At 35.6% G+C, this 71,617-nt stretch overlaps 5 protein-coding genes and 3 pseudogenes across 14 annotated transcripts; 3 read left to right on the top strand and 5 right to left on the bottom strand.

The window, feature by feature from the left end:
* Positions 1-6,624: 6,624 nt before the first annotated feature.
* Positions 6,625-8,313, bottom strand: LOC107643172 (protein MODIFYING WALL LIGNIN-2). The gene is made up of 3 exons (XM_088488097.1): positions 8,062-8,313; positions 7,739-7,941; positions 6,625-7,211 (listed from the first exon to the last, which is right to left on the bottom strand). Exons 1-3 carry the CDS (start codon positions 8,158-8,160, stop codon positions 6,875-6,877), a joined length of 639 nt encoding a protein of 212 aa, XP_088344223.1. The 5' UTR covers positions 8,161-8,313; the 3' UTR covers positions 6,625-6,874.
* A 6,180-nt stretch (positions 8,314-14,493) lies between these two features.
* LOC107643171 (cyclin-B1-2) lies at positions 14,494-16,423 on the bottom strand. The gene is made up of 4 exons (XM_016346751.3): positions 16,170-16,423; positions 15,898-15,998; positions 14,868-14,965; positions 14,494-14,765 (listed from the first exon to the last, which is right to left on the bottom strand). Exons 1-4 carry the CDS (start codon positions 16,296-16,298, stop codon positions 14,665-14,667), a joined length of 429 nt encoding a protein of 142 aa, XP_016202237.1. The 5' UTR covers positions 16,299-16,423; the 3' UTR covers positions 14,494-14,664.
* A 351-nt stretch (positions 16,424-16,774) lies between these two features.
* ENH1 (rubredoxin family protein) lies at positions 16,775-18,843 on the top strand. Its single transcript, XM_016346750.3, has 5 exons — positions 16,775-17,340; positions 17,518-17,684; positions 17,765-17,846; positions 18,311-18,379; positions 18,493-18,843. The coding sequence occupies exons 1-5, from the start codon at positions 17,050-17,052 to the stop codon at positions 18,661-18,663; spliced, it is 780 nt and encodes a 259-aa protein (XP_016202236.1). The 5' UTR covers positions 16,775-17,049; the 3' UTR covers positions 18,664-18,843.
* Positions 18,844-34,388: 15,545 nt separating this feature from the next.
* Positions 34,389-38,916, bottom strand: LOC148563505 (uncharacterized; annotated as a pseudogene). The gene is made up of 2 exons (XR_015883631.1): positions 38,811-38,916; positions 34,389-35,708 (listed from the first exon to the last, which is right to left on the bottom strand). The product of XR_015883631.1 is annotated as an uncharacterized LOC148563505 (transcript).
* Positions 38,917-53,255: 14,339 nt separating this feature from the next.
* Positions 53,256-55,039, top strand: LOC148563504 (uncharacterized; annotated as a pseudogene).
* A 7,000-nt stretch (positions 55,040-62,039) lies between these two features.
* Positions 62,040-63,896, bottom strand: LOC107640281 (uncharacterized). Its single transcript, XM_016343819.2, has 2 exons — positions 62,858-63,896; positions 62,040-62,650 (listed from the first exon to the last, which is right to left on the bottom strand). Exons 1-2 carry the CDS (start codon positions 63,894-63,896, stop codon positions 62,040-62,042), a joined length of 1,650 nt encoding a protein of 549 aa, XP_016199305.2.
* An 856-nt stretch (positions 63,897-64,752) lies between these two features.
* Positions 64,753-70,055, top strand: LOC107643168 (uncharacterized). Of its 9 annotated transcripts, XM_021123236.2 has the most exons (6): positions 64,753-64,899; positions 65,758-65,802; positions 66,249-67,335; positions 67,482-68,033; positions 68,127-68,221; positions 68,730-70,055. In XM_021123236.2, the coding sequence occupies exons 3-5, from the start codon at positions 66,355-66,357 to the stop codon at positions 68,211-68,213; spliced, it is 1,620 nt and encodes a 539-aa protein (XP_020978895.1). In that variant the 5' UTR covers positions 64,753-64,899; positions 65,758-65,802; positions 66,249-66,354; the 3' UTR covers positions 68,214-68,221; positions 68,730-70,055. The 9 variants fall into 9 exon arrangements, with proteins under 9 accessions (XP_020978895.1, XP_016202233.1, XP_016202234.1 ...); XM_016346747.3 differs by lacking the exon at positions 68,730-70,055 and having other exon boundaries at positions 68,127-68,321; XM_016346748.3 differs by lacking the exons at positions 64,753-64,899; positions 68,730-70,055 and adding an exon at positions 65,311-65,495 and having other exon boundaries at positions 68,127-68,321.
* LOC107643169 (aspartic proteinase CDR1 pseudogene) lies at positions 68,577-70,013 on the bottom strand (annotated as a pseudogene).
* Positions 70,056-71,617: the final 1,562 nt, after the last annotated feature.

Below are 71,617 nucleotides of genomic sequence, written 5' to 3'. Positions count from 1 at the left end.
TGTCCCATATAGACCTCTTCTTCCAAATCTCCATTAAGGATGACTATTTTCATATCCATTTAATGTAATTTCATGTCAAAGTGCGCTACTAATGCTATAATGATATGAAAAGAGTCTTTCTTTGAAACAAAAGAAAAGATTTTCATGTAGTCAACTCCTTCCCTTTGAGTAAACCTTTTGGCAACAAGTCGAACCTTGTAGCGCTCAATATTATTTGATAAATCCTTCTTGGTCTTAAAGACCCATTTACAACCAATGACTTTTTTTCCATCAAACAATTCTACAACATCCCAAACTTGGTTATCCGTCATAGATTTCATTTCATCCTTCATAGCACTAGCCATAAATGGGAATTACGACTTTTCATTGTTTGTGAAAAAATCGTTGTGTCTTTTTTGTCACAAACATCATAGTCAGATTAAGCAAGATACACTACATAGTCACTATAAATTGCAGTTTTTCTTATTCTAGTTGATCTTAATATTGTGTTATTGACCTCTTGTAAATGTAATGGCATAACACTATAACAGGTTCTCCCTCTTCTTGAGATTGCTCTTAAACAATATGTTTTTAAACAATATTTTTATTATAAAGAGTTTGATCTTCCATCATATGATCTGCTAGAATATTATCTTCATAATATGGAACATCATTAATAGATTTTTTTTACATTGACCCTATTTGTATGGACATTGTATTGAACAAAAGTACTCTTGTACATGGAAAAGTTTTACAAATACTATCATTTTCAATAACCTTAAGAGAACGATTTCTCCCACTTTTCACATCATACTCTAAAAATCTTGCATTTCTAGATTTAACTATTTTACTTGAGTGAAAGAGACAATAAAACATGTATGTAACCCTTAGACTTTTCTGCATAACCTATAAAATAGGCACTTATCATCCTTGGGTCTAACTTTCTTTTTTGTGAATTATAAACCCGAACTTTAGCATGACAATCCCAAATGTGTATATGATTCAAATTAGGTTTCCAACCTTTTCATAGTTCAAATGGTGTTTTAGCATCTGCTTTGGTTGGAACTCTATTTAATATATATGTGGCTGTCTTAAGGGCTTCACTCTAGAATGATAAAAGAATATTGGAGTTGTTAAGCATACTCCTCACCATATTTAGCAAAGTCTTATTTCTTCTTTCAGCTACACCATTTTAATCTGGTGTGCTAGACATGGTGTATTGTGCCACAATACTATACTCTTGAAGATACTTTGCAAATAGACCAAGTGATTGTCCATTTTCAGTATATCTCTCATAGAATTCTTCACCTCTATCTGATCTCATAATATTAATTTGCTTTCCGTATTATTTCTCTACTTCACCTTTATAAACTTTAAAAGTGTTTAATGCCTCATATTTATTATGAAGTATATAGAGATACATATATTGTGAATAATCATCAATAAAAAAATGAAGTATTTCTAACCACTTGAGGACATATCAGGACAACATATGTCAGTGTGAATTACTTTTAATATGTCAGAACTACTCTTAGTACCTTTTTTAGACCTTTTAGTTTGCTTATCCTTAATGTAGTCCATACAGGTATCAAAATCAATAAAGTTTAGAGGTTCAAGAACTCCATTACTTACTAATTTTTTCATTCTCCCAATGGAGATGTGTCCTCAACCTACGATGCCATAACACGGAAAATTTTTCATTCATAACATTACCATGAACAACTATTAAACCAAATGAAACATTATTAATTAGATAAACTTTAAATAAATCATAAAAATTTTTAATAATGTCAAGAGTATCATCATAAAAATTTATACATAATTCTTGTTTTACAAGTTTAGATAAAGAAATCAAATTCTTAGAGAAATTTGGAATATAAAAAATTCTTTCTAAATCTAAAATATAACTAGTACTTAATACAATAATACAAGCCTAAATGTTCCAATAACTTCCACACATGAACACATCTGATTTTCTATATAGATGCTCAATTCATTTTCTATCGGTTTTCTTTTCCTTATGAAACCCTATATGGTATTTGAAATATGAATTTAAACACCAAAATCAATCCACCAAGTGTCGTGACATATTTGAATAAAATTATATTCAAAACACACTCAAGGAATAAGATCACAAATGTCAGTACCTTTGTTCTCAAGCCAAGCCTTAAAGTTTGGACATTCCTTCTTCATGCGTCATTTCTTTTTGCAAAAGAAACATCGTGCACTTTCTTTCTTTATAGGATGGGATGCACTATCCATTTCTTTTTTCTTATGAGCTTGCTTCTTATCACCTTCATTTGTCACCAACAGTGCACTTTCACCAAGTTCCTGAACTAGCCTTCGTTCTTCTTGAACACAAATCACCAGTAATTCATTAATGGACCATTTTTTTCTTATGTGTGTTATAAGAAATCTTATATGATCTGTATTGAGTAAGAAGAGAATTCAAAATAAGATGCAGATATCTCAACCTCTAAAGCCTTCAGTTGTGATGCTATGTCTCTCAACCTCATGATGTGCTCATACATACCTCTTACGCCAGTAAGCCTCATGAATGACTATTGTGCCATTAGGGAGCTTGTAAATTCCTTACTAAAAGACTCAAACTGTTCATCAATAGTTTTCATGTAATCCTTGGCATTATTGCAATCAGGAATTGAACCATGGATACTAGCTAAGATACGAGACTTATGAACATCATACTTAAACGGTTGGATTTCTCCCATCGTTTGTATAATGCTATACCTTGGCCCGAGTACTAGCATGAGTAGGTGATGAAGGCCCTTTCTTACGAAGAGCATAGTTGAGATCTGCACATCCTAAGTGAAAGAGAATCTTATCTTTCCACTCTTTATAGTTGTCACAACTTAATAAATGAACTTTAGATACAATTTTAAATATTATTACTGCTGCAAATAATAAATCATGCTAACATTACTTAACTTTAAATAGGCACATCAAAATTCATAACATATGTTAATACATGTCAATGCAAGTCATATCAAAATAAATATGAATTATAGTGTCATTAAAATCTACTCATCGACAAAGATTTTAACACCACATAATATTCACTATATTGACTAAAATGTTGAAACTATAAATATATAAAATATATAAAATACTACTTGGTTCTTAATATCTATGGACTAGTTAAGAAAAAATATTTTCTATTTCAACCTAATTCTATGTAAATAATATAGTAAATCCCTGTGGATAAGTTCATTATATTATTCATAAAAATTACAAATATATCATATTAACCATTATGTGATTTTTTTTAAATACAATTATTATCAATGATGTTTTGACTACTCCTCAATAAATTATATATTAATTACAATATAATATATAGCGAAAAAAATTATATTGTATACAAACATAATCATAACCATCAAATAAATAAATTTAGTAACATACAAAGTAACAAATTTAAAAATAGTCCAGTGGACACTTGGAAGGTCCAGCGGTGGCAACGAGACAAGACTCGAAGAGTCTTCCGTGCAGCGGTGGCGAGTCCAGGAAGAGCTTCATCTTCTCAGCGTTCATGGAGTTTTCTGTCGTTGCTAGCGTTGGAAGATGGCAGCAGGGGTGGAAACAGGTTAGGGAATGGGACTATTGGAGATAGATTAGGTCTGTCAAGAATATATAATAATATTTACTAATGAAAGAATTCAATAAAACCTAACGCAAAAGCCAAGAATAAAATCTAGTAAAAAAAAAAACAATAAACAATAGTCTAGAATATATAATAATATTTACTAATAAATGAATTGAATAAAATCTAACGCAAAAGCCACTTGCGTCGTTCTTCTTCTTGCATGTTCGTACGCTTCGTAGATCTAAGTTTCTCTCTTCATTTTCTTTTTTTAAATGCTAAAAAGAAAACGAAAACCCAAAAGAAAGAATAAACACGCCAAGAACTACCACAAGTCCTTACTCTATTACCACCGAAACAAATAGGCCACATTCAAGTCATGGTAGTTTGAGAAAGTCTTTTTGAGATATTTATCGTTATTCTCTCTTCTCTTTATTTGAGTCTCTTAATTAGATTTCAAAATTATTCTTGTATAGAAATATTAAATATTCATAATTCTAAAATAAGTATGAACATTTTCTGAATGATGTTAAGTAATTTTAAAATTTAATAACAATCTTAAAATTTTCTTTTGGATTCAAATACTATTTATATTCTTCCGTTATAAGCAGAAGTAATTATTTTTCTGATATCACATATTAGATATTTTATAAAACCAGTAATTTACATCCCTCTAGTCATTGTCATATATATCTAATCTAAATTTGAGACTTCTAATTCTTAAACCATTAAATTCCATTGTCATATATATCTAATCTAAATTTGAGACTTCTAATTCTTAAACCATTAAATTAGAATGGAACGAATCTCTGTTATTGATGATTAGAATTAGAAATTCAAATTATATTTTGTAAACAGTCATGTTTCAGAAAACAAATCAACTGTTAATATAATTAATTGATAAAATTTTTTAATAATTACAATATTACCCAGACTAATATCTATATTAACAAATAAGACTACAAATACAATAAAATCCTAACAAAATCTCCATCAGCTTTAAGCTCCTCCTATCACATTTCTTTGTTCTTTCAAAACTATATATGTATCCTTCAATGACAAAGAATTGAAGAGCTCACTGGTCATTCATCAAGAGCTCTATTCGTAGCCCCATTTCCCACATAGAATAATTTATTCATCCAAAAAATAAAACTTGCCATAAACGGAAGTACGTGATTCCCTAGTTTTGTTACTGAACGGCTAAATTTCGAGACTTACTCTTTTGGAGATTAATATTATAATAATAATGATATCATCAGAGACAAATAAATATTCTCTAGTTTTGCAAGGATTTAATTCATAGCGCTAATATTTTTGCAATTTATGTTCATAGCTTGCAACTAGAAGTTTTTTGAGAAATATTAAGATCACTTTCTGTTTTGTTGAGATCAATAAATAACAACAATATTTGATAATGACAAACATATTGATGGTTGAGTTAAATGCTTAATTGGGGTTTGATTCTTTTATGAGTGGTTGCAGACCCAAAGTCCTGGGACAGCCCAATAAATTACAAATTGAATAATAATTCAGCAAGTGGATCATTTAGCTAATCCAGTCCATTGCCATTCAAGAAAAAAAAAAAAGCAACCTACAGCTGGTGATGCTATGTTGCTTTGGGTAAGGCACTGAGGAGAAAGAAAATGATCACTTTCTCACTAATCATCAAAGAAAAAAAAGTGTTTCACTTTTTCACTAAACACAAAAGGAGAAGAAAGGAAAACAAATCAATGAATCTGGGTCAAATCAAAATCAACATCCACAATTTAAACATAATCAAAAGAAAAAAGGTAATTTGTTTTTATTAACATGCAAGTTAATTGCTTGCTAATTTCTCCTTTTCTCTCCACAACCATTTCGAGTAAATTGAAAAAATGGTGGCTACTTTACTCTGCTGTGAATCAATGGCTAATATTGAAACTTGGGGCCAAAACATAAGGTTTATGGTTTTGATTTATCAAACCCATTGAGGATCTGTTTTTAAGAAAGCTGCATTGATCAACTCTGATTCAAAATTCGTGACTTTCTGGTCTGATTAAAGAAAAGAAAGGAGGACTTTAGCTAGCTCAAGATTCAAGGAGCTGACTTTGGGAAACAAGCTCAAACTGAGGAAACATAACTCATACAAAAAGGAAAATTAACTTCATTTTTGTTCAAGAAGAGAGAACCCAAGAGAAGAGAAGAGGAAACCTCACAAATCTAAGTTTGAAGTCTTGGAAGTATTGCATCTACACAAAAGAAAGCATTCTACCAAGATGAATAGCTACATTTGAGAGTTCAGAATCTGGGTTCAGCATATAGAATTTGAGCTGTTCAACATCATCTCTTTCATGGTTTATCATTGATTATTCTGTTTGTATGTTGTATCTTTCTTTGTTTCTATTCAATGGTAAGAGACATTCAAGTGAGGCATTAAAAAAAAAATCATTCAGAGAAAAGGCAAAAGGAAGAACTTAGAGAGAAAAGTCAAGATTTATTTTTTGTCTCTTTTGATTTTATTTCTGTTTTGTATATTGTATCCGAGGTATCCCTTGCTAAGTTAGGTAAACACTTAGTGTGTTGAAAGTCTAAGAAGTTGCGTAGCCAAGTCAAGTTTATGTTGAAGTTTTGGTTGTTCCTAATAGGATTAGGTTGAATCTTTGGGAATTGGTGTATACAAAACTTGAAAAAATAGAGAAAATTCCACCATTATTGTGGTGGAAGTAGATTGCATTGCATAAGACAGCTGAACCAAGATAATACATGGTTGTGCATCTTCTTCTTCCTTATTCTGATTCTATTTTTCACGATTTATGAGACAAAATAAAATTGTCTCCTACATAATCAAACTCGCAGACTAAACAGAAGCAAAGTTTCAATTTTTGGTTTGAAGTCTTATTGATTAAGATTAAAAGAAGGTCATAGATTCAACTCCCATTCTCTAAGCCATCATGAACCTTCATGTTTATATTCTTAAGTTTTCTGTTTTTATGGCTAGGACTAATAAGATCACTTTCTTGTTTTAACAAGCCAACAAGGAGTTCAGTTTAATGCAGAGAATGGTAAATGGTAAAATGGCAAGAATGAAAAAAAGCAGCACAAAAACGATAGCTCTAACAATTAATGCCCCCATGTAGCACTTTTGTTTTAGTTGGACACTTTAATCCTCTAATTCAGGCATACACAACTATCATATAAAACACCACCTATATAGAACACAACAACTAATTCACCATGCCAAGTTTATCTTAGAAAACTGAGTTTAACATGTATATACACGAAGATCTTGGTGAAGAATGAAAGGTGCCGGACCAATCATGTGAACTGCCGTCTCACATATGTGTCCTCGTGTACAAACACAGGATCTTGACTGGTCTGCGGCGGGAACTGTGGTTGTCCCATTGCTATGCCACCTTGATTAGGATACGACGAGTTACCCCAAGGGCTTCCGACACTCTTTCCGGTTGTCAAGGTAAGGTAATAGGCGATACCCGATGCAATGCTTACAAGGGATAAGATTGCAGCAGCCGAAAATACACCGGGTTTAACAACATAGCAGTAGTAGTTGCCAAAGTACATGCTCTCTTCACCATGTTGATCATTGAGGGCAGCACCAGTCAGCAACAGGAGGAATGCAATAACGAATGTGAACCTGTTGAAACAGATATTTTAACCACATAAGCATACCTGATCGACATAAGTATAATTTACAAAACTTAGCACCCAACAAGTTTGTTTGCAGCTCAGTTGGAACATTCCTAAGTTTTCAGGACATATGTGAGATCCAAATCTCCATCAAATGCCTTGCCAGCACCCGGTTCTATTATAGAAAAACCTAGTCTATCACTGTACAGAAAACTTGGGTTTTGATGTACAAAAGAAGAACAAATTGCACTTATGATTCTCTACAAGTTTGAAAGGATGGAGAGGGAAAAACATAATACCTTCACAAGTACATATCATTTGTGCTAATTGACATGACTAGTATCAATTATGCATGCATTTTTAGCACATACAATAGCATTTTTTTAATACTCAAGTTAAGCTTGGGTATCTCATTCACATTAACATTCACAACATCAGAACATTTTCTAGAACATCACAGAGATTCCTAAAAGAAGTCCAATGACAGCAGCAGACTTAGAGTTTAAGAACTAAAAAGTGAATTAATTAGCATACCATGAGAGAACAAAGCAGAGAACTACACATCTCCAATTGGCATCTGAGATTGCAGGGGATCTTCTGCAACAGCAACACCCATTTGCAACAGTCAATATTATTTGTGCTATGATAAGAGCCAGCACTGAAGTTAAACCAAGTGGTAAAGCTGGTGTTCGGGGATATTCACATTGAACAGCAGTAACAAACTGAACTTGAGAAGCCTGCAAAGCAAAAAACAAACCTTTCTTATTATTATTACTTCAAAACCTACCCTGCCAGCAAAAATCCCTAGCTAGGATCCTATATGGTACGAAAAGGAGAAAGAAAAAGAGGGATCTGACCCTGATCCTGGTAGCCTCAGCAGCGAAAGCAGTGGCAGCAGATAAGAGGCCCAAGATGGCGACGACGGAGCAAACCGCCACAAGTTTCCACTTCACCATGCTTCTTTTCTGGGGATGCGGGGTTTGTGCGAGTGTGCTTGTGTGGGGTTAAGTAAAGTATAAACAAGAATGAGAAGATGTGGAAGTTGATAGGGAAACTGGATAGTGACTTGGACTGTGATCAAGCTAAGTGTTAAAAGAGAGAGGAAGTTTGTATTTATTATTTAGAATAGAAAATGTATCTCGAGAATATTTTTATTAAAATTTAACTAGTATTTAATTAGTAAAAAAAAATAAATAATTTTATATTATTAAATATAATTTTATATAATTAAAAATATTAATAATAATTAATTAATAATTATAAATTATAAAATTTGTTAATTTTTTAATACTTTTTTAGAATAATAAAAATAATAAATATTTTTAAAATTTATTATTTTTAATTATTAATTTATTTTTTATTTAATAATATATTTTATTTTATATTTTAGATATTAATAATTAATTAATAGTAAAAAATAATAAATTTTAATATTTTTTAAAATAATATTATATGTATAAATTTTTTTATCAATTAAATCTAATTAAATTAGTCTAACATAAATAAAAATTATTTTTATTACCTTTATTTATTCATTTAAATTTTATTAATAAACTTAATTGAATTTGATTTACTGGAGAACTTATACGTGCAACATTTTTCTTCAATGTTGATTGAGGGAATAAGAATGCCACTTAATAAATACACACCTGTCTTGATAAAGCAACTTCCTAATGCCGATATTTAAGTTTTAATGCACGTCACGTAACCTTATTCGTAATAAACTCCGTCAGCTTTCAGCTCGACAGCTCCTCTTATCATATTTCTTTGTTTTCTTTAATTTTATTTTTTATTATTTAATTTATATAAAAATTATTAAAAATCCTAATTTATCTTTCTAACTATTTTTTAATTTTTATTTAAAAATAGTTTTATATTTTTATTTATTTTTAATATTTTAAAAATATATATTTAAATTCTTATTATTTAAGTATTAGAAAGATAAATTAGATCTTTTAATCATTATTCATATTTTATTATTCTAAAATAATACAATTTGTAGATTTTATTTCTTAATAAATATTTGACTAATTAATTTAAATAATAAGATAGATATATTTTATTTACAAATCATATTAATTAAGATTGATACACAATAAAAAAGGGACATAACTAGATTTATTAAAATGATTAAGAATTAGTAGAATTTTAATCATTAAATATTAATATTTCTATAATTTCAAAAAAATATACTTTTTAAAACATTCTAAAGTTAGAGCGGTATGCATATTGATACCAAAACGCATCATGTCAGTTTTTTTTTTTTTCTAGAAAGTTATCTGGTGTAAAATAATATAATATAATGATATTATATGTATAAATTTTTTTTAATGGATATTTGACTAATTAATTTAAACAATGAGATATACATATTTTATTTACAAATCATATTAATTAAAGTTGATACACAATAAAAGAGAAATATAAATTAAATTTATTAGAACGATTGACAATTAGTAGAATTTTAGTCATTAAATATTAATTTTCATATAATTCTAAATAAGGTACTTTCCTAAAATATTTTGAGAAGAGAGACGACACCAAAATGCGCTATGTCAGGAATTTTGGCGCCAGAATACTACCTATTGTAAGACAATATATAATATAATGATATTATTTGTAGGTTTTATTTCTTAATGGATATTTGACTAATTAATTCAAATAATGAAATGTATATATTTTATTTGCAAATCATATTAATTAAGGTTGATACACAATAAAAGAACATTACTAAAAAAATCATTTTTAGCGACCATTTATTTTTCTTTTAATGGTAACAAAAATAGCCGCTAAAAGGTTTTAGCGGCATTTATACAATTGCCAGCAAAAACTTTTTTAATTTTTAGCAGCTATTCTTTTAGTAATTTCTATGGTCACTAAAAGTAATTCTAAGATGATAATGTTATTCACTTTTAGTTACTATTATTATTGTTGCTAAAACTATTTTACCTGCAATTTATATGGTTACTAAAAGTAACTCTAAATTTGTAATGTTATTCAATTTTAATTATCATTACTATTACCACTAAAAGCTTAATACTTTTTTTTAGTTATATTATACTCATTTTTTAGAAGCAACGAGCTATCTTTTTTCTAAAATCTCAATTATTTTTTTCAATAATTATTATTATTATCATAATATAAATATACTAAAATTAATTATTACAAAATAAGATATTTCATTAAACTCAAAATATTGATACATAAATTTCTTTTGAAAAGTAATAAATTATGTTACAAATTTAAATAAAAAAATGTTACAAGTCTATAACTATGTTATATCAACGTAGCAATATGGGTATTAGCAATGATCTAAAGTTACACCTTTAAAAGTAGTCTAATTTTTATTTTTAGCAATTGATCTAAGAATTTAAAGGTAAATGAGGAAGGAAAGTCATGAATCATGAATATACTAATGAATCTAAAACTATATAAACTTTTGACTGCTCTTCAAGAAATTGATAGCTTGGCAATATTTTTTGCATTGACACCAATGAGACAATTCTCCTAACTTTAAAGTTAGTCTTTACTCTTATTGATTTGATGCTGTACTTTTTTTTTCTTAAATTATTGAATAGTTTTCAAAATGAAGTGGCACTTTATTTAAACTATAACTCTTTTTTTCTTCCCATCTCGTATTCAATTCTATGTTGTATTTTGTTGGTCTTCTTCTTTTTGAACAGATTCTTAACTGCATTAACTAGAATTAATGTTTTGAATTTTTCACTATCTATTCCTTTTTTAAAATAGTTTTAAGATGTTTACCCGTTGAGAGAAAGTATAAGCTAGCACTCCTTCTATTCTGGTTGTTGCCTCCATTCAAGAGATATCAAATCAAATCTAAAAACTTCATTTATCTTATAATCTTTGTGCATATTGGAATCAAGAATCAAGGCTACTAAGATATTTTAATAACAGTTGGGCTACACATTCATATAATTTTTCATCTAAGTCCATCTAAGCTAGCCCAATACAAAAAAAAAAAAAAAAACTCAATCACATTAAATGAGCGTGTGTATTCCCGCACCCAAACTCCGGAAACATTTAACATTCATTCGCACCTTCATTATAAAACAACGTTCCTTCTTCAACCTCGAAACCGCCACTGGAGAAGTTTAAATCTCTCTCAAAATCTCTCAAACCTCCATCATGTTCTTTGCGAAAACTGCTCCTACTCCAGAATCGTGTCAAGTTTTTAAAAGGAAGAAGAAAAAACAAACAAAAATAAGAATAGAGACTCTGCAAGGTATGAGAAAAACTATTGTTATTATGTTCATTTAATTTCTCTCAAAACTCGCATTTCTCCTAGTTCGATTTAAGGTTTAGTGGATTGAGTTGCTTCGTTTAGTAGATCGGCTTATTTTAAATCATTTTTATTACGTAACTAGGGCATACAAATAGAAAATGTATTGTTATTTTCTTTCTGTAATATATTGATCGGTTCATTAGTGTTGGTCATTTTGGTTCACTTGATTGTTAGTGTGTTCAGTAGAGTTTTTTTGGATGTAGAAATATTTTTTTTGCTGATTGAATGTTTATCACGTTTTATTCAAAACATGAATGGAGTTCAGTTCATTGGAGTTGGTCATTTTGATTCACTTGATTGTTAGTGTGTTCAGTTGAGCCCTTGTGCATGCAAAAATATTTTTATTGACGATTAAATGTTTATCACATTTTATTTAGCACATGAATGTTGTTCGGTTCAGTGAAGTTGTTCGTTTTGATTCACTTGATTAAAATGTGCATGTTTGTGCTTGTCAGCGTATTGAGTGAATTATTGACCAAATTTTTTTATCCTTACAGAAAAAATGAAGAAGACAATGGTGACAAAGAAGGAGAAGCCACGCTATAACGTAAGTATATGTACACATTAAACATATTTATCGCCTTTCATTCGAATAAAGTCTATTTTGTAATAAAATTGCAAAATAAAAAATAAAAAATGATTAATTTTTTATGTAACTGTTATGATTGATGCAGCTTCTTTGCTGTGTGCTGTTGGATTTGCGAGATGTGTTGATGAGCTAATGAAATTCAGAAGGGATTGTACAATATTTGCAGATTATTAATATTAGCAACGACTACATAAGTTTGAGGATTTTATTTTTAGTGGCTTTAGCATGCATACGTTTGTTTTGTGTCTCTACTTTGTAATTTTATCTCTGTTATAATTAGTTTATATTCAGCTTTTACTGTACTTACTACTTAACACCTTATTGTTGTGTTACCAATAAAACTACATTTCTCGGATTTTTACTATTTTATTTTATTTTATTTTACCAATAAAACTATTTTGGGACAGATTGTTCATCCACAACACACTTGGTCTGCAGAATGAACCGAACATGTTATTATGGTGAAACAATTGTATAGAACTAAATGAATGGAACATTATCCATTATATAAATTCAAATTCAAACAGATTTCTACATAATGAATCAAACACGTGCTCATGGTGAAACAATTGTATACTACTAAATGAATGGAATATTATCCATGATATAAAATCAAATTCAAAACACATGTATCTACAATTTAGAGATTATGACTTCAATTCAATTCAGAACACATGCGTACATTCAATTCAATTTAACAATTGCATTCCATTCAATTCGATTAAAAAAAAATCCAAACCTCGTCCTTTTGATTCGTTTCAAAAGAATAATCCAAAACGCTCTTATTCAACTTATTTGAAGTTGAATCATTTATTGTTTTGATAGAATATTGAAATCTGAAAATGATGAAGATAAATCCACAAAATCGAAGAAGAAAACGAAGAAGAATAGGAAGAAGAAGGACGAACAACAGAGAAGAACAACGAGCAGAAGAGAAGAAAAAAAAGAGGAAGAACGACGAGCGGTAAAGATTGCAGATTCGAAAATTACAATGGAAATCGTTAACGTTGAAAAAGAGAAGAAGAAGAAGAATGTTTACTTTAAAGAAGAGGTTTACGTAAATCGTTACGTTGATAGTAGGGAGAGGGGGGCGCACGTATATTTCACGTAACTTGAGGAGGGGATGAGGCACGTTAACGAAAAAGTGCTTGGATGACTTGGATAGGTTTTTTATATGGACGTGGAACATTATTGTTATAATAATTTATGTGAATGAATTGAAGGATTCATCTTAAAAAGGTAAATAAATAAATTTAGCATAGTCAAGGTGAAAATATTGTTTGGAATTTAGATAAAATAAGATAAAGGAAGCCAGGGAGAATTTGAGGCTAACCTGCTATTTTATTGTTCATCTATCCCCTTCTCTATTGTGTTGTGGAGTGACATATCCTCAAAAAGAAAGATACTTCAGTGTCCCAAAATATGGGACACGCCTGTATAACAGCATTCTATATCTTCTTCTGCTGCTTCTCTTCTCTATCACACGTCAATTTTTCTCTATCTTCTTCTGCTGCTTCTCTTCTCTATCACACATCATTTTTTCTCTGCTTTCCTTACTTTTTTTCATGGACCTTTAACACTTAGCCAATAAATAAACCATTCTCTTTTGGTTTAAATATAGCGAGTTAATTAAAAATTTAATAAAATTATAAAAACTTACAGAATAATAAAACTTTATTATTATTTTAGTACATTAATACAGCCTGAAAAAGAGAGGTAGTTTATTGTAGTAATGCTATTGCGAAAATTGAGTACTATACTAATTGTTAAAATATATTTTAATATTATGATCAAAAGGGAGTAGTTAAGGCAAAAAGGGGGGTGATTACTGAATAGGGTGTGCACACATTAAAATGTTCTTTTTCAACTTTTACAGTTTACTAAAAAAAAGCCATTAAATTAAAAATCAAAATATTGAAAAAACGCATTAAAATTGCCTGGATAACGAAAATAAATAATCATTTTAAAACTTCAAATTTTCTTTAAAATAAAATAAACATATTGAAACATCACTCAAGGATGTTAGGCACATGCGATATCAATGAGCCTAAGTGTTCCACAAGAGAATGTAACTTCATCTTTAGAAGTAACCAGCTTGAAGCGATTCAATGGGGTTGGATACTTGGATTGATTTTGGGGGAGTGGCATTAATACGGAATTTTTGGTTAAACCGGATGTTAAAAATGGTATGGAAAGGCAAAATCGGACGAAAACAAAAACCAGCTGCAGCTGGTAAAGACGAGGGAAAGATCCCAACACCAACACCACCATCAAAGCAGTTAAAATAGACAAAGACCATTTGTGATTGCCTTAAAACAGAAAAAACATTACCCTTAAAACAGAAAAAACTTTACCCCACACTGGCCACTAAGTTCAGAAATTGGGTAGTAGATATGCTGGAACAGAAAATGCCCATCTCACTTGCATAAAGTAGTATGACAACCCTGTTTCACTCGGAAAGATATGAAATGTTTAACCCAACATAAGATTGATAACATCCTTAAGGAATACAAGATTAACAATAGACATGCAGGTTCATTGAGTAATTAGAGTCCCATGCTTCAATTACATAAAACTAGGGCAGACTGGCCCCTTAGAGAGACCAAGGCGAACTTCCATTCCATGATGCATGTCCAATGGCCGCAAGGTCTCTGATTCACGGGGATCTGCAGCCGCAATTAAATGAAATGAGACAGGTAAACCAAGAAAACACATAGCAAAACTTGAACCATTTAGAGACCAAAGTATTCAATAAACTGTGTCATTACCATTTAGATAATCCTCAAAGCCAAAATCATCAAGACTTCCTGTATATGCCTCCAAACCCAGCATGGAAGAAGGAATTACTCCTGGAGGCCTCTGGAATCTACACAGAATCAAAGAATCATATATAAAAAATTAAATATAGCCACCAACACAAAGTACAACATACGAGGAAGGGAGCCACACGTAGCAAGGCACAAACAAACCAACAAACAAACAGCCAATGCTGTACAAAAAATAGCAAAAGATAAGTCACCAAAAACACTTTCCATTGATTTCTACAGTCCTATATTATGTGATAGTGCCCATCCTGCAATTTACTATCAATTTCTTTAATGTCTATCTCACTGCCTAGGATTCAAGATCACTTCAATTTACATCCGTGGCAGCAGAGGACCTGCCATATTTGCATTTTGGGCTGGGTTTTAATGTGGTAGATTGGTTTGTTTGATCCTTTCCTGCTGGAAAAGACTTTTGGGTAGGATTTTTAGGACTTGTATTGAGGAGGTTCTTAGGTTTGAATTGAAGCAGATTGGCCAAGAATCAAAGTAAGGAAGAGCCACAAAACAATCCATATCCCAGTCAATATACAAAAGAAACAGAACAGAGTACACTTTTAAGTGTTAGAACTTTCTGTAACACTACCTAACAGAAGATTTCTACACCAAATGCGTAAATAAAGTCTGGTCACCCACAAAATCTAGGTGGCGACTTAATTACTCTCATTCACATGTTAATAGCTGTTTTCATATTAATATTACATGAAAAATTATAGTATATATCTCAATACCATTGTCCTATACCCTATAAGCAAGGAACATGAGGATATCTATACAAGTTCCTAAAATTTCTATGACACGGAGACAGAGTCTACAAGATTCATAACACTAGTGATGCAAAACTATGCCACAGATAACTCATGCACAAAGAAAGTGTCACGGCAACAGATTCAACACATGGAGAAGAGCACAGTTAATTCCAAATACAAAAGTAGGGTTTTATCAGAAAAGAAAAGAGAAGTGAAGTGAACAATACCGAGATAGAATTTGCCTGTCAAGGTCCATCTTCAGCGGAAACGCAGTTCCGTACAAATTGACCAGGCATTGCTTCTTCATCGCTTCATTTATCCTATTGGCCTGAAAATAACAAAGAGAAAGCAAAAAAGGGATCATGAGATAGACCTGAATTTGGATAAAAACATCACCTTCACTAATATTAACATCGACATTTCAGATTCAATTTGAATCGAATGATAAAAGGGGGTGAAAGAAAACCCTAAGATAAGGAAATTGAGAGAAAGTGATTACGGATTCCTGGGCAGATTGGAGAGGATGAGAACCAACGATGTCGCTCTTGACACCTTGGAGTCCAAAACGAAGGGCATCGTTTTGAACCCCTCCGATTTGGTGCGCTATGCTCTTTTGAACTTCCTCCATTTTTTATCTTCTTCTTCTCCAACAAGTTACGAATAACTCAACTCAACTGAGCTAAACGGCGACCCGCTACTATGAGTCTATGTTTTATAGGAGCACTTTTTATCTTACTATTTGCCAAAAACGGTGTCGTTTGAACCTTATTTTGTACTATTTTACTCTAAAAAGGGTTCACTTGACTTTATTTGCAAGAAACCATTCAATTTCAACAATTTTTAATTTACCCTTTGTTTATTTTTGAGTTGTTAAACACATTTTTTATTTTTGTAAATTAAAATTTAATTTTACATAAATATAAAATATTGTATACTTCAATTTGATATCAAAATATTATATTTTGTATTTAAATTGTAAATTTTTATTAAAAATTTAACACATTTTGTAATATTCTTTACAAGGTAATTTACTTTTAATAATTTTCAGCGAAAAAACACGTTTTTTTTTGGGCTTTTGTGCGATTGAAATTTCGGAAAACCACCAAGAAACCACATTTTCTGCCAATTGACAAAAGAGGGGAAGAAAAGAAAAAAAGAACAAAAAAATTCAATGGCTCAAAGCCATAAACTTGCTGTCCTCATGTCCACCACCAATCATATATTATCTCTTCCGGGAAAAAAAAATGAAGCATTTTCTCTGATCACAATTCGCAGCTGCAACAAATACACAGAGCACAAGCATTGGAAGTAATATTGAGATTTGAGAAGCAACGGTTGGTTGTAGTTCCTGTTTGTTCACTAATTAACACACCGGAGCCATGTCAGCAACAGCAGTGGTAGCAGCAGGCTCTGCCACCACCTTCACCGGCACCACCATCAAGAACTCCAAGACAGTTCTGACTCCAACATCCTTACAAGGCGTCTCACTTCCCGAAGCCAAAAGGTCTCTCTCGCACTCCTTCTTTGTTGATAACAACAAGAAGGCTACGAGAAGAAGACTTGACATCACTGCAAGAACTGCTGGCGCTTCAAAGCAGATTGAGGTTGAAGTTGACAAGCCACTCGGTCTCACCTTGGGCCAAAAGCCTGGTGGCGGTGTTCTCATCACTGTTAGTAATATAATTTCTCATCACTCATATCTTCACGTAAAGTTGATCTAAATTATTATTTACCTTATTATTTACCTGCTCTTAACTATCAACCTCAACGAAGTTAATTGTACCTGAGTTTTCACCTTTCTCGTCTCATTCATAGTTTCATGATGTCTTACATGGATTGTGTTCTAGGGTATTGAAGGTGGTGGGAATGCAGCAAGAGCAGGGTTGAAGGTAGGGGATCAAGTTCTGTATACAAGTAGTTTCTTTGGAGATGAATTGTGGCCTGCAGATAAGCTTGGATTTACCAAAACTGCAATTCAAGCTAAGCCTGACTCTGTCTACTTTGTTGTCAGCAGGTTCTCTAAACTTGTTCTTTCAATTCAATCAATTATTTCTCTGGTGTTCATGTGATCTTCTTGTTTCTTTTCTAATAAAGAGGTGCTGAAGTAGATGTTAAGAGACTCCCAAAGCGGCCAGCTCCTCCTGCCTTTGGAAGAAAACTGACTGAGGCTCAAAAGGCAAGATCATAATCATTTTCTTTCTATTACCTACTTGCATTCCAACATGCCTTTAATTTGCTTTTTTATTAGACATATAGTCATTCGTGTTTCCTGTTAACTTAATCTTTTGGGATGAATGATTTTACAACAAAAGAAGGTAGCGATCAATTCTTGTTGATTTCTAAAAGTAAAAAGCATGAAAATTGGGGGGAATAATCTTTAAAAATACGTTCAGATGTGGTTGATTTTCACAAGAGATTCACAATATATCATAAGATTCCCTCTCTTGAAAATCTACACTTTTTAAACCAGAAAATAGAAGGAATTCCAATTTTGTATACAAACTTATTAAAAGAATTTGTTGTACAAAAAAGTGTAGAAATATAACTCTTCATACGTTTTTTATTTAAACTTTTGAGGCAATTGGTTTTATGACATGATTTGTATATTGAGCCGTTAACAAATTGCATATAACCATGCAGGCTAGAGCTACTCACATTTGCCTTGATTGTGGATACATATACACCTTACAGAAACCATTCGAGGAGCAAGTAAGTTCATAACTTAAACTTCTAGGACAAATGATCGTGTTATCTTAATTTCAACAGTATAAGTTGGATTTAAGAAGAAGCTGATTATTTTTGTGACTCACTTTGGTTTGTAGCCGGACACATACAGTTGTCCGCAATGTCAAGCACCAAAGAAGAGGTTTGCAAAATATGATGTTAACACTGGAAAAGCCATTGGAGGAAACTTGCCTCCTATTGGAGTTATTATTGGGCTTGTTGCTGGTGTTGGTGCTGTTGGAGCTCTCCTTGTGTATGGTCTTCAGTGACAAACTCACATCACATGGCTCCCACGCTTTTATTTATTTATTTATTTATTTTCTGTCCTCCATATTTGTCTCATGAGAGGTTGATGAGGTGCATAAACATGGATGTACTGCAAAAAACAAAAATTATATCATAACAAATGGTTTTTTCTCCCAAGAAGCAATCAAACGAATGGTTGTCAATCCTTGCATTTACTACGAAGTACGAACTTAGACTTAATTCGATTTGTTAACAATAATGATATAGTTTTTCATCTTAGTTAAACTAATTTGGGTTAGTTGGGTGGTCAATTCATTCGTCTATTTCAGCATGTGTAGATATTCGAATTCCGCTTTGTATATGTAGTAACCCATTAGATAGCAGTAGATCTTTAAATGGAACTCAAATTCGTAAGGAATTATTTTTTGGCTTGTCAAGCTGAGAATACCATAAAACCCGAATATATTTCTTGATACATTCCTCCTATTTGACCCGAATATATTTAAAATAACTATAAAAGAGTGGCACAGATAGATTTGTTGAGGAGAAATTATTTTGATTGGGTTTTGTCAATGATGAAATACAGAAATAGGTTATGACTGTGTTGTGCTAGGTGTTTTTTTTCTCTCGTGCCATCATTGAATTTAAACACAGCAATTTTTCCTCATTTTTTGTTATTCTAGAATGTCACACTTTGATTAATCATATGATTTTCTTCATTGGCATTTTAGATACAAGAAGCTGCTATGCATAGTCGATCTTACAAAGGATTTCTTTTTCAGCTCCTCATATCACATTATGCGTAGTCTTCCAAGAAACATGTGTGATAATGAGCAGGCCATGTCCTTTATGAGACCATGTTTCTTGAGATGGAGATTAATTCGTTTTATTTTTATATGTTTGATTTCAGAAAAAATAGGTTGAAAACAATCCTTTTTCGTTAGGGTTGTCTATGGTTCCTTTGAAAGAAGAGGTTGTTTAGTAATTTTATATATTATTGATTTTCAATAATTGGAATATGTAAAATAGATCTTTCTTTGTGGTTTATAATTGAAATAATTGGTTGTGTTCTTAGTTCTTACTCCAATATAAGATAAGGTTATCAAACTCTTAAGAGTTTACATAAATTTGTGGAACTTTGGTAAATTTAAATAGTAAAATTCAACTCAAACTCACTGAAGACATTATGCCAATGCAGATGTTTTGAATTTTGAAGTTGAGGATGCTATTGTAAAATAATAAAAATAGAGTTATTTGCGTCTTTCATAGTATGATCCCTGACTATAGACTCATCTAAGCGTACATTCAAAGGAATGGAAAGGAATCAAAGAACATAAGCAGCTTCTGAAAAAATATTTATATATCTACATCCTTAACGACTCAGTTGTTAGCTCTTATTTATGGGACAACACAATATCCTATGTTTAGTTATGGAAATCACTGTATTATATGCTATTATTCGGTTTTTTCAGCTTGGGTTGTCTTTCTAGAGTATATTTTTGTATCACCTATACCATGTCTAATTGTGTTTGAAAAAATTATGAAAGTTCAAGTCCGCTTTATCAAATTTGCATTGAAAAAAAAAAGTTTCTTTGCATGATGTTATTTAGAAGGGAAATTATATAGCATACAGATCAACATGTATACAGAGATTCCTTTATTCCTTCTGCGTAAATGCCTGAGGGACACGTGGTTTAGGAGTCGAACTGTGGAGAAATGGCGGGACAGGTTGGTTTCAGAGGGGCTTTTCATAGTTGACTTGGCACCTCACATAACTTCTATGCAAACACAAGAATTGATTGGACTGGACTTTCTCTTTTTAAAAAATGGACTTTCTGTAACGGTTTATTGTTATTCTTTTCTCCTTGTAAGGAGTTAAAAAAATACAAAAAAGAAACAGTTTAAAAGAGAAACTGCTTATAGAATGAAATTGATACATGGAGGTGCCTTTGTTTGATTTGATTAGAGTATTGAGGTGATTTTTGTTTCTTAATAATGAGAAATACACAATGTAAATAAAAAAGAAAATAGAATACAATCAAATAAAATCTAATATAGATAAAATATAAAATTTAAAAGTGTACATGAATGATGTGAGGTATATTTAATGATTGAAGAAAAATAAAAATTAAAGAGGATAAAGTAAAAAATAAAAAATAGAATGAAAAATGAACATATATTATGTCATATTGTTTCTTTTGTCTACCTTTTAAGTTAAACTCATGAAAAAATACAATATAAACAAAGATATTATTGAAATTAAAAATAAAGTAGCTTGAAATGATTTAATGAAGTATTTGTTCACTGAATTATTTAGGCTTTTTGGAAATAATGCTAAATATTGTTTTATAGAAATTTTTTATATATAAATTAATGAAATAAATATTGTGTTATCTTAAACAATATTTATATTTTTTTAGAATTTTATATATTTTATTTATAATTCAAACAAAATAAGTATACACAAAATTTCGATTGTTAATTTTATTCCTACAAAAGATGGGTGGTTAGTTAGGAAAGAAATGATTAATTAAAAATTTTAAAGTTATAAAAAATTATATTTAAATTGAATTTTTATTAATACAATTAAATAGGCAAGCATTGTTACTACTATCTTATATTAGTCTAGAAAAAATATTATAGTAGTTAGAGGAAGGGTTAATTACAATTGTGAACCCTATGATTTAGATGGAAAATGTTTTTGATCCCAATTTTATGTTGCATACAAAATTGTACCTAACGTTGAACGTAGTTTTATAATCGTATTTTGAACAATTATACCCTCACTCAAATATCAATATCTCTGTCACCGTCGCCCTCAGCCGCACCTCGCAGCACGTCCCACTCGCGACGGATTGCGCCATAGCCTTGCCGCTAGTCGCTGTCTTCTGGCAGCGACGCGCTTATCCCGTTGAACTCAGGTTCATTGTCATTGTCGGGGTGGTAGTGGTCGTCGTATTCTTCGCGTCCTCCAGCAATGTCTCTTCCCCTAGTCAGTACATTCAAAACAGACCAAAGTTTTGTTCAATATTTTTGGTAATTAGGATTACGGATTTTCGGTCTCTTGCAATTGAAGATGAATTTGGGGATTATTGGTTATTGTAATTGGATATGAATTTTGCTAATAGAAGAAGAATTTTAGTTCTAAGCTATGTTGATGGTTCTTAATTTTGACGATGATGATGATTTTCTTGTTTCTTGTTAGGAACAATGGTTTTGGTGATAAATTGTTGTTTTGGTGTTGATCTGTGTGTAGCTGTTTATGTAGGTTGGATTTTTTTGTCAAATACATGAACAGATGGTGATGAGGTGATAGTCGATGGGTGATGTAAATGGTGATGGAATGGGATGGGGTGGTGGGTTTAGGTGAAAAGAAAGAGAGGGGCATTTTTGTCACTTAAGGTATTAATCTTTCGAAAAATGACGATTTTAAAACTATTTTGAACCTTAAGGACAATTCTGTATGTGAAAAAAAAGGTTGGAGATGAAAAATAATAAAAGTTGATATAAATATTATATAAAATATTAATATCAAATATAATAAAAGTTTGGGATGAAAAATAATAAAAGTTGATATTAAAATAATATCAAATATATTATATCTTCTTAAAAGATTAATATTATATAGATACTACTATTTTAGTTACTATAAATATAAACTATTAACTTATAAAAAAGTTGACATTGTTAAGTAACTCCTCAACTTTTGACACTACTTGCAATAATTCTTAATCTTTCTTTGGATCAACATATGAACTTCTATTTTTTCAAATAATAAAATTTTTATGATTTTTTAAAGTTTCGATTAATTTTTTAAGGATTTAGGATTTAGAATTTTTTTAATATTTTGAAGAAATTAATTTGTTTATTTTTAAGTTATAAATTTGTGATTAAAAAATTTAAAAAAAATAATAAATAATAAATTATCAATAAATAAAAATAAAAATATTATAAGTTATTTTAATTTTTTTAAAATTTAAAATAATTAAATTTAAACTAATTTAAGTATAATACTAAAATTATTACATTGTTATTATATGTAACCATATGGTAAAAATTTATAAATATTTGTAATTTTATTTATTTTTTAATTTTATTTAATTTGAAGCAAATATAAAAATTTATATTTAAAATATTTTTTTGTCGCATAATTTTAATGGCTAAAGAAACTTTTATTATTTTCTGCTTCAAAACAAATAACATTTTTTTTGTCTTTGGACAATTAATTCCAGTTTTTTACAATTAAAAAGCCCATAAATATCCTATCCAAACAAAAAGGTCACCTAACCATACTACTTTAATAGATAATAATAACACTAATCGGCTCCACAAGCTGATGCTCCTACTGAATCGTTGAGTGAGGTGCTTCTCTAAAAAAAACAAAAAAACAGCTATATATGTGTCACTTTAAAGTGAATTTAAGAAAAATATTTATAAATCTGTATGAATTTATATCTTTACCATAGAGCGAACCCTAAAACTTTGGTCATTTAAAATTTGCTACTCTTTTATGCTTTTTATTTTTTTGCTATTTGAGTAACCTTGAAGTCAGTCACTTGAAAACACTTGAGAACAATTTCTGAAGGTAGCTTGCAATTGTGTTTCTTTAACTGCAAAAGAGAGACCAACTATATTTGAAATGTATCAGCTTATAAGAGCACTTGGGAGTGGGTACTGTTAGAGAATCATTAGCATCAATTAGAATCAATTAGTATCATCTATATTTATGTATATTAATTATAGGATTCTATGCCTTTATTACTCTGATTCATTTAGCACCTATAAATAGCTCGTGTATATTGTACTTTCAACACAACTCAATAATACACCTTTCAAATTACTCTCTCAGTCTCTTGTTTCTAACATGGTATCAAGAGCTTAGGTTTCTTTTTTTTTTTTCAATGAATATTAGTTCATAGCCCCATTGTTTTTATTCCTTTCCGGCAGTATTCTTTGGCCTCTTTTTTCGTTCTCTTCTAGACGCTTTGGTTCGTCACCCCCATAACCATCTTGTTCGCCTTGTCGCCGTGATCACAACGCAACCAGACCCGCCGCCATCCGCCGCCGGACGCGCCGCCACGCGCCGCCGAAAGTCGCTGCCACGACCAGGTTGTTCTTCCTCCCAGCTTCCACCCGTGCCTCTTTGCTCTTGATTTTCGCTTTGTTTCTGACGCTTTGGTTCGTCACCTCCGGCATCATTGTGTTCTCCTCTTCATCGGCTTTCCAACGCCGCCGAGATCGCCGCCATCAGCCTCCGGACGCGCCGTCACGCGCCGCCGGAATCCTGCTGCCCGCCTCCCGAGTTTCTCCTTCAGAAGGTTCAGCAGCCGTTGGATCCGCGATCCAATCGGACGATCGTCGCGTTGCCACGTGTCGTGCTGCAGCTCCCTTGCCCGACCCGCGCACGCCCACACCGACCCGTGCCCGCCCGGTCCGCCCCGACCCGCGCCTCCACCTGGATGCCAGCGTGGTTATCTCCCTCCTCTCAGGTGATGCCACGCGTCCTTGAGTTGCTGACGTAGCGCTGACGTGGCTGCTGACGTGGTGCTGACGTGGCAGACAAGTGGGACCCTCCCTAAGGTTTTTTGGTGAGCTCTTTCCGATTTTGCCATCCGTTTCCTCATTTTCTGCTCCGAAATTGCAGTTTTTCTCTCCTCTCCTTGTTCTCTATGACTACTTTTATGGAAAAGTCAGATGTTTTTGCTGCCACAGACAAAAAAGGGGCCTTCTGTCGAAACTGTAATCGTTTCGGGCACCCGTTCTCCAGCTGTCCCTCTGTTGAATGTCGCACATGCCACCGGAAAGGGCATATTAGCTACCATTGTTCACAGTTGTTCTGCCGTTATTGCAAGCTCTCGGGACATTTGCTTACTACCTGTCCTACTCGTCCACCACGTCCTGCGCCTGCTTCTGCTGTTGCTGCTACTACTGAACCTACCACTGTCTCTCTATCTGATATTGCATCTCTTCTACAGCGTCTTCTCTCTGTTTCTGGTAATACCCCTGCTGCTTTATCGAGCCCTCCAGGTACTTCTAAATGGTACTTTGACTCGGGTTGCTTTAATCACATGTCTCCGTTGCGTAATATTTTCTCGTCCATGTCTGCAACTACAAATGGACCTTCTGTCAATACTGCAAATGGCTCCCTCTTGCATGCAACACACAAGGGTTCTATATCTCAGTCATCTCTTAATCTTCCTGATACTTACTACATTCCCAAATTAAACTTCAATCTTATTTCTGTTGGTCAACTTGTTGATCTGGGTTTTGACGTCACCTTTTCTGTTTCTGGTTGTCGTGTACAGGATCCTCGGACGGGACAGATCATCGGGACTGGACGTAAGGTCGGAAGGTTGTTTGAACTCAAAAGTCTTCATATTCCTCCTGTACCAAATCTCTGTGCTGCTTCTTCTCCCTCTACCCTTCACTTATGGCATCAACGTCTTGCCCACACCTCCTTAGGAAAACTGCGTCCTCTTGTATCTCAGGGTGTTTTAGGTCAGGTTCCGAATGAATCTTTTGACTGCATTTCTTGCCAAACTGCCAAACAACCTGCTTTATCTTTTCACAATAATTCGTCTATTGCTTGCTCTCCTTTTGATCTCATTCACTCTGATGTTTGGGGCCCCGCTCCCACTGCCTCTATGGGCGGAGCTCGATACTTTGTCGTTTTCATTGATGATTATTCCCGTTTTACTTGGGTTTATTTGATGACTAATCGCCATGAGTTACCTCAGATCTATATCAACTTTGCTACTATGATTAAAACTCAGTTTTCCAAGGCCATTAAGGTTTTCCGACGTGATAATGCTATGGAATACCGTGATTCCAAACTCTTAGCTTTTCTTGCACAACAGGGTACTCTGTCTGAGTTTTCTTGTCCTGGTACATCTCAACAAAATGGTAGAGCTGAACGCAAACACCGTCACATTCTTGACTCCGTCCGTGCAATGCTCCTTTCCTCTTCGTGTCCTGAGCGTACTTGGGGTGAAGCTGTTCTTACTGCTGTTCATGTTATCAATAGACTCCCTTCTTCTGTTCTTGGTAATGTTACTCCCTTTGAGCGTCTTTATCATACCCCCCAGATTACAGTTCTCTTCGGGTTTTCGGTTGTGTATGTTTTGTTTTTCTTCAGCCTCATGAACATAGTAAACTTGAACCTCGGGCTCGTATGTGTTGTTTTCTTGGTTATGGCACTGAACACAAGGGTTATCGTTGTTGGGATCCTCTTTCTAAACGTATTCGTATATCTCGTCATGTTGTCTTTTGGGAGCACCACATGTTTTCTCGGTTCTCATCCTTTGAGTCGATTCCTACTACTCAATCACCTTTGTTTACTAATCCCAATGTTGATCTTTTTCCTAGTGATGATTCTACAGGTTCTATCTCGAGTGACCCTCCACAGCCTCCTGTTCCTCCGCCTTCTCCATCTCCCGATGATTCCAGACCGGACGATGATCCTGCTCCTACCGTCATGCCTCCTCCTCCCGCTCGTTTTTCTAGGGTAAGGAATCCACCTCCTCATCTTCTTGATTACCATTGTTTTTCTACTATTCTTCATCAACATGAACCTAAGACATTCAGAGAAGCCTCCTCAAACCCAAATTGGCAACAAGCAATGCAAGAAGAATTACAGGCACTTGAAAAAGCACATACTTGGGATCTGGTTGATCCCCCTTCTGATCAGGAAGTTGTGGGCAGTAGATGGGTATACAAGATCAAGACTCGCTCTGATGGCTCTATTGACCGTTATAAGGCCCGCTTGGTTGCTCAAGGTTGTACGCAAGAGTATGGTATTGATTATGAAGAGACTTTTGCCCTTGTCGCTCGTCTTACGTCTGTTCGAGCTCTTCTTGCCATTGCCGCGGTTAAAAAATGGTCTCTCAGTCAAATGGATGTGAAGAATGCATTTCTTAATGGGGATTTGAAAAAGACAGTCTATATGAAACCCCCTCCGGGATATCCTTGTCCTTCTGATAAAGTTTGTCTCCTTCGCAAGGCACTTTATGGACTTAAGCAAGCTCCTCGTGAATGGTTTGACAAGTTCAGCACTACCATATGCAGTCTTGGTTTCACTTCTAGCCCTTATGAGAATGCGCTCTTCATTCGTAAAAGCGAACGTGGGGTTGTTCTTCTACTTTTGTATGTTGATGATATGATAATCACTGGGGATGATGTTGATGGTATCTCTGCTCTCAAGGCCTCACTTCACCGTACCTTTGAGATGAAAGATCTTGGTTCTCTCAGCTATTTTCTTGGTCTCGAGGTCATCTCCACCGATGATGGCATCTATCTCTCTCAGGCTAAGTATGCTTCAGATCTTCTTGCTCGTGCTGGGATTACAGATAGTCGCACTGAGTCTACTCCTCTTGAGCCTAATGTTCGATTTACCCCTATGGATGGCACTATTTTGGATAATCCGACTCTCTATCGACAGTTAGTTGGCGGTCTGGTCTACTTGACTGTCACCCGACCGGACATCGCCTATCCGGTTCATGTACTTAGCCAGTTCTTGTCAGCTCCTCGTACTACTCACTATGCGGCAATTTTACGCATTCTTCGCTACATCAAAGGCACTCTCTTTCATGGTCTTTATTTTTCTGCCCATTCCTCTTTGTCTCTTCAGGCTTACTCCGATGCTGATTGGGCTGGTGATCCCACTGATCGTCGTTCTACTACTGGTTACTGTTTGTTTCTTGGCGACGCTCTCATTTCTTGGCGTGCTAAGAAGCAAACGTTCACTGCTCGCTCAAGCACAGAAGCTGAGTACCGTGCCCTCACTGACACCACTGCTGAAGTTGTCTCGGTTCGTTGGCTTCTCGAAGATTTGGGTGCTCCTCAGTCGTCCCCTACTGATGTTTTTTGTGATAACCGCAGTGCTATTCAAATCGCCCATAATGATGTCTTTCATGAACGCACCAAACACATTGAGCTTGATTGTCACTTTGTTCAGCAACGTATCCTTATTGATGCTATTCGTCTCATTGCTGTTGGAACACTAGATCAGACTGCTGATATCTTCACGAAAGCTCATCACCCGACTCGTTTCCGGACTTTGTTATCCAAACTCAAGTTGGTATCCTTGGCTCCCACTTGAGTTTGAGGGGGGATGTTAGAGAATCATTAGCATCAATTAGAATCAATTAGTATCGTCTATATTTATGTATATTAATTATAGGATTCTATGCCTTTATTACTCTGATTCATTTAGCACCTATAAATAGCTCGTGTATATTGTACTTTCAACACAACTCAATAATACACCTTTCAAATTACTCTCTCAGTCTCTTGTTTCTAACATACAATCTCAATGCAAAGTACAAGATATTGATACTTGTAGATATCGGCACTCCTAAGAACATGGAGGAGCTTATTGTTGCTAGAGATGCAAAGTTGGCCGGTCACGTATCAAAATATGCTTTAAATATAAATTTATGTATGTATAATCAGGTTGAAAGTACAATTATGTATCCTACTTTATTGTCTCAAAATAAATGTTAGTTATATATATTTTTGAATTTTGTTCTGCAGTTGTGTGTTACTGAGAATGGAATGTCAATTTCTGATCATTAATTATGGATTATATATATGGTTTACTTTTTCTAATTTATTTTTCCCTCATCTTTTGATTAAAGTTATAATTTTTTTGGTTATTATTTCACTTGATTTTTGGTAATCTGGACAGGGTATCGAATAAGCTTGTATTAAGATCTCAGTTCGAAGAGTATATACGACTCCTCTAAAAAAAAGAGTGAGTTCGACCCAGAATTACTGAGCGTATGTATCAAAATTGTGTATGTCAAATATAACATCATAACTTTCGACACGTCATGACCAATGCCAAATGTTCAGGTGCTACTCGTCGTAAGGACCTACTTAGCTCTAGACTCAGATTTCATAAAAAAATGTTATTATAAGCCTTTATTAGTTTAATCGTGAATAAACTATTATTCGTGGATTAGCGTTTAGTTGCTCGCAAGGTTAGTTTCTTTAAAAGTTATGATGTAGGAAAACACAACACAATAGAAAATAACATATATAAACATATATACAAATATACACATGAGTTAAGTTTAAGGATACGTGCTGTCTATCAAAAGCTGAGTATCACACCAAGTTATATATACAGATACAAAGAAGAAGTCAGTCCCAACCCTCACACGGGTTTCCTAAACTGGAACCAAACGACTAAGATGTCCTACTCCTACCCTTCTAAAAGTACTACAAAAGCGAAGGGATAGTAATATTATGGGTTAAGTACTGAAATCGTCCCTAAGGTCTGGGGTGAAAATCAAAATCGTCCCCGACCTTTTTTTGTTATTAAAATCATCCCCAACGTTACAAAACGTTATAAAATCGTCCTTTTTTACTTTAATTTCTTTTTATTGACCAAATTACCCTTAAAATTAATAAAAAAAAAACCCAACACCCCCCTCCCCCAACCCCCATCCTGTCTCCGTATCTCCCTCTCTTCCCTTTCATCTCCTTCTTCCTACCCCTCTTCGAACCCTCCCTCCCAACCACAACCCCAATTCTTCCTCTCTCTCTTTCCGCCACCATATCATCTCCGCCCCCACCTCCTTCTCCACCTTCTTAGCTTCTCCCTTTCCATCACCAACCTCAACCCTTCCTCCATTAATGTTGGCCTCACCTTCCTCATCTCCTTCTCCACCTTCTTCTCCCTTTCCATCACCGACCTCAATCCTTACTCCTCGACGACAACCATGTTCTCTGACTCTTCTTCGGCGCCGACTCCTTCTCCGTCGCGCTCTTTCTCTCGCAGCGCCGGCATGCGTTCTTCCTCTCACAACGCCACGCCTCCGTTCTGCCTCCTGCAGTGTTGCGCCTCCGTTCTGCCTTCTTGCCGTATTGCTCCTTCCAGATTCAGATCTATTCTTCTTCTTGTTATGCTTCTTTGATTCTCTGTTTTGCTTCCTGGAGCTCACCACTTTCCATGGGGATCGATGCGGGTAGGAGGAGTGAGGTCAGTTGTGAGAGGTTGGGAAGGTGGAGAGCATAGGGTGGTGGGATCGATAGAAGCGTCTTCGAATTTGTCGTCTTCAGTCTCGAATCCCTCTTCTTTTTGTTCTTCAGAAAAAAAATTCTTTCTTTTTTTTTATTTTTTTAATTTCTGTTGCTATTGAATTTGGATCTGAAGTTGCAGATGATGATTACTGAATTGTTGTTAAATTTAAAATTTTTGTTGATTTATTTTGTGGATGTTGTTCATTTTGTGGTTGCTGTTGCTAAATGTGTGTTAATGTTGCTGAATTTGTTGGTTAATTTATTGTTGCTGTTGTTGAATTTAGTTTGTGGGTGTGTGATAGTGATTTAGAGAGAAGGAAAGTGTGATAGTTCTGGAATCAATGGTGATGGCCATGAGAAAAAGAAGAGGGAGAGGAAGAAAGTTGCCTAGATGCAGAAGTTATGAACAGAAGCTGATAAGGATGATGAAGATGATGCAGAACATGATGCGTAGGTGTGATAGTGAGGGAATTACGGGAGGGGAGGGGGGGAGTTTGCTTTAATTTTTTAATATTAATTTTAATTATTTTTATTATTAATGAAGGGTAATATGGTAAAAAAATAAAATTGAAGTGGAAAAGGACGATTTTATAACGTTTTGTAACGTTGAGGATGATTTTAATAAAAAAAAAGGTTGGGGACGATTTTGATTTTCACCCCAGACCTTAGGGACGATTTCAGTACTTAACCCTAATATTATTGATCATCAAAAGGAGTAAAAAGTCAACTAGGTCAAGCTCCGGAATGGCCTCCAGCTAGAGTGAATATGTATGATATGCCGAGGTCGAAACGTGGGTGATGAACCAAAACCCGAAATTCAACGGACTCCTCTGCCGAACCCATCTGGGGAGGGGGAGAAAGAAAGAGAAGAAAGGTGAGAACCTAGAGTTCTCAGCAAGGTAAAAGGGGAACCTAGGGTCTTTGTCTCTAAGTTGTCGCAAAACAGAAAAAAAGAACAAGCACAGAGACTCAAGGCACAAATATACATATAACAAGTAGATAGCATAAACAAACAGGAAAATAGCAGTGAATAATTCACAAGAAATACATATGCGCAAACAAGATGATGCATGCCAGTTCCTAGTGCAGGTCATGAGCTCATGCGTCGGTTGTCTACCTGCTAGGGGTGGCAAAGCGGGCCGGCCCGCCCAACCCGCCCCGCCCCGCCTAGGCCCGCCCCGCCAACTAAAATGGGTTCAAAATGCTAGCTCGCCCCGCTTTATGGCGGATTGGCAGGTTGGCGGGTTAGCCCGCTTCACTCTTTTTTTTTTTTGAAAAAAAAATTCATTAAAATTTACTAAAAAATAATAATTAAAAAATTAAATACAAATAAAAAATAGTCAAATTATAATATAATTTTTTTACTATTTTTTTTAATTTTTAACTTCAATAAAATTATTCAAAATAATAATTGTCAATAGAATTATCTTTATTTTAAAAAATAAGTCACATAATTTGAGTATATATACGAAATCGTAAAATAAAATAAATAAAGTTAATAACTAAAAGAAGAATAAAAACAAAAAATGAAAAAAAAGTGTTTAAAAAATTCTATAATTATTAATTTTATAATAGTAATCACTCTTTTATTTAATAAAAAAAAGAAAAAAAAATCTTCGACCCGGCGGACCGGCCCGCCCCGCCCCGCCAAAATCCGCCAATTTGGCGGTGCGGGTTTGGCGGGTTTTTTTAATTTGGCGGGCTCCAAATCCTAGCCCGATCCGCCTTTTTTAGCGGGTTTAGCGGATCGCCCCGACGGGCTCGACCCGTTTTGCCACCCCTACTACCTGCAACCCCCGAATATAGTTCCTTTACTATGTCAATTAGATACCTTGGCATCACGGTTACCTGTGTCAATTAGGCCTCATTATAATAACATTTCAATGTGTATCACAGTAAGGAACAGTGCTATCAGTTAGGCGAACATTGCCGCATTAGCAATCTCAGGCTATTAGTTAGGCGGACACTTTCGCATTAGCAAATTGGCACAAGGCCCATTCAACATACATTATGCTATTAGTTAGGCAGACATTCCCGCATTAGCACTTTGGCGCAAAGGCCCATTCAAACAAACAATTCTCATGAATCATTATCCATTCACGGTTTCATTTTCTTTCTTTTATCATGCCTCCACATCACCTTATAAATACGCATACCTCAGCATCACCATATTACTAAGCATACCTCCGCATCACCATGTTACTAAGCATACCTCCACATCACCTTTTAACTTGAAACCTTCCTAGGGGCAACTTACATCCTTATTCATTTCCTAGGCTTGTTTAGTCTAAAACCTTCTTGGCGACCAATTTTCTATTTAACAGGTAATGTAACAAACGGACTCAGATTCGGGAAAACTTTATGTCCACATGTTTGTATTGAACTCAAGTTTCTAAAGGTTTAGAAATCATATTTTTTTGGACATTTTGACACTAGATATTAAAGAAAACCCAAGACTGCTGTCCTTAGATTTTTGGGGCAGCACCTTGCTATTTTGCTATGTAGTTCTTATGTTGTGAATACTTATGCATGACCTATTTCTCTTAGTAAGGTAACTCTAGAGGTCCTAATCTTTATTTTGAGTTAAATTTTGCTAAATTTTTATTAGAATTGAATTTTATACAAGTTTTAGATTTCTACTACTGCATTTACAAAGATTCAGAAAAGAACAGACAATAGCAGTGTTTATATAAATTCCACAATAATTTTAATTTTAATCCGTTGCTTCTAAATTTTGGTGAGATTACAATCAAAACTCCTAAGTTTTAGAATCCACAAGTTTCAGGTTCATATCACTTCATTTGATTAATTAATTAGTAATTGGAAGTGGTGCCCTGTTTTCATAAATCAGTTCAGAGTTTCCAGCAAACAACCCATCTTCTAAGTGATTTATTTAAGTCTACAAAATATATATGGACATGAAAATTGTATTCACTTAAAATAGATTGATAGATATTTAAAACCCTTTTGGAAGCAACTCAAAATTCTGTTGAAATAAAAAGTTATAGCGTCTGGAAGTTGATACTGCAGAACCAGAAAACCAGAAAATTCTGCAGCAACCTCTAAATTTCAAAAATTTATATCTTCCAAACCAGTAGGCCAAATTCCCTGAAATTTTTATGGGATAATATTGACTTATAGGAATTTGTTAGAAAATGGGTTGGTTCGAAAATCATGTCCATATTATTCTTAGTTTTCGCTTTAAGTTGCTGTCCAAACAGTTTAAAAATTTCTGCAGCAAGATTTCTCAATTTCACTAACCAAATTTAGTCCTCTTGGTTTCCAACTTATACTAAACCACCATTCCTCTTATTCATCACTATATCTACTTAAATTATATCATAACCCTATCCGAAAACTTTAGTTCCATGTACCTATCAGAAATCACCATGATTTATATCGTACAAGCACACTTTAAAGCATTAGAATTCTGCACTTCTTCTAACAATAATAAACCAACCAATCAACAGAATTTCAGCAACAACAATCTTATCAATTCATCACCTTCGATCAGAAATTGCGTTTATCGATTAACGATTACCCATAATTCTAACCCTTACCTCTTTTGAGGTTGGAAATTCTATTTTTACTTCTTTATGGAATCAGAACCCTAACCGTACGGAATTGGAGCTTTGGCCTCTCTTCCAAGAACGAATGGTCGATCTCAACTCGAACTAGGGAAGAGTTCTTGCTTACGGTCACTACTATTCTAACAAGAATTGGAATTAGAATGGCAGAGGTGGAATAAAAGAGAAGAACAGAATTTGAATCTGAAGAAGAGGAAGAAGGAGAGTTGCTGGTTCTTACCCAGCAAAGAAGCTTTGAAGATTCCGAATGATGAGAGGTGGGGCGCCTTCCTTCTTGCTGCGGATGACTTCTTCCTTCCTTTTCAGTTTTGTTTTACTTCCAGTTTCGTTTTGCTTCCCTTCTCTGTTCTTCTCCTTCGTTTGTGCGTGTTTTGGTTCAAAGAAAATGAGAAGTACTAAATTTATTAAGTGGAAGAAAAGGAAGTGGGTGAGGCGGTGCATAAGGCTTCGTGGCTTCTCCTCACCTCAACACAGCATCAATGCATGCTTGAAGAGGTGTAACCATGGTCCCAAATGGTGCTGAGAGGAGAAGTGATCAGGGTTAGATTTGAGTAGGGAAAGTTTGGTTCGGTTGAACCGGGAGAAGGAAAAGAAAACCGTACTTTTGAAAAAGAGGAAGGAAAAGCCGAGTTAATTGTTGGTAACGTTGTTAGGCTAATTTCTCAACTAATTCATTATCTACGCTTTCTTTTTTCATATATCTAATCCTATGCGCACCAGCGAACACTGTAAAGAATCAGAAATCACAAGCCTCATGGGTTAGGGTGGTTACATTCTACCCCCCTAAAAAAATTTTGTCCTCAAAATTTTGTTACCTCGAGTAGGGGTGTTATCGGTTCGGTTTGGTTCGGTTTTGGACCAAAAACCAACCGAACCGATCTATTCGATTTTCACAGAGTACCAACCAATCGATTTGCTGTCTGTGCAACAACCGAACTGAACTGAACCAAAAGTGGTTTGGTTCGATCGGTTTTTTCGATTTTTAAATCCTAACTAATAGAAAATTAATCTCAGTAAAATGATGTTCAAAACAATCAATAAACTAAAATAACATTACATTACATTCAAATTCAACACAATTTCAAGTCATTCCAACAACTAAACATAAAACAAACACATTTGTCAAGTCTAAAATTTCCATTTCAATGCATTACTAAGCCACTTCTTCGGTTCGATTTCACCGAGCCAACCAAAAACTGAACCGAACCGATCGGTTTAATTCGGAAAAAACCAAAAAAACTGATTTTTTCGGTTTTCTATTCGGTTGTTGTAAATTTTGGCTCGGTTTTGCGGTAAATTTCGGTTCGGTTCGGTAACTTACACCCCTAACCTCGAGTATGGGGATCGGTTTCGGTAGTATTTTCCGCATCCAAAACGAACACCCTTCCTAGCTGTTGCTGTCCAGGGGAACCAAATTCAGGCTTTCATCGTATGCATTCTTTGACTATATGTCCGGGCTTCCCGCAATTATAGCAAACGCCAGATTTCGGTAGGCAGGGTTTGCCCCCTTGATTCTTTCCAAACACGGCGCATATTAGTTTTGGTTAGGTCGATTGGGGTTGTTTACCCGGGTCTGGCTGCCAAGTTACCTTGAAGTTTCTTCCTTGAGGGGCGAAGTTACGATGGAAGTCCCTTGATGAAAGGTTCTTTTGGTTAGTTCGGGCTGCCACCAGCTTTCTTATGCATTCTTCTGCCAGTTGGCTCTTGTTAACTAATTCCACAAAATTCTGGATTTCCATTGGACCCACATGAGCTAACAATTCTTTCGTAAGTCCTCCTTCAAACTTAATGCACTTCCATTTTTCAAATGCAGCTGGTACTCCTTGACAAACGCTCAAGAATCGACATAACTCTTCAAATTTACGAGTATACTCAGTGTCTGTCATATTTCCTTGTCTCAGCTGAAGCAACTCTAACTCCTTAGCAGTACGGAAACACTGAGAAAAATACTTATAAAATTCAGCCGAAAATTCCTCCCAAGTGATGTCAATAGCTTCTCTCCCTAGAAGTTGGAGTACTCTCTGCCACCAATTTTGTGCATCATTCCTCAGCATGTAAGCAGCAAATTCCACTCGCTGTCCTTCAGGGACTTGTTATGCTCGCATTGATCGTCCTATCTCTTTAAACCAGTCGTCAGCTCGCGAGCACTAGTGTTTCCATTGAATTGCGGCGGATTAATTTTTAAGAAAGAGGCTAAGGTCATTGGCCGATTATAATTACGTAGTCCACCTTCGCCTGCGTCACTATTTCCATTTCCATGTCTAGGCTCATGGTTACTTTCAGCTCCGTTGTAGCGATTAAGTCGTTCAGCTACTCGGTTGGCAGCAGCTACTGAATCACGCACAGCAGGAACCATAGCGTTTACGGATTCAAGAATAGCCGCTGCATTAGGGAAAATTCTCTCACTTGTTCCCTCCAATTGTGGGCGTCCTCGCCTATTCGCAGCCATTTGAGTCCTATTAATATACAACAATCAATATTAAGGTGATCAGTCTTAATATATCAAAATCAAGTATTAATATTACTATAATGGATGTTCACAGACCTTCATGCAGAATATATTGAAAAAATATCATAACTGCATGGTGTAAAAAGATTCAGAGTATGCAAGGAAGCATAGACAGTCCATCCCAATGCTCAAAGGACGAACTGCTCTGAAAATAACTTGTAACACCCCAACTTTCGACACGTCATGACCAATGCCGAATGTTCAGGTGCTACTCATCGTAAAGACCTACTTAGCTCTAGACTCAGATTTCATAAGAAAATGTTATTATAAGCCTTTATCGATTTAATCGTGAATAAACTATTATTCGTGGATTAGTGTTTAGTTGCTCGCAATGTTAGTTTCTTTAAAAGTTATGATGTAGGAAAACACAACGCAATAGAAAATAACATATATAAACATATATACAAATATACACTTGAGTTAAGTTTAAGGATACGTGCCATCTATAAAAAGCCGAGTATCACACCAAGTTATATGTACAGATACAAAAGAAGAAGTCAGTCCCAACCCTCACACGGGTTTCCTAAACTGGAACCGAACGACTAAGATGTCCTACACCTCTAAAAGTACTACAAAAGCGAGGGGAAAATAATATTATTGATCATCAAAAGGAGTAAAAAGTCAACTAGGTCAAGCTCCGGAATGGCCTCCAGCTAGAGTGAATATGTATGACATGCCGGGGTCGAAATGTGGATGATGAACCGAAACCCGAAACTCAACGGACTCCTCTACCAAACCTATCTGTGAAGGGGGAGAAAGAAAGAGAAGAAGGGTGAGAACCTAGAGTTCTCAACAAGGTAAAAGGAGAACCTAGAGTCTTTGTCTCTAAGTTGTCGTGAAGCAGAAAAAAAGAACAAGCACAGAGACTCAAGGCACAAATATACATATAACAAGTATATAGCATAGACAAACAGGAAAATAGCAGTGAATAATTCACAAGAAATACCTATGCACAAAAAAGATGATGCATGCATGTTCCTAGAGCAGGCCATGAGCTCATGCGTCGGTTGTCTATCCGCAACCCGACGTTACTCAGAATGAACACCGAATATGGTCCCTTTACTATGTCAATTAGACACCTTGGTATCACGGTTAACTGTGTCAATTAGGTCTCATTATAATAACATTTCAATGTGCATCACAGTAAGGAACGGTGCTATCAGTTAGGCGAACATTCCCGCATTAGCAATCTCAGGCTATCAATTAGGCGGGCACTTTCGCATTAGCAAGTTGGCACAAGGCCCATTCAATATAAAATTATGCTATCAGTTAGGCGGACATTCCCGCATTAGCACTTTGGCGCAAAGGCCCATTCAAACAAACAATTCTCATGAATCATTATCCATTCATGGTCGTTTCATTTTCTTTCTTTTCATCATGCCTCCACATCACCTTATAAATATGCATACCTCCGCATAACCATATTACTAAGCATACCTCCGTATCACCATGTTACTAAGCATACCTCCGCATCACCATGTTACTAAGCATACCTCTGCATCACCTTTTAATTTGAAACCTTCCTAGAGGCAACTTACATCCTTATTCATTTCCTAGGCTTGTTTAGTCTAAAACCTTCTTGGCGACCAATTTTCTATTTAACAGGTAATGTAACAAACGGACTTGGATTCGAGCAAACTTTATGTCCACATGTTCGTATTGAACTCAAGTTTCTAAAAGTTTAGAAATCATATTTTTCTGGACATTTTGACACTAAATATTAAAGAAAACCCAAGATTGTTGTCCTTAGATTTTTGGGGCAGCACCTTGCTGTTTGCTATGTAGTTCTTATGTTGTGAATACTTATTCACGACCTATTTCTCTTGGTAAGATAATTCTAGAGGTCCTAATCTTTATTTTGAGTTAAGTTTTGCTGAATTTGGATTAGAATTGAATTTTATACAAGTTTTAGAATTCTGCTACTGCATTTACAAAGATTCAGAAAAGAACAGACAGCAGCAGTATTTTTATTGGTGAGATTACAATCAACACCCCTAAGTTTCAGAATCCACAAATTTCAGGTTCATATCACTTCATTTTATTAATTAATTAGCTATTGGAAGTAGTGCCCTGTTTTCATAAATCAGTTCAGAGTTTTTAGTAAACAACCCATCTTCCAAGTGACTTATTTAAGTCTACAAAATAGATATGGACATGAAACTTGTACTCAATTAAAATAGACTGATAAATCTTTAAAAATATTTTGGAAGCAACTCAAAATTCCGTTGAAATAAAAAGTTATAGCATCTGGAAGTTGGTACTGCAGAACCAGAAAACAAGAAAATTCTGCAGCAACTTCTAAACTTAAAAAATTCATATCTTCCAAACCACTAGGCCAAATTCCCTGAAAATTTTTATAGGGTAATCTTGACTTATAGGAATTTGTTAAAAAAATGGGTTGGTTCGAAAATCATGTCCATATTATTCTCAGTTTTCGCTTTAAGTTGCTGTCCAAACTGTTTAAAAATTTCTGCAACAAGACTTCTCAATTTTTTTCGCTAACTAAATTTAGTCCTCTTGGTTTCCAACTTATACTAATCCACCATTCCTCTTATTCATCACCATATCTACTTAAATGATATCATAACCCTACCCGAAAACCTCAGTTTCATGTACCTATCAAAAATCACCATGATTTATATCGTACAAGCACACTTTAAAGCATTAGAAATCTACACTTCTTCTAACAATAATAAACCAACCAATTAACAGAATTTCAGCAACAACAATCTTATCAACTTATCACCTTAGATCAGAAATTGTGTCTATCGATTAACGATTACCCATAATTCTAACCCTTACCTCTTTTGATGTTGGAAATTCTATTTTTACTTCTTTATGGAATCAGAACCCTAACTGTACGGAATTGGAGCTTTGGCCTCTCTTCCAAGAACGAATGGCCGATCTCAACTCGAACTAGGGAAGATTTCTTGCTTACGGTCACTACTATTCTAGCAAGAATTGGAATTAGAATGGCAGAGGTGGAATAAAAGAGAAGAACAGAATTTGAATCTGAAGAAGAGGAAGAAGGAGAGTTGCTGGTTCTTACCCAGCAAAGAAGCTTCGAAGATTCCGGATGATGAGAGGTGGGGCGCCTTCCTTCTTGCTGTGGATGGCTTCTTCCTTCCTTTTCAGTTTTGTTTTGCTTCCCTTCTCTGTTCTTCTCCTTCGTTTGTGCGTGTTTTGGTTCAAAGAAAATGAGAAGTACTAAATTTATTAAGTGGAAGAAAAGGAAGTGGGTGAGGCGGTGCATAAGGTTTCGTGGCTTCTCCTCACCTCAACACAGCATCAATGCATGCTTGAAGAGGTGTAACCATGGTCCCAAACGGTGCTGAGAGGAGAAGTAATCAGGGTTAGATTTGAGTAGGGAAAATTTGGTTCGGTTGAATCGGGAGAAGAAAAAGAAAAATGTACTTTTGGAAAGAGGAAGGAAAAACCGAGTTAATGGTTGGTAACGCTTTTAAGCTAATTTCTCAACTAATTCATTATCTACGCTTTATTTTTTCATATATCTAATCTTATGTGCGCCAGCAAATGCTGTAAAGAATCAGAAATCACAGGCCTTATGGGGTAGGGTGGTTACATCAAAATATTTATGATAAATTACAAAACAAAAAAAATAAAGCAAAGTAAAACTTGGAAATAAAATGTTTGAAAAAAAGATAAATAAGAAAAAAAAATAAAATAAATAAGAACTACATCTGAAATAATAAGTAAATTCAAGTTTAAAATAAATAAACAAAATAAATTAAAATAAATAAAAAATGATAAAATAAAATAAAAGAAAAAGTTAAAATAATGAAAATAAAATGAACAAAAAAAATTAACGCCTAAAATATCTATGGAGTGCAAGTGCATGCGAGTGTCTGGAGTCAATTTTCTTTTATTCATTTTATCTTCATTATTTTAACTTTCTCTTTTATTTCATTTTATCCTTTTTATTTGTTTATTTTAATTTATTTTGTTCATTTATTTTAAATTTTAATTTACTTTTTTTACATCATTGTTATAGAACTCGATCCAAGTTGAGAAGTAGAGAAGGTTTAATTTGTGAATTATCTCTTCTGGCAATGCCATCAAGGATAAACCCAAATTAAACTAAATACACATCCTACTAAAAACATCTAGAAACTTACAACCAAAACATAACAGACTTTTAAACAAACAAATAATGAATAACATTATATGAGAAAACACGAATAAATCTCTTCATATCTATTGTTGAGTACTTCAAATGTTGTGTTTGTCTTGTTTTGATTTTTTTCCAAATGATTTCACCATGCTAACCACTCATATCATTCTAATTTTACCGACTCACTTCATTCATCCCACTTTTATTGCCATATACTTATATTTATGTGATCCACTTCACCCAATAGTCACAGCTACACTCTCCCGTTCCTTTCTTGCCTTAAAATCCCATATTCCTATTCTTTACCTCTAATATTTTGTACTAAATATTTTATTTCATGAGTTTTATTTCTTAAAGTTTCATTGCTTCCACGACGTACTTTTCTTCTCATTTAGCCACTTTAATATACTCTTCTTGTCAATAAATATCACAATGTCCTCTTCTTTGGTCTGTAATTCTTCTAGTAAAAATTGAAACACTAATTTTGTACTTGTAATAATAGCTTCACCATCAAATTTTTCAATAACATTCTCTCTCCATAAAACACTTTATCATACTATAAAAATTTTCAAGGTGACCACCAACAATAAAATTATTACATGTAGGAACATATATTTCACATACCCACAAGTCCACATCCCATTAACTTCCTACATCCTTTCTAACCTTTACACTCCATTAACTTCCTACATCCTTTCTAACCTTTACACTCCATTAATTTAGAAGCGCATTAACATGCTGCCAACTGCTATTAGTATTAGACACTTTATTTTTAAAAAAATTTTCAAAAATTTTTATATTTCTACTGTGTCAGATAATCCAAATAATAGCAAAGAATAATCTATATCACTTATTTTTACATAACCCTTTAACATCTTGTTGCATTCAATTCTCAAACCAAATTTTAATATTATTGGCACCCATCTATTATACACATCTTCTGTTCTTTTTTTTTCTTGTAACATCATTGAATTTAAACACAGCAATTTTGCCTATTTTTTGTTATTTAGAATGTCACATTTTGATTAATCATATGATTTTTTCCATTGACATTTTAGATACAAGAAATTGCTATCTTACAAAGGATTTCTTTTTCAGCTCTTCATATATACGTAGTCTTCCAAGAAGCATGTGTGATAATAGACAATACATGTCCTCTATGAGACCACGTTTCTTGAGATAGAGATTAATTCTTTATATTTTTATGTGTTTGATTTTAGAAAAAAACAGGTTAAAAACAATCCTTTTTTATTGAGATTGTCTATAATTCCTTTGAAAGAAGAGATTTTAGTAATTTTATATATTAATAATTTTTAATAATTGAAATATACAAAATAGATCATTTTTTGTGGTTTATAATTGAAATGATTGATTGTATTCTTACTCCAATATAAAATAAGATTATCAAACTCTTAAGAGTTTACATAAATTTGTGGAACTTTGGTAAATTTAAATAGTAAAACTCAACTCAGACTCACTGAAAACATTATGCCAATGCAGATGTTTTGGATTTTGAAGTTGAGGATGTTATTGTAAAATAACAAAAATAGATAGACTTATTTGCATCTTTTATAATATGATCCCTGAAGTGCACATTTAAAGGAATGGAAAGCAATCAAAGAACATAAGCAGCTTTTGAAAAATCTTTATATATCTTCATCCTTAACGACTCAGTTGTTGGCTTATTTATGAGACAACACAATATCCTATTATTCGGTTTTTTCAGCTTGGGTTGTCTTTCTAGAATATATTTTTGTAGCACCTATATCATGTCTAATTGTGTTTGAAAAAATTATGAAAGTTCAATTCCGCTTTATCAAATTTGCATTGAAAAAGAAGTTTCCTTGCATGATATTATTTAGAAATTTTGGTCATTTAGAATGAAGGATTACCATGTGTTCATAACATGCAGCGGAAGAAAAGAAAGTAATCCTTAAAAATCTATTTTGTACTTAAACTTTATTTCAATAATATACAATATATAGATCAGATCTAAATACCTGTGTACGCTAGTAAAAATCACTTTCTCCTTCGATGGTACGAAAGCGCTATACGTATCCACACTAAGACCAACCTTTGCTATCAACTCCTTGACCAATGGATATCTGATCTAAATTGAGAAACCTCTTGCAACTCTTTGCACGCCATAAAATTCTTCTCCAAGAATTAGGCTCACATACGTTTATGTTTGTAGAGGTAAAAGAATAAAACTCTTGTTATTCTCTCATATTATTCCTTTACTCTTGGCATACATATATATAGTATGAGATTTGTTACTGATTTTAAATTTGATTCTCAATTCAAATTTAAATCATATCTTGAAATTCTAAATCTAAATTCTTCAAATTTATGAATCATATCATAACTCAATTTAAAACAGAATTAGTTAGGATCTCATCCAAATTTAGAAATAGAATAACTAATTATTCTCAAATCTCATTTAATATTCTCAATCATCATACTATTATTATATTCTTGGTGCTAGCAAAGAATATAATAATATTCCATTTGAATTAATATAATTATTTATTTGATCAAATCAAAATAATAATTAAATAATTCTACAGCAAAGATTAGAACACTCGTTAGTATGTGACCCCATAGGTTCAATACTAAGCGAGTAGTAAATTAGTCATACTAAATTTACTAATCAAAGTTGGCGTCTAGCAACACTCTTTAACGACCCGATAGTATGAAGTAATATATTTTTACTAAGAACCTGAGAAGAACAAAGTATAATTCCTTCCATCTTTTCAACTTTTGGTTAATCCTTAGAGTATGGTTTAATTGTCAAACTCTAACTTGTTACCATTATTATAATGAATTGTGAATGACTTAAGAAACTCATTTCTTCATTCATTCAATTCCCTTGGCCAATGTTTTATTCATTTCAGTCATTATAATCATAGAGCTCAAACTCTTTACCGAGAGTTGATGGATTCCTTATTGACTAATCATTAATTCTACAAGTATTTAAATCATACCCAATATACATTCAACTAGCACCCTAAGGTATTAGGTGTCCGGAATCAAAGTATAATAAATACATTGTTAATTACTATGCCAGTCGCAGGTCAAAGGAAACTCTATTACTATGTTCATCTTGAGAATATCCTATTGACAAATATACGGTAATTATAACCATTAGGAATTCTCAAAGTGAGCCAGTTCAATGGTCATATCTCTATATGTACCATCTATATATATAATTTAATAAATGAGATCTATTAATCTTCATCCAATGAAGACCATTATATATATATTGGTCTTTCCGGATTATTAATTTCCATTTTAATAATCCTATGGCCAAGAACAATTTAGATTAAATTATAAAAGATTTATCTCTCAATATTATGATCACTATCACAATGATAAATCTCTAAATTTAATCAAGGACCTTATTATATTAACATTTTAACATAATAACAATAACAAATTATTTGACACTTGATTGATTGGATTGTGGTCATACTACTTATTCCCAACATAGAATTTGCTACTCTTTTATGCTTTTTACTTTTTTGTTATTTGAGTAACCTTGAAGTCAGTCATTTGAAAACACTTGAGAGCAATTTCTGAAAGTCGCTTACAATTGTGTTTCTTTAACTGCAAAGGAGAGACCAACCATATGTAAAGTGTATCATCTTCTAAGAGCAATTAGGAGCGGGTACAATCTCATTACAGAGGACGAGATATTAATACATGTAGATATCAGCACTCCTAATAATTAGGAGCTTATGCTTCCGCACTTGTCCCTCGTGTATAACTAAATTCAAATAAGAGCTTCTCCCTGAAAGAAGAGCTTCTCCCTCTCCCTCCTCCTCTCCCTTTTGAACTACTTGCCTCATTCTCATTCTCATCCCCAAGAACTCTATTCAAATTGGAATCCAAATCCGCAGATAGAACAAATGCAGATACAGCAAGAGCAATATCTGCAACAGAAGAAGAATCCAGAGAGAACTTTTTGTTTTTGAAGGTTGGGCTGAGAGAATGAGAGGACGAGAAAATGAGAGGGGACGATACACTAGGGGGGTAGTTCTATGATCGTGCATTCGCATCCAAAGGATCCGAGGATCTGGAATCGAGAAGAATATCAGCGATTGGAAAACGAGTCTTTCTCTGTGTTTGTGAATAATTTACCAGAGGATATCTCGAGGAGGGAACTGTACCAATTATTTGGTTGGACGGGAAGAATCAACGACATTTACCTTTGCCAAAAACGGAAATTGAATATGATCTATCTGTTTGCCTTTGTCCGATACACGACAAAAGGGGGTGCTCTGAAAGTTATCGCAGAGATGAATCACTGGAGGTTACGTGGTAAAGTGCTCTCGGTGGGAGAAGCAAATTTTAGGAGACAACCGCAGGTGAAGGAACGACTGGTGCATGTGGACCCGAGACAGCAAAACAAGGGAGGATCAGAGGAAAGACATCATGGAAAAGAAGTGATTGCCACCTTAGCCGTGGAGGAAACCACGGGGAGTGGTCCAACGGCAATCCAACAGGTGAGTCGGTGTACAAAAAGGATTAACATCCCCATAGTAGACGATAATCTGGAGTGGCTGGGAAGGAGTTTAGTAGGAAAAACCTTTACGCATATGGACATGCAGTCTTTGAAGAGCACAGTGTGCAAAAATCTGCCTCAGATAGTGGACGTTAGAGAGATTGGGGCATCAAAAGTCCTATTGATTTTTCATACGGTGAGGTAGGCGGACGAGTCTTTTACCTACAAGTTGGATACTTTGCTGCAATTTTTTCATAGGATTTGGAGGTGGGAAGAGGCGGAACGATGCGAGTCAAGAAGAGTGTGGTTAGAGTACTATGGTGTGCCTTTACACGCATGGTCATCGGAGACGTTTAGGGCGATCGGTGGACAGTGGGGGGAGGTACTTCGGTGTGCTGTACCGACAGAAGCAGGTGTATCCTTCAGGACGGGGAGGGTTCAAGTTGATACATGTGTGTTTGAAGTCATTAAGGAATGGGTTCATATCACTGTCGGGAATGCTGGGTTTGAAGTTTTTGTGAAGGAAACGGGTGTGGAGGCTTGTGGAGAAGAGAGCTCGGTGGGGAGCCAAACAATCTGTGCTGCGATCGGAATTGCTGGATCGGGTGGCAATAGCCGAATGGAGGTGGCGCTGTAGTGCGATTCGGCGGCCGCCCTGATTGGCAGTGAGGCAAAGGTGGCGGATGATGGGAAGGACAGAATAGTAATTCAGAAGGTGTTATTGAATGATGTTAACATTGATTTTTCAAAATTCAAAGGGGATAGGAAGGTAACAAATTCAGTTAGTTGTACCCAAGATCATGGAGTGGCAGAATTTCAGGGATTTAATGCGAGTGCAGAGACGGACTCTGAGCAAACGGTTATACAGGACTATAGGACCAAGGATCTCTATAATGTGGGCCATCCCTTATACTACCCTACTGTGTTATGTAACAATGAGGGGTGTGACTTGGGCTTGAGACCAAGTGGCCCAACACCCAAACAAAAAGAGAGCAGGCCGTTGAATCATGAAAGCTGGCCTCGGGGGAGTGTGATGCATGCTGGGCCTAAACTGGGCCTGAGGATGGCTGAACGGGTCTCTGGTATCCACTCCTTTGGGGACGTGGGGCGGTCAGGAGGCAAGCGGGTCTTCCTTGCCAAGCATGCTGAGGTGAAGGGCACGGCTACGCGTGACGGGACCATTGAAGGAGACGCGGCCAAAATAGGGAGGGGAAGGCCAAACGACCGGCGACTGGTGGAGGCTGGCCCCCGAGATGAAGTGGATGGTTTGAAGGGTTCTAAAAGGAAGACGGGTGGGGTTGTTGTTGAGGTGAGCACGAGTGGCGGGGTCGATATGCTGCAGGTGCCGCTGGCTTGGGAAGGGGAGGAAGAGGCCGGTCTGGCTTGTGAAGCTGGCACAGGAAGCCTGGAACAGGGAAGAGAGAACGGGAGACCTATGGGAGCACACATAGCCGCGGATGCAGACATCCAAGACATGGCTGACAACGGGAAAACTTTGGGATCAGGGGCTAAATCAGAAACAGAGATATGGCGCCAGTCCGGAGGAGATGAGGCCAAGCTATCGAATGAGGAACAGATGAAGGAGAATGAAGAAACTTGGGCACTGGCAGTGGAGTCGGGCACTGTTTTGTGCAATCAAGAAGAGGATATTATGAGTATGTTGCAAGCCCAGAATGAAGAGATAGCGGTTAAGAGAAAGCTGGCGAAACAAAAAGAGAAGGCGAGAAGGTGCCGTCCCAAGAATAAAAATAAGGTGAGCAAAAATTTGGCTAAATGATTGTGAGTTGTTGGAATATTAGGGGGTTGAGGGGTGACGAAAAATTGAGCATGGTGAAGTTTTTGAAGAAAAATTATAATTTAAGTATGCTATGGTTGCTTGAAACGAAGAGGGAGGTAATTACTAAATATGATGTTGTAAGAATCTGGGGAAATGGTACTGTTGGTTGGGAGTTTGTGGAGTCTGTAGGGGCGGCTGGGGGTTTGCTGTTAATTTGGGATGACATGTTTTTTCAAAAACGTAATTGTTATAAAGGGGAGAGGTAGTTGTGCATTGAAGGAGTGTTAGCAAAGACGAACTTTAATTGTGCGTTTTGCTTGGTGTATGGGGCGCATGGAAGGGAGGAGAAGCGGGTAGTGTGGGAAGAGCTGAGCTCTATTGTGGGTCTGTGCCAGGTTCCTTTCTGCTTGTTGGGGGACTTTAATGAGATTTTGCAATTGGAGGATCGCAAAGGGATGGCTAGTTTGCCGGTAGTAGCGGAAGAGTTTAAGGATTGGGTACATGACATGTAGCTAATAGATCTCTCGCTTTCGGATAGAAAATTCACCTGGTTCAGAGGTCGATCATGTAGTCGGATTGATAGGGTTCTGATCAACGTTGAATGGGCTAAGGAGTTTCCTAATATTCGACTAAAGGGTGGCCCGAGAGGATTGTCAGATCACTGCCCATTGATTGTGGAAGATGCAAGGGTTAGAGGGGGCCTCGTCCTTTCAGAAGTCTGGATTCCTGGTTTACACATGAGGGTTTTCTAAGGATGGTAAAAACCGAATGAAGAAGCTTGGGCGATGTTCCGTTCATAAGTAAACTGAAGGCGTTGACTACACCGTTGAGGAGATGGCACAAGGATAACTTTAGTGACATTGATAAGAGACTGATGAGGTTTGAGGATGAAATCAAGAAGATTGATACTCTAGTTAGTGATGGGATCTATGATGGTACGACGGAGGCTAGAAGGAAGGCGTTGGTGAGTTTTTGTGAAAAGTGGTACACGAGGAAGGAAATCCAATGGAAGCAGATGTCTCGGTCCAAACATGCTACAAACATGGATAAGAATACCAGGTATTTTCATAACATTGCCTCAGCTAGAAGACGGAATAACATAATTGATGCACTGATGATTCAAGGACGGCTAGTGCGGAATCAGGCAAGAATAAAAGTTACAATTAGGGGGTTCTACAAGGATCTGTATAGGCAGGAATATGCTCCAAGGATTGGTGTTAGGGATGGGTTGGTAAAGCAGATTGATAGAGAGGAGGCTGAGGCTTTGGATGTCTTGCCGACTATGGAAGAGATCAGGAAGGCAGTGTGGGATTGTGACTCTTATAAGGCACCCGGTAGTGATGGGTACAATTTGAACTTTATTAAGCATTGTTGGGAGGATATTGGTCAGGAGTTCACTGCAGTAGTTATGGGTTTTTTCCAAAGTGCCAAGTTACCAACGGATGTAAATGTCACGTGGGTGACGCTAGCCCCAAAATTTGTGGGTGCTAAGGAGATCAGGGACTTTCGGCCAATTAGTATGGTGGGGTGTGTGTATAAGGTGATTTCGAAAGTCTTAGTAAGAAGGATGAGCTCAGTTATGCCGGGCCTGGTAGGAAAGACTCAGACTGCGTTTGTCAAAGGCAGAAAAATTCATGATGGTGCGCTCATAGCCTGTGAGACGGTTCAATGGCTCAAGATGCGACGAAAGAAAGCGGCTATAATCAAGCTGGATTTTCAAAAAGCTTATGATAAAGTCAGATGGAGCTTTGTTGATATTGTCTTACAGAAGATGGGTTTTGGCCAAAGGTGGAAGAATTGGGTAAGGGAGTGTGTCAGCACAGCCACTATGTCAGTCCTCGTTAACGGGGCCCCATCCAAGCTGTTTAATATGGAGAGGGGCCTGAGACAAGGGGATCCTCTTTCGCCACTTCTGTTTGTGCTTGTGGTTGATGTGTTACATAGGATGTTGGAGAAGCTGTCAGAAACGGACGCATTGCTCCGCTACTAGTTGGGGGAGATCATATTGAATTGTCACATCTTCAATTCGCAGATGATACCATCTTGTTCTGTCCTCCGGAGACTAAAACGATTGTGAACTATAAGAGACTGTTGAGGTGCTTTGAGCTTATGTCTGGTTTGAGCATCAACTTTGATAAGTCGAATCTAATCTCGGTGAACTGCGAGCAAGGATGGGTTGATCAGGCATGTCGTCTACTGGGGTGCAAGCAAGATGTCTTACCTGTTAGATACCTTGAGATTTCTCTAGGAGCAAACCCGCGCCTGGTGAAGACTTGGAAACCGATCATAGATAAGGTGGAAGAAAAGCTTAGCTTATGGAAAGCGAAGGTGCTCAACAAAGCAGGTAAGCTGGTCCTCATTAAATCAATGCTGAATAGCCTCCCTATGTACTACCTTAGTCTGTACAAGATGCCGAAGGTAGTTGCTGATAAGCTGATTGCCTTACAGAGACAATTTTTGTGGTGTAAAAAGGATGGAAATTATGGTATACCTCTAGTTAAGTGGGAGCTGGTTCAGGCACCAAAAAAGGTTGGGGGCTTGGGGTTGGGGATGCAGTGCTTATTAACACAGCGCTCCTGTTTAAATGGTGGTGGCGGTTCTCAAAGGAGGATTGCCCGTTATGGAAGAAGATTGTTTGTTCATGTAACAATTTCAACCCGAATGTGATGCTAGCATATCAGCCTTTACCAGTAAAAGGAGGGCCCTGGAAAGACATATGCCAATTGAATATAAAAGAGTATCGTGTACGACAAAAAATGGTAAGTGGTCTGGCAATGGAGCTAGGGAATGGAAGCAAGACCCTGTTCTGGGAAGATAACTGGGTTCAAGTCGGTCCTTTGAAAGTGAGTTTTCCAAGACTCTTCTCCATTTCAAATCAACAAGGTGCTGTGATACGGGATTGTGGGTTTTGAGATAGGTTTGAATGGATTTGGAATTTCCATTGGAGGAGAGAGCTGTTCCAATGGGAGTTGGAGCTAGTCCATCAACTTCATGACAAGTTAAGGCCAGTTAAGTTATCAACTGGTCGGGAGGATAATGTTGTTTGGAAGTTTGATAAGAAGGGTGTCTTTTCTACTAACTCCTTTATGTAGGTCATCCAATCGAAAACTCTGTCGGACGAGATCACAAGCTATAGTTTCACAAGTTCAACTTGGAGAGGCGTGGTACCTCCGAGAGTGGAGCTGTTTGGCTGGTTTGTGCTAGTTGGTAGAGTTAATACCAAGGAGCGGTTGAGCAGATTCGGTGTTATTCCTCATAGTGATAATGTTTGTGTTCTATGTAATAAAGAAATAGAATCTGTTCAGAATTTATTTCTTCTATGTGAGGTGACATGGCAGGTGTGGTGCACTTGGTTGAGGTATTTTGATATAGATTGGGCTGTTCCTGGTACTATGAAAGGGCTGTTTAAAAGTTGGACTGGCATGCATAATAGAAAACAAGAGTAGAGGACGTGGCTGACTGGATTCTTTGCAGTAATCTAGAACATCTAGTTGAAACGGAACGACAGAATCTTCAAACATAAAGCAGCAGGTGTTGAGGACATACAAAGCAGGACGGTTTTGAGCTACCAAAAATGGACTTCCAAGAATCCTATTGAGTGTTGATGCCAGTAATGGGGATGCCAAGAGAACTGATAACTTTTATGTAGGCAGACACTTTTTATTTTCTGATTACTTATGCTCCACTTTATTGTATTGAGTTTCCTTTGTTTCAAAATAAAAAAACTTGGAGGAGCTTATTGTTGCTAGAGATGCAAAGTATGTCACATATATATCAAAATATGCTTTAAATATAAATGTATGTATAATCAGGTTGAAAGTACAATTATATGTATCCTACTTTATTGTCTCACAATAAATGTTAGTTATATATAATTTTGAATTTTGAGAAGCTAGCTGCAGTTGTGTGTTAAAAAAATCTTATAAATAAGGTATATAAAAATTATAACACTTATAAAAATTATTAATTAAAGTAGACAAAAAAATAAATATAAATTAAAACAAATTTAATTCATTTATTTCAGTTAAATTAAATAATTATAGTCAATGTGTTAAAATAAAATACTAAATAATTTGATAGATATTTATCTTAATCAAATTAAATAAATAATTAATTATGATATTCTTAAAAATTATTAATTAAAATACATAAAATTAAAAAATTAATATAAATTAAAAAAATTTATTTTTTTAGTTAAATCAAATCATTAATATAATTAATTAGTTATCATCAATGTAGTCAAATAAAATATTAAATAATTTGATATTTATTTTAATAACTCAAATAATTAATTAATTAACATATTTAAATAAATAAAAAAATAAATAAATAAACACATTTAAGAACATGTTAACTATGCTATTAGCTAAAGAAATTTGATTTTAATAAAATATAATAAATAATAGATAGATAGATAAATACATAGATAAATAGATAGATAATAATAGATAATAAATGTATAAGCTCTGCGCGAAAACGAAGGTTGTTTTGTAAATCTATTTTATCTTTTGATTTTTTTAATCTATGCGTAAGAGAGTTTATGTATGAATATTTGATATATTCTAGATAATTTTGTATTATTAATTTATAGGATTAATTTTATATATAAATTTATTTAACCAAAAGTACATATAACTTTTGGTGTCATTTATATAAATGGTTGGTGACCGAGTTTATTTATTAAATTAGATGATAGATGCAAAATATAATAACATGTTAAAAATATGTTAGTTTTCTGAGCATGTTCATATTTGATTCTAAATTTTATTTTTCTAAAAATATGTAAAGATTGTAATTTGCTTATGATAGTTATTATACGCGAAGTTAAGTCCCAAATAGTTTTTGAGATTAATATAGGGGCACTAAAATTATTTTTCAGATTAAGTTCCAAATAGTTTTTTAGATTAATGCGAGCACTAAAATTATTTTTGAGATTAATAAAAGTATGTCATGTATATATTAGTCTCTAATTTATTTTTTGTTAATAACATAATGGCATAGTTTGATAGTATAAATTGTTAGTGACATGTGGCATTTTATAATTTAATCATGTGTAATGGTATAATAATGTGTTGACCAGTGACACGTAGCATGTTGATTTAGACAATTATGCTACGTGTCACAATGTTATTTGATTACATGTCCGTTTGTGATATGTGTCACAACAGTATTTGTCTATGTATCATATGTTATGTCATCATTATAGATTTATCAAATTAGTCCCTAATTTTACATTTAATAATGCTAGGGAACCAAGATGGTTCCAACAAAAAATCAGCAAAATGCCTTTGGGTGAATCCAAAATCTCATCGTGAATGGTGCTTATGCTAGGTATTAGGATGTTTCTTTTCTTTGTAAAGTGGATGGTTCTGAATCTGTTTTCTGATTTATCATATTTTAGGTGGAGAGGAAAGGAGGGTGAAGAGATAGAAGCTAATTGAATCAGTTTCCGTGATTCACGTTGCAATGATACTAAACGTATCTTCTCCTAATTTAAATGTGGTGAAACATTTAATAACCAATATTTTAAATCATAAATAAATAAAACTAATTACTATATTTATAATTAATTAAATTGTTCCATTCTTGGCTGATTTGGAGTTGGTTCCATATACTTTTCTTTTTACATTTAATGACTCATTTTTGTCCCTGAAATTGAATGTGTATACTAAACTAGTTCATTCACCATTTTTTTTTCATTTTTTAAAAATTTAAAATTCTTAATAACTAATTTAATTCTAATTTTTTCACAAATCGTTTAAATACAAGTTCTTTTATAAAATATTTTTTTCCCTCTTACAGGGATCCCTAACTGCTGAAGCACCCTCACTACCATCTCCGACCTTTTTTGTCTAGAGCTAGACGAAAGAGGTCGAAAATGGTTGTGAGGGTGCTTGAAGTGCCTTCAATCTAGCACATTTACACACAATTGAAAACATGTATTTAATAATAATCGAAAAATAAAAAATGTGTATTTTGATTCTTGATTTTTTGTTAAAAATACCTGTTTTTGGTCCAAAAAAATGTGTCTAATTAATCATATAATTTTTTTTATAATAACATACTTATATATTACAAAATTTATCAATGTTAAATTATTATAAAATAAATTATATAATTAAAATTAAAATTTTAAAAATATTTTATAAAAGTACTTATATTTAGACGATATGTGAAAAAATAAAATTAACATTAGTGCATCTAAATATATTAAGAATTTTGAATTTAAAAAAAATGAGAAAAAATTGGTGAATGAACTAGTTGGTGCATGATATTCAATTTTAGAGATTAAAATGAGTCGGTTAATGTAAAATTAGAGACTAATTTAGTGCATCTATAATGAGACATAGCGGATGATATATGGACGAATACTGTTGCGACACATGTCATAAAGTAACACCTAACCAAATAGCATCATGACACGTGACACAACAGTCTATGTCAGCATGTCACGTGTCACTGGTCAATACATCATTATACCATTACACGTTATCAAACTATGGAGTGATACATGTCACTAACAATCCACATCATCAAGCAATGTCATCACGTCATTAACGAAAAATGGGTCGGAGCCGTCGGACTAACTTACTACATTTTTGTTAATTTCAAAAATATAATTAATATAATTAAAATTTTATAGATAATTTTAGTGTATAACGTCAATCTTAAAGGCCGTTTTAAGACTTAACTCTGTAACTATTTATAAGCAAATTTTAATCTTTACATACTTTTAGAAAAATAAAATTCAGAATCAAATATGAACATGCTCACAAAATTAGTATATATTTTTAACATGCTATTATGAGTTAATAGTCAAAATCGTCCCTGCAAAATACATCGATCTCCATTTTCGTCCTCGAAAGATAAAGTTAATCAAAATAGTCCTCGAAAGATAATCGAGTTATTCACGTTCATCCTTCCGTTATCTCTCTCGCTGAGTTGGCTAACGTTGGCTGACGTGTGACGTTAACTGCCACCGTGGCAGTCGCCTAAGTGTCCCCTGCTATTGCTGATAAGGTAACTATGCTGAAACAGTTCAAATAAGTCCCTTAGTGTTTGAACCCTAATCTTTAATTCAATGATAAATAAGTTGCGTTCAACAATCAGAGGACCATATACTTTAGTTGGAAGAATTCCACCTTCCTTGGGAAATCTTTCATCTGTTGGAGACTCTGTCACTTGCATACAATCATCTTGAAGGAAATATACCTCATATTTTGGGTAGGTTATCCAATTTGAATTCTATTTTTCTTGGTTCAAATAATTTGTCAGGCATGATTCCTCCTCCACTTTACAACCTTTCCGATATTCGAGATTTTGATTTAGGGAAAAACCAATTAGTGGGTACTCTTCCTTCAAATATAGACCATGCTTTTCCCAATCTCCACCAGTTTACTATTCCATTGAACTAATTTACCGGAACTTTTCCATCTTCAATATCCAACCTATCTCAGTTGCAAGTGTTTGATATAGGAGTAAATAGTTTTAGAGGACCAATTCCTCTTACTTTAGGAATTGGCTTGAACAAGTTTCAGTAACTTATAATGGACTATAACAATCTTGGGAGTGGATAAGCTCATGATTTGAATTTCCTTTCCTCACTAACCAATTGTACTCAATTGCAAAGGTTGTGTTTAAGGCAAATAATCTAATTGATGTATTGCCAGATCTCATAGGCAACTTATCTACCCATCTCTATTTACTTAATATGTGAGTTAATCATATATCTGGGAGGATACCTCAAATAATTGAGAACTTAATCGGCTTGACTACACTTATTTTGACACAGAATTCTCTTGAGGACGGATCAATTCCAGATTCAGTTGAAAAGCTTAAAAATCTAGCAAGATTGAACTTGCAACAGAACAAGTTATCTGGTAACATTCCTAGTGTAATTGACAATTTTACTATGTTATCTGAAGTCTATCGTGGCATCAATAAGTTAGAAGGAAGCCTTCCATTTACCCTTAGATACTGCACCATGATGCAGAAATTTGTTGCAGATACAAACTACTTAAGTGGTAATATACACAATAATACATTTGGGTATCAAAAAGGTTTAATAACTCTTGATTTATCCATCAATGCCTTGACCGGTTCTGTTCCTTCAGATTTTGGTAACTTGAAACAACTTTCCATAATATATCTACATATAAATAATTTGTTTGGTGAAGTTTCCCTGGAACTTGGTGCTTGTTCTGCTTTAACAGACTTTTGATTGACGAGAAACTTCTTTAATGGAAGTATACCTTCGTTTTTTGGTTCTTTAAGAAATCTTGAAATAAAGACTTCTCAATCAACAACTTCTCAAGCACAATTCTAAATGAACTTGAGAATCTGACTTTTTAAAATTATTTGAACTTGTCTTTTAACCATCTTTATGGTGGGGTCCCAATAGGAGGAATCTTCAGAAATATCATGGCAATGTCACTCATCAAAAACGAAAATCTCTGTGGTGAGATACCTCAGTTGAATCTCTCTCCATGTTTTGAGTTGCTTTCACATAAATATAAGAGTTCTTTTAAAATTACCCTGATCATTGTAATTAATGGGATTTCGGCATCTTTTATGGTTTTCATCTGCATTTGTTATTTGAGGAAAAATCCCAAAACATTATCTTCTTCACCATCACTGGAACATAGGTATTTGAAGGTTTCTTATGGAGAGCTACATCAAGCAACCAACGAATTTTCTTCATCAAATCTAGTTGGCACCGGAAGCTTTGGCTCTGTATATAAAGAAATACTTGTCCAATTTAAAAGACCTATTACTGTGAATGTGTTGAATCTTCAACCTCTGATTGTTGAATACGACTTATTTAGCATCAAATTGAAAATTAGGGTTCAAACATTAAGGGACTGATTTGAATTATTTCAGCATAGTTACCTTGTCAGCGATAGCAGGGGACACCTAGACGTCTACCACGGTGGCAGTTAACGTCACACGTCAACCAACGTTAGCCAACTCAACGAGAAAGATGACGGAAGGACGAACGTGGATAACTCGGTTATCTTTCGGAGACTATTTTGATTAACTTTATCTTTCGAGGACAAAAATGAAGATAAAAGTATTTTTCAGAGACGATTTTAACTATTAACTCATGCTATTATATTATGTATCTCAGTATCTATCATCTAATTTAATAAATGAACTCGGTCACCAATCATTTATATAAATGACACCGAAAATTATATATAATTTTGGTTAAATAAATTTATATATAAAACTAATCCTATAAATTAATAATACAAAATTCTATAGAGTATATCAAATATTCATATATAAACGAGTCACCAAAAAAAATATTCATATATAGACTGACTCTCTTACGTATAGATTAAAAAATCAAAAGATAAAATAGATTTACGAAACAACCTATATTTTCGCACAGGACTTACATATACTATCTATCTATCTATTTATTTATCTATTTATTATTTATTAAAAAATATTAGTTATATATTAAAATTAATTATTAATATATTTATATATTATATATATAATTTGATCTTGTCTGGGAATAGATCGGCTTCAATTCCTCGGAATCGGCCGAACTATGGGTTGCAAGGTTGAATGTCCGTCTCTTAGAATCCGAGCTTCCTGTCTTTGCTGTTTGTGTGAGAGCATGAGCAATACAAAGAGGGTGGAGTGTACCTGCAAAGGCACTCCAATGCTTAAGTCAGTATAGTGTTAAATTCAGAACTGTCCTTCAAAGAGATACTTTACCTTTCTTTTATAGATATTTCTTCGTCCGTTACATTTTGGGTGATCAATCGTCGGTTTCTGTGATGATTGGTTTTGTAACCGATTTTATCATACCGTTTGAGACGTCGGTTATGATAAGAGCATTGATGTCACCAAGTTATAGCTCATAAGATCCGAGCAGTAACGGAAAATGACGAGTTATGGTGACTGCCAATAACGGTCATGAGGCCGAGTTATAGCTCGTATTAATGGTGACCATATCACAGCCCCCAAGCTTAGCCTGAAGAAAGTTTTTTAATGAAGCAGGTTGAGCTTTTGTGATGAGTTATAAGTCGGTGAAGTGGATTACTGAGTGAGCTTCCAGTTCAACGTACTTCATTAAATGAACTTTGTATTATGCCACGTGGGGAATCGTGCCCATTTTTTATTGAGGAGAGAGAAAGAGTGGTAGCTTCATTAATATTTTGATGGTTTCCAATGCTCTTTTCGCCGTTTGATGTGATTGAGGGGTGATATTTGGAACGTTTTCGTTTGTGATTTATTATTTCTACTAATTGGAATTTGGGCGTTTTGGTTTTCTGCTTCTGTTTGAAGAATGAGCAAGAGAGGTATGGTTATGTCTGTGTTCTTGTGATTTCTTTCTTCCCTCGTCTCTTTGTATTTCTTGGTTGCATGTTTGTTTTACTGTTTCTGATGGGGTTTGAGAAGGAGAAGAAAGTTAAGATAGATTAGCCTTATGACTGGGTTGGGGATGATGTGAGGTCTCGGGTGTCATTGTTCTGTGATGAGGCTGCGGTTAAGGAGGTGGATGTGAGTAAGGTAGTGAGGCAGAATTCTGGAGTTGGGGTTGAGTTACTGCCATGTAGTGTTAATGATAGGGTTTATCACCGGGGTAGAGGCTTTGAGTTTTTCTATATGTACAGCTGTGTTCTTGAAGAGCTGAGAGTTAGGTTACCCTTTACTGATTTCGAATGTCAGGTTTTGAGACAGTTGAACTGTGCTCCGTCGCAGCTTCATCCAAATGGGTGGGCGTTCCTTCGTTCTTTTGAACTTCTAATGGAATTTCTGGAGGAGGTGCCGTCTGTGGACCTGTTCTTTTCGTTATTTCAGGCCAAAGGGGTGTGGAAAGGTGGTTGGATAAATTTCAATAGCACCCCTGGATTTGTCATTTTCAGATTGTACAAATCTTCTTTCAAAGATTTTAAAGAGATGTATTTCAAGGTTAGAGGTCTGGAAAAAGATTTTCCTTTTTTCGTAGACGAGAATCTGGCTGAGAAGTTCCCATTGTATTGGTGCTCGGAACCTTAAAATATACTCGGACCTGAAGTTATTTCTCCGAGAAATGTTTGTTTGATTGAGTTTCTTGTTGAAAATATTGGTCGGGGAGACCTGATTTCGATGTATGAGCTTCTCAAGTGGGAAGAGGATAAAGATGCTGTTGTAACATATTTGGGTGAGTTATAGGGTTGTTGCTAATGTGTTTATTTCTTTTCGTCATATATCTGATGTTATTTGTATTTTGCAGGTGGTAAATATTCCGGTGTTTCAGCTGCGTCCCTTAGGACACGTTTCAAAAATAAGAATCTGGAGAAGGAGGTATCATCTTCTAATGCTGAGAAGATTGCTGGGACTGGCGAAGTTACTCAACCTCGTCAAGGTCGGAGGAAGGTGATTGCGAAAAAGAGAAGGAAGTCCGACCTTGTTGAGCTGTCCGATGATTCTGATGAAAAGGAGTTAGGGTTCCTCTGGAGGAAATACAAGCTTTTATGGGTAATCAAAAAAGGCTCCATGAAATTTCTGAACAGAGTAAGGCATTTTCTGTGTGGGGAAAAGAGTATCCTTATGTGGCTGTGGTGGACGAGTATTGTCAATCGTCGGCTGATGTTTCTCTTGCAAAGGAGGTCGGGGATATGGCTATTGGGCAGTATATGCAGGTAATGGGTGACCGTGTTTGTTTTATTTCCGTTTTCTCTTTGGTAGTCTTATAAACTTTGCTTTATTGCTTTCTTGTTAGGTTGTTGGTCTGTGCCTTGCGAGTCTTGGGCGTAGCCAAGAGTTGAAGTATAAGAGAGTTGTTACCGAGAAAGGAGAGGTTTCTGTTTTGAAGAAAAAGTGCTGCTGCCGAGCTTCAGGCGCGTTTAACTGAGACTGAGAAGTTATTGAAGGAGACTAAAGATAGTTATGCTAAGGATGTGGAGGATTTAAAGAAAAAGAAAAGTGATTTGGCGAGTATACAATCTCATCTAATTGAGGTGGCTGCCCAATTAAAGGAGTTGGAGAAGAAAAAGGTTGATGAAATTCTGGATTCTTTTGTTGAGGGGTTTGAAAGGGCTTTGTTACAGGCGAAGTTTTTGGCGCCAGAGGCTGATCTGTCCGGGATGGACCCTGGAAAAGTCGTTCGTGATGGCAAGATGGTCGAAGATGATGGTGACGTTGAAGATCAGGCTGATAATGTGTAGTTTTTTGTTTTGTTGGTTATTTTGTTTTATTCTGTAATGGATAGCTATTTGAACTTTGATGTTTGTTTTTTGGATATTGTTATGGATTTGAATGTGTTTGAATGGTAGTGTTTTCCGTTTAGGGGAAAAGCTGTTTGTTGATTAATAGGAAATGAGGATATTTCATTTTGGTTTGAGAAAACTACCGAGTAGTGGCAGGTTGCGATTTTAGACGATGATTGTCATTTTTCGAGCTATATTGATAATTGGTAGTAATGAGAAAGATAGATTACATGATTGAATAGAATTAGGTGTTATTGATGATAAACTTGTATTTATTTTGAATACAAATTTGCAGGTAGGCTAGCCTCGTTAAAACCTCTCCAAGCAAAACCCTTTGGGACAAAAACTTGGTAGTAGGAAAAAGAGTACTAGCATGTCCCTGACTTTCAACTATAGAACTTCTTTAGGGAGGATACATTCCAGGTATTGGGTAGTAGTTTACCATCTATTGTTTCGAGTATGTATGCTCCATTGCCGAGAACTTCTGATATTCGGTATGGACCGTCCCAATTTGCTGCGAGCTTTCCATGTGAGGTTGGTTTCCGAGCAGTTTCCGTTTTACGAAGTACTAAGTCTCCTTGCATGAAGGATCTGCTTTTAACCGTTTTGTTGTATTGGCGAGCTACTGCTTGTTGTGCTGCGCGTTGCCTTAATGTTGCGATGTTTCTGACTTCTTCGATGGTATCGAGTCCGGTTTTCCGAGCTTCTTCCTGATTGCCGAGCTGTGTTCTGAATGAGCTTTGGGAGATTTTCAGTGGTATTATAGCCTCGGAGCCATATACAAGCCTGAACGGTGTTTCCTTTGTTGATGTTTGTTGGGTGATGTTGTATCCCCAAAGGACTTCAGGTATAAGCACGGCCCAGAGCCCTTTGGCATTATCTAGCTTCTTTTTGAGTGCATGTAGGATGACCTTATTTGCGGCCTCAGCTAGTCCATTTGTTTGAGGATGTTCAACAGAAGCGAAATGCTGTTTTATTTTGAGATTCTGCAAAAAAGATTGAAATTTCTGATCGGCGAACTGGTGACCATTGTCAGTTATGATATGTTGAGGTATGCCGAAACGGCAAATAATGTTTTTCCAAATGAATGAAATCATTTGCTGGGATGTTATTTTTGCCAAAGGTTGGGCTTCCACCCATTTGGAGAAATAATCAATGCCGACAATGAGAAATTTTACCTGGCCCGGTGCCGTAGGGAACGGACCGAGTATATCTAAACCCCATCTGTTAAATGGCCAACTGATGTCTGAATGATGTAATTGCTCTGCGGGTATGTGTATCAGTGGTGCGTGTCTTTGGCAATTGTTACATGACCGGATTTTTTGTTGGCAGTCCTGGTTCAAAGTAGGACAGAAGAATCCAGCTCGGAGGACCTTTGATGCTAAGCTCCGAGCACCTGTATGTGTGCCACAGATTCCTTCATGTGCCTCGGCTAATGCTATCTCAGCTTCCGATTTGTTAAGGCATTTGAGTAGAGGCCGAGTATAACCTCGTCGGTACAGTGTCCCGTTGAATATTGTGAAGGAAGATGCTTGTCGTCGGAACTTTTTATTGTTCTCGACCCCTTCTGGTATAGCACCTGTTTGTAGATAGTGTATAAAGTCGTCTCTCCAGTCTTTTACCTGTGTAACACTTAACATATTTGTCAGAGTAACAGTGGGTGATGTTATGGTGAACTGTTGCAGTGTAGATAACTCGGACTGTGTACTGCCGAGTTTAGATAAGATGTCTGCTCTTTGATTTTGTTCGCGTGGTATATGTTCTATTTCAAATTTGGCAAATTTTGTTGATAATTTCTTTACTAATAGCAGATATTTAGAGAGGAGAGGATCTTTTACCTGAAAAAGGTCGTTTACCTGCTGTACCACTAATAAAGAATCACAATATACCTTGATCGCCGAGATTTGGAGATCTAGACAAAGTCGGAGTCCAGCAATTAATGCTTCATATTCGGATTGGTTGTTGCTGGCTTTGAAAGCTAAGCGTATTGAATGTTCCAATATGAATCCGTCCTCGGCCTCCAGGCGGATTCCTGCTCCGCAGCCCCCATTATTTGAAGAGCCGTCTACATACAAAGTCCATTGTTTTGCATGATCTTCTTCTGATAGTATTGTGAGCTCGGCGATGAAATCTGCCAGGAATTGGGACTTGATTGGTCCTCTGGATTGGTATCTGATATCGAACTCAGATAATTTGGCTGCCCATTTTATAAGTCTTCCTGTAATTTCTGGTTTGTGTAATACTTGTCTTAGTGGGTGATCGGTTCTGACATGTATAACGTGGCTCTGGAAGTAAGGTCGGAGACGGCGGGCCGAAAATATCAGTGCTAGGGCGAGCTTCTCTATCCGTGGATAATTTAGCTTGGCGTGCTGGAGAGTTTTACTGACGAAATATATTGGATGCTGAACTTTGTTTCTTTCTGTAACAAGGGCCGAACTTATCGTCCAATCAGTAACTGACAGATATAGAAATAAGTCTTCCCCTTGTAGGGGCTTTTGCAAAATCGGCGGTTGTGAGAGAGTTGTTTTTAGTTTTGAAAAGGCTTTCTCACAATCGTCGTTCCACTCGAATCTATTTTTCTTTTTAATTATTTGGAAAAAAGGAATAGAAGTGGATGCTAGGCAAGGAACAAATCTGGAAAGTGCGGCAAGTCGTCCTGTGAGGCGCTGAACTTCTTTGACTATTTTAGGGCTGGCCATGTCCAGCACTGCTTGGCATTTATCTGGATTTGCCTCTATTCCCCTGCATGTTAGTAAGAACCCTAAGAACTTACCCCCTTGAACGGAGAATGCACATTTCTCGGGGTTGAGGTGCATATTGTACTGGCGAATCTGGCCGAAGATTTCTGTAAGGTCGCTGATGTGACTATGTCCGACTTTTGTTTTGGCGACCATGTCATCGACATAGACTTCGATATTTCTGCCGATCTATTTAGCGAACACTTTATCCATAAGGCATTGGTAAGTTGCACATGCGTTCTTTAATCCAAATGGCATAACTTTATAACAATAGTTACCGAAATCAGTGATAAAAGCCGTTTTATTTTGATCGGAGGGGTGCATGAGTATTTGATTATACCCTGAATACGCATCCATAAAACTTAAAGTAGCATAACCTGAGGTGTTATCTACTAAAGAGTCTATGGATGGTAGAGGGTAAGAATCCTTTGGGAATGCTTTGTTTAAATTAGTGAAGTCGACGCACATGCGCCACTTACCGTTTTGTTTTCTTACCATTACCACATTGGCTAACCAGGTAGTGAATCTGATTTCTTTGATAAATTCTGCGTTGATGAGCTTTTGGGTTTCTTCTAGTGACGCTTTCTTTTTCTCCTCTCCGAGTTTTCTTTTCTTCTGCTGTACCGGTCTTGCCGCCGAGTTTATTGCTAGTTTATGACTGATAATTTGGGGGTCGATGCCGGGCATGTCTGAAGGTGTCCACGCAAAAAGGTCGGCTTGTTCTTGCAGGAAGGTCGTTATGGCCTGTAACTCAAATTTGTTGATTGATGTACCTACGTAAGTGAATTTGTTAGGGTCATTATTAAAATAGACTTTTTGTAGGTCGTCGGAAGGTTGTGGTCGTTCGAGAAAATCAGCTCTTGGGTCAAGGTCGGCTAGTGAGTGGCCGTTTTGCTTGAGGTCGACATTGTTGACTTGTTAAGTGGAGCGGTTTTGGAATTTCATGCTGATGTTGTAACATTGTCGTGCCTCTTTATGATCCCCGTGGATTGTTACAACCTGATCGTCCTGTAGTGGAAACTTAACACAGAGATGAACTGTAGAAACAATGGCGCCGAACTTGTTCAAGAAAGGTCGGCCAAGAATAAGGTTATATGGACTGAAACAATCAACAACTAAATATTGAATATCATTAGTTTTTGAAAGAGGATGCTCACCCAGTGTGGTTTGTAACCACACTGATCCTTGTATTGGAACTCGTTCTCCTGAGAATCCGACCAAGTCTCCTCCTGTGGATTGTAGCATGTTGTCGCTGAGCTTCATTTTTTGAAATGTGGAGTAGAACAGAACATCGGCACTGCTCCCGGGATCCAAGAGCACTTTTTTTACTAACAGATCCCCTAGCTGAAGGGTGACTACCACAGGGTCGTCTAAATTTTGTATGCTGGAGTTGAAGTCGGCGTGTGTGAAAGTGACTTCTGGTTGTTGATGGTTGATTGTTGCGTCTTGCTGTGGTCCGTTTACCGAGCATATTGCTCGGAACGACCGTTTCCTTGCCGAATTCGAATATCCTCCACTAGCGTATCCTCCTGAAATACAATTGATTATACCTCGTGGTCTTTCATATTGTCTTGGAGATGCCTTCTCTTTTCCTCGGTTTTGTTCAGAGAGGTCGGTTGTTGTGGAGCTAGATCCGCGCTTTTGTATGTGACCCCCGATGTATTTGTCGAGGTGTCCTTGTCTTGCCAGTCACTCTAAAAGGTCTTTGGCGACCACGCAGTCATCAGTATTGTGACCGTGTTTTTGGTGGAAGGTGCAATACTTCGACTTGTCAACGTTCTTTGCATCTTGGTAGGTACCGGCTTTTCTTGGCGGCTTGATCAGTTTTGAATTCAAGATCTCTTTGATTATGTCTTCTCTCTTAGTGTTAAACTGCGTATAAGAATCAAATCGAAGTGTTAGTTTAAAACTCTTCTTAGGGGTTGAGCTCTTATCGTCTTCTCGGAAATGTGACTTGTCAGACTTCTGAGCTTGTCTGAGCTCCTCGATATCAATTTGTCCCTTTGCCTTCTCGCGAAATTCTGCTAGAGTCTTCGGCTTGGCTACCGCGATTGTCTCCTGGAACTTTCCGGGTCGAAGGCCGCTTTTAATTGCGTGTAGATGGACCTCGGGGTGGAGGTCTGGTATACTGATTGCGACCTTGGTGAAGCGGGTCATGTAGTCCTTTAAGCTTTCGTTCGGTCCTTGCTTGATAGTATTCAAGTAATCAGAATCGTGCAAGTATATTACGGATCCGGCGAAATGTTCTTCAAATAACTTCGCCAACTGCTGAAATCGTGAAATGGAACCTGCAGGCAAAGCACACAACCAATCAAGTGCAGGGCCGTCTAAATAATTCGGAAAACAATGACATAAAACTGTATCTGATGCACCATTGACGATCATTATTGATCGGAATTTCTTTAGAAACTTCTTTGGGTCTCCGAGTCCGTCATAAGGCGTAAGGGTCAGCGGCAGAGTAAACCTCTTCGGCAGTTCGAAGTTCATCACTTCTTCCGTGAAGGGACCTACAAGGTCGTCAGCCTCTTCTTTTTCATCTTCGGGTTGTTGCTCCTTGCCTCGAGCAGTCTCCGAGACATGAGAGGGTTGGGACTGATGTTCCTCGTTTTCTGTCTGCTGGCGATGAGCATCGTTGTGCTCAATCCGAGCGTGGTTTAGTTCGGCGATCTGGGCAGCCATTATTTGGTTCTCGTCGGCCATTCGTTGATTGGCTTGCTGTAGCTCAGCTACCATTCGCATGAGTTCAGATAGTGGAGGAGGCGGCACGTCAGCCATGGATGCAAATGAAGGTGATGGGACCAAAAGAAAAAATATGATCTTCTCGGCCCCACGGTGGGCGCCAATTGATCTTGCCTGGGAATAGATCGGCTTCAATTCCTCGGAATCGGCCGAGCTATGGGTTGCAAGGTTGAACGTCCGTCTCTTAGAATCCGAGCTTCCTGTCTTTGCTATTTGTGTGAGAGCACGAGCAATACAAAGAGGGTGGAGTGTACTTGCAAAGGCACTCCAATGCTTAAGTCAGTATAGTGTTAAATTCAGAACTGTCCTTCAAAGAGATACTTTACCTTTTTTTTATAGATATTTCTTCGTCCGTTACATTCTGGGTGATCAATCGTCGGTTTCTGCGATGATTGATTTTGTAACCGATTTTATCATACCGTTTGAGACGTCGGTTATGATAAGAGTATTGATGTCACCGAGTTATAGCTCATAAGATCCGAGTAGTAACAGAAAATGACAAATTATAGTGACTGCCAATAACAATCATGAGACCAAATTATAGCTCGTATTAATGGTGACCATATCATAATTTAATTTATTTTTAATATATATTTATATTTCAATATATATTTTATACTAGTATCTAAAAACGCCTCATTTTAATATACGAAAGAATGGGATCGGTGGGGCTATAGGTGTAATGAGTTGCCGTATTTGTTGATCCAACTACGAATATGAATATGTGTAAGTGTCCTCTTCGTAATAAAATGTGATATGTATCACTTCATGTATACTCTTTTTTCGCATATCTTTAACGTTGTACATTAAAAATAATTAATAAAAAATAAGAAGAAAATAAAAATCCTTGTTAGAAGCATAATTTTTGGTTTGTAAACGTGTCCCCTCTATTAAGCGTTTTACGAAACTGAAAGATCCTTGTCCTTTTGAACGCTTTCTCTCCCTTCTACTTCCCAACGGCTACTTCATCACATCTTCATTCATTCATTCACCTTCCTCTTCTCTCTTCATTCTTTCATCATCTAAACCCTAAATTCAGGTAATTACAATTATCCTCCTCTATCTCTTTTTTTAAGGTTTCTAGTACTGTGATTACCATATATTGAAATGGTTTCAGAAGCTATTAAGCTGAAGATGCATCAAGTTAATTAAGTGCTTGAAGTACTTACTTGTTACTGCTGCATCTATCTAACTACTTAACCAAGTAACAGAAACAGATACATGTTTGTGTTGCACTATATGCTATCATACTGTATATGTTTATTTATTAGCAATATCAACGTTTTTTTTTTTTTGTTTAATTTAATACATAGCAAATTTATTAGTGTTGGACACCTAAATCTTTTTGAAGAATAAGATGAATTGTTGTTTGTAGGGATTTTTTAAAATATATTCAATTTTTAAAATATTGCGTTTTTTTTATTAAATTGAGTTTTTTATTATTATTTTTAAAATAAAGTTAACTCATGATGAAGTATTTTTTCTTAAAAGAAAAAAAAAAGAGAAACGGACACGGTGGTATCGGTGATTATATGATTACATATCTGGCGTTTCCATGTGTTGGATTAAGAAAATTTCAAAACTTTTGGTTGTCATGATTGATTTGGTGGTCCAAAAAAGCATGTCATTGATCAGGTGGTGAATCGAATCTAATTAGAGATACGCATAGATAGATAGAATAGGTATGCATGTGCAGATTCAGATGCAGAGATATGCAAATGGATTCTGATGCGTGTACCTACCCACCATTAAAGTTTACACTCTTGAATGTAGCAGAAGAAACAGAGAACCAAATGGGATTTTTTCTTTTTTTTTTTTTTTTTTTTTTGCTACTTTAACTCCCAACACCGCAGATCTCTTTGATTTTTGAGCTAATACCACTTATCTGATGCTGCAGCTTTCACTTCTCACACCCAAACACAATTCAGCTTTGTTTCCTCAGGTAAATTCTTTCAATGATGGACTTGTTTTGACTGTTCTTTGATGCATCCCTTTGTATTTCTAAATATTGCTTGGTTGTTGTTCACTATCTGTTTGAGGAAATGCCCAATTGCATAACACCCTCATCTTGATGTGTGAAACTCTGTCTCTGTGTGTGCGCTTGTGAACTCGATTGTGATGTGCTCTAGTTGTTTGAATGACATGCCTTTCTGACCTTCCAAATGTGTTTTAATAGATTTATCAGACATTGTTTATGAATTGGGTAAAATGAACTCTAATGGAAATAGTTCCATTTGTTAAGTTTGAGTTTTCCAAGATTGGCACCTATTAAAATTTTTACAATCTGTGCTTGATCTTCATTTATCCTAGTTTACAATTTGGTCCCTACTGGCAGGTTTTTCCTATGTACAATTGTAACTGTTTCCTTTTTATGTTTGCATTTTGTAGGGTGTGAAAAGCCTTCTTGGGGGTTCAATTTTGCATCTGAAACTCTTCTATATTGTTTCATTCTTTGGATATTTTACCTTCTCTCCCCTGGTGGTGGGAGAAAGGCATGCGCATAGGAGTGATGGTGATGATGACTCAAACTTTGAAAACAAAAATGTCATCCTATGATGACCATGACAAGAATTTGCACCTCTCTACCTTGCCCACTGTTAGACCTGGAAGCTGTCAATGGCGCCAAAGATGCACTGGTACTTTGGTTATTGCAATTGCAGCACTTCTCATGTCTACCACTGCTTGGCTTTCCCTTGTCTTCTCTGATGCAACTACTTGTTGTTTTGATCGGTTAAGGGGATTGGAAAGTAGCCCCCGCTATTTCCCTTGGAATAACTGCTTTCATCATCACCATTCAAAAGGAAAATCTCCACCTTCTCTACAATATGGAACCAAGGGAGGTCTTCACAATGGTAGCAGTACTGATGACCAGGAAGGCTTGTCACTTAAACATATTGTGTTTGGCATAGCAGGATCTTCTCAACTTTGGACACGACGAAAAGAATATGTCAGACTATGGTGGCGTCCCAATGACATGCGTGGGCATGTTTGGCTAGATGAACAAGTACTTCAACAACATGGAGATGATTTATTGCCCCCAACCATGATTTCTGAAGACATCTCACACTTTCGCTACACTAATCCCACTGGTCATCCTTCTGGTCTTCGGATTTCTCGCATTGTCAAAGAGAGCTTTGACCTTGGCCTCTCAAATGTGCGCTGGTTTGTCCTCTGTGATGACGATACCATCTTCAATGTGGATAACCTTGTGGATGTTCTCAGCAAGTATGATTCCTCTGAAATGATCTATATAGGAAGCCCCTCGGAGAGCCATTCAGCAAATTCATATTTTAGTCACTCAATGGCCTTTGGTGGTGGCGGAATTGCAGTAAGTTATCCTCTTGCAAAGGCACTTTCTGAGATTCTTGATGAATGCATAGAGAGGTATCCCAAACTCTATGGTAGTGATGACCGCTTACATGCCTGCATTACTGAGCTTGGAATTCCGTTGACATGGGAGCATGGTTTTCACCAGGTACTTTTGATCTATTATCATCATAATTTATTTCTTTTTCCATTGTCTAGGGAGTAATATCTTGGTCAGATTGTTACATGGCTCTCATCAATCCATTTCAACTCTCAGAATTGGTAATTGACTGTGATTGATTTTTCTTCTTTCAGTGGGACATAAGAGGTGATGCCCGTGGTCTGCTCTCCTCTCACCCGATAGCACCATTTGTGTCTATTCATCATGTTGAAGCTGTTAATCCCTTTTACCCTGGCTTGAGCTCTTTGGATAGCCTGAAACTTTTTACAAAGGCCATGAGAGCAGATCCCAGAAGCTTCTTGCAGCGTTCAATATGTTACGACAATTCTCAGCATCTAACGTTCTCAGTTTCACTCGGTTATGGGGTTCAAGTCCTTCCTAACATTGTATCTCCCCGTGAGCTGGAGCGCTCGGAACGAACTTACTCTGCTTGGAATGGCATTAGTCAAAGGAATGAATTCGACTTTGATGCTAGGGACCCATCCAGATCCATTTGTAGAAAACCAGTTCTCTTCTTTCTCAAAGATGCTAGAAAAGAAGGTAATGCTACTTTGGGCTCATATGTTCGGAGTGGAGATAAAGACGATTTCAAAAGGAGAATTTTGTGCTTTCCTCACATCCCACCTTTGCGCAATGTGCAAGAGATCCAGGTAGTGGCGCATCCTTTGAGCAAGAATTGGCATCTGGTATGTTTTCAAGTTCTTACTCATTACATATGATGGTATTAGCAATTGCCAACCTTCTGCACATTCCTAAACTCCACCATTTGGCTGTCGTAGGTTCCACGTCGACTCTGTTGCAGGCAAACCAAATCAAGCAAAGAACTTCTCCAAATCTCAGTTGGGCAGTGTGGGAAGGGAGCTTGATTTTCTAGGTGGGTTTTTGGGACATATGGCATGTTAAATTATCCTCATATAGAGTTTGTACATGATTTGCATTTCGAGTGAAGAGCTAATTCCATGCGGCATCTTTTTTAATCTTGAATTGAGGTTTATTAAACTTAGTAGACATTTGAACCTAGATGCTAGAAAAAAAAGGTTTCTAACACCAAATGCTGCAGTGTCCAATTTTCCCCCGTTTCTTCTTATTTTGTCCTCAATCAAAGGTCTAAAAATAATGGAAACAATTTACCGGGGATACTACAATCTAGGTAAATCCTACTTTCTCTTTTTAACTTTTAATTTTAAAATTAGCACAGGCTCATTTATTATATAATATTGCAGATTTGAGATGATTACATATTTTGTGAAATTCTTCATATACATGAGTAGAGTAATCTCTAACACCCCCCCCCCCCCCCCCTTTTTTCAAATTATTAGATATAAGTATCACTATCAACATTTGAAATTACATTATAGTAGTCTACTGTTTGGTGCAATCAGCTGGCTTAAAGGAGACGATCCTTTTGTCTAGATCAAATCCAATCAAAATATTTGCTTGTGCAAAATTGCCAAATATATATTCTCCATCATTTGCACCAGCCATTGCAAAGCAAAATACCCCATCTTTTGGTGAAATGAAGGTTTGTATGGGCATCAATTGCACATCTGCCCCATCAAAATGAGCAGTCAAAATTGGCCCTTCAAGATTTGTCTCACTTTTATAACAGAGTTGTGTTCCTAAGTCTGGATCATCCAGAACAGGTCTCAGGTTAATCTGCATCTTCAATTCCTCTACAATTGGTCATAAACTTCTTGTGGTAGGTATGTTGCTGGTGTGCCTGAGTCAATCATTATATTCCCCTTGGAAATCTCATTTGAACAATCAAAAGGCACAAATTTGTCTCCAACACTTATGCCTTTTAGTGTGACCAAATAAAGGGTTTGACCTTCTGCAGAGACCAAAGGAGTTGTGACTACTCCTTCACCTGAAACGTCACTGGCTTCACCAAAACTGATTGTGCCTGAAGAGTTAGGATCTGTATGAAAAGGAACCAAGCACTGAGAGAACCTTCTTCCCCCATATTTTGCACCAACTTGTGACACAAGTGATAGAGGCCCTCCTCCAAGTCCAATTATTCCCATGTCGTTTTCATTGAAAGTTCCAGTGTTCTTATGTCCACATCCAAATACTATGCCTTCAACAACAGTGGAATCTCCATTGGTGGAACTAAATGTGGTTGTTTCCCTTGAAAGCACCCCTTGTGTCACTGAAGAATCTGCATAGCCATAGCTATAGCCACAGAGTTTCTGAGGAGAGCATGTCTGACCAGGGACTAAATTACACTCCTCTGAGTCACATGGAATGGAACTGTATGTTCCCGACCGTTGCGGCTCGAACATCGGATTTTTCTGCTTATAACAGTTGTTGCAGGGTATACATTGTGTCCACACAAGGTCACTGCCTGTGTCAATCAAACCATATATCTCCACTGGGGGTGATCCCAATGAAAGCTTCATGAGGAAGTCACCATTGTTGGATATCACTCTGGTGAAGGGACCTGAGGCAAGTGGTTTCTTGGGAACCCGGGAAAATGGCAGATGTCTATGTTTATGTTTATGAAAATGATTTGATATAGAGAAGGGAGAATAAGATGAGTTCTTGCGGATTAGTTGAACACTAAAGCCAGGATTGTAAGCTTCAAATGTTGTTAGATATAAGAGCATATTCAAAGCAAATAAACACAAATTGAAGCAGAGAATGTTTGCCATGAAGTTTAGCTTTAGCAAGGGACAAAGTCTTTTGAAAAATAGAAGAATTTATTTAGTTTATATAGTGATCTGTGCATGTGAATGGTGTAGGTAAGATAACTGTAGAAATTAGTCACAAGGCGTAAACAAGAGTAGCATGTGATTGACTTGTGTTAAAATTGATTCATTGAATATTACATCAGTAACCGCCCTGCGTTATCTGATTTCAACATTCTATAATATATTAATATCCCTTTTCTTAAGCCCACAATTTATTGGAGTAAAGCATGAAAATCAGTTCAAAAGGAATCCAATAAGATAATCTAACAGACCAATGACAGAAGGAAACAATCAAACATTATACGAGTCTGACCGTTTCGTTATAGAAGGAAAGCAATATATGATTATATGGAGCAAGGTAGAGAAAATTAAAATATTACATGAAAAAAAAAAAGTAAATTAAGTACGTAAAATTTTGTAAAATCGATTGATTCATTTAAAATTGTAATATCAAAAGATTTTAAGAGTTAAATCGAGATTTTAGGTATTATGATATAAATTGTCCAAATCTCACTAAAAGGGACAATAAATGAAAACTGATTTATAATTTTGTCATGCAACAATTAAAGGGAAAAAAATCTAAGTATTTCTATTTAACCAAGAGAAGGGATTGGACAAAGATCACATTCTTCAATTTTACATCATACTAGTTTTCTAACTTCACATTCTTTTATGACTATTAATCATAAAATTCTTTTTTTTTTACAGTGTTTTTTGTAACTTGAATGAGTAGCATGTGAAGCTAGAATGTTGGGTAAAAATTGCACAAGAGTTTCTGGTAACTATTAGAAATATAATTATTCACTTACATTTTTTTTATCAATTTAAATTTATGAGAAAAATGTTTTATGAGATAGTAACAGAATTTTTATGACTCGAAGATATCTGACGAAGGAATACGAAGAATCAACACTACCTATACCTACCAAAGATAACTTGCAGAAGCTACATCATTGAGATCATCCAACACCAAATAATTGTTGCATAAACTAAGTTTTGTGATACAGACTGCTAACTACTAAGTAACACAAAATAATAATACTTAAAATAAAGGTCAAGATTAGAGAAGTTTGGATTGGTATATATAGAAACATGAGGTTTAACTAAGGAATATGCAGACCAAAAACAGATATATAGCTAAATGTGTTAAATGTAAGTTTTCTTTCTTTAATTTGTTGACCAATTTTTTTTAAGATTCTTAAATTAAAGCATTTATATATAAAATGTAAATGTGTTCTCGATGTATTTAACTAGTTGTATACACAAGTCTATTGAGATAATTTTTTAATAAAAATATTTAAATGAAAATAACTTATAGACATTTCATAATAAATAAGACATAAATAAAACTTTTCCAACCTTAATAGTGATGCCTCGCCTGAGGTATAAAGACAAAAGGTTCTAAAATGTCAAAGAAAAATGGAACCAGAGTTACATAAGTCTCCAGAAGAATGAAGACAAAGTTCTAACCAAAAATAAAAATAAAACACAAATAAAAGCTCAATATTCTTTGAAACAGAAATATAACAAGACTGACAAAGAAGTTGCATCAACTAATAATAAAACCAAACTGAGATTAT

Source organism: Arachis ipaensis, chromosome B5 (genome assembly GCF_059453495.1).
Source record: "Arachis ipaensis isolate K30076 ecotype BB chromosome B5, ASM5945349v1, whole genome shotgun sequence".
NCBI lineage: Eukaryota > Viridiplantae > Streptophyta > Magnoliopsida > Fabales > Fabaceae > Arachis > Arachis ipaensis.
This window is presented reverse-complemented; position numbering and strand designations above follow the sequence as displayed.

Bases quoted from the DNA above. Each gene is read 5' to 3' on its own strand.
- LOC107643168 (XM_021123236.2), top strand. From the start codon at position 66,355: ATGCGCATAGGAGTGATGGTGATGATGACTCAAACTTTGAAAACAAAA. The intron at 67,336-67,481 runs GTACTTTTGATC...TTCTTCTTTCAG, and splicing joins GGGAGCATGGTTTTCACCAG to TGGGACATAAGAGGTGATGC. The intron at 68,034-68,126 runs GTATGTTTTCAA...TGGCTGTCGTAG, and splicing joins TGAGCAAGAATTGGCATCTG to GTTCCACGTCGACTCTGTTG.
- ENH1 (XM_016346750.3), top strand. From the start codon at position 17,050: ATGTCAGCAACAGCAGTGGTAGCAGCAGGCTCTGCCACCACCTTCACC. The intron at 17,847-18,310 runs GCAAGATCATAA...ATAACCATGCAG, and splicing joins AACTGACTGAGGCTCAAAAG to GCTAGAGCTACTCACATTTG. The intron at 18,380-18,492 runs GTAAGTTCATAA...TTTGGTTTGTAG, and splicing joins AGAAACCATTCGAGGAGCAA to CCGGACACATACAGTTGTCC.
- LOC107643172 (XM_088488097.1), bottom strand. From the start codon at position 8,160: ATGGTGAAGTGGAAACTTGTGGCGGTTTGCTCCGTCGTCGCCATCTTG. The intron at 7,942-8,061 runs GTCAGATCCCTC...TTTGCTTTGCAG, and splicing joins CTGAGGCTACCAGGATCAGG to GCTTCTCAAGTTCAGTTTGT. The intron at 7,212-7,738 runs GTATGCTAATTA...CTGTTTCAACAG, and splicing joins CTCTGCTTTGTTCTCTCATG to GTTCACATTCGTTATTGCAT.
- LOC107640281 (XM_016343819.2), bottom strand. From the start codon at position 63,896: ATGGCTGACGTGCCGCCTCCTCCACTATCTGAACTCATGCGAATGGTA. The intron at 62,651-62,857 runs GTCACAATACTG...ATTGTATTTCAG, and splicing joins CACCTTCCACCAAAAACACG to GAGGATACGCTAGTGGAGGA.
- LOC107643171 (XM_016346751.3), bottom strand. From the start codon at position 16,298: ATGGAGGAAGTTCAAAAGAGCATAGCGCACCAAATCGGAGGGGTTCAA. The intron at 15,999-16,169 runs GTAATCACTTTC...TGTTATTTTCAG, and splicing joins TCCAATCTGCCCAGGAATCC to GCCAATAGGATAAATGAAGC. The intron at 14,966-15,897 runs GTATTGTTCACT...GATTCTGTGTAG, and splicing joins GACAGGCAAATTCTATCTCG to ATTCCAGAGGCCTCCAGGAG.